Below are 72089 nucleotides of genomic sequence, written 5' to 3'. Positions count from 1 at the left end.
TATATAAGACTTTTAAAGTCATTTTGATAGTAGGCTATTATAGCTAATATAGACACTTACATCATGTGCTGCCTTCATTATAACACTTATATAAGACTTTTAAATTCATTTTGATAGTAGGCTAATACAGCAAATATAGACACTTACATCATGTGTTGTCTTCATTATAACACTTATATAAGACTTTTAAATTCATTTTGATAGTAGGCTAATATAGCTAATATAGACACTTACATCATGTTGTCTTCATTATAACACTTATATAAGACTTTTAAATTCATTTTGATAGTAGGCTATTATAGCTAATATAGACACTTACATCATGTGTTGCCTTCATTATAACACTTATATAAGACTTTTAAAGTCATTTTGATGGTAGGCTAATATAGCTAATATAGACACTTACATCATGTGTTGTCTTCGTTATAACACTTATATAAGACTTTTAAATTCATTTTGATAGTAGGCTAATATAGCTAATATAGACACTTACATCATGTTGTCTTCATTATAACACTTATATAAGACTTTTAAATTCATTTTAATAGTAGGCTAATATAGCTAATATAGACACTTACATCATGTGTTGCCTTCATTATAACACGTATATAAGACTTTTAAATTCATTTTGATAGTAGGCTAATATAGCTAATATAGACACATCACTTGTTGTCTCCATTATAACACTTATATAAGACTTTTAAATTAATTTTAATAGTAGGCTAATATAGCTAATATAGACACTTACATCATGTGATGACTTAATTATAAGACTTACAAAGACTTTTAAATACATTTTGATAGTAGGCTAATATAGCTAATATAAACACTTACATCATGTGTCGCCTTCATTATAACTCTTATCATACTTGCCAACCCTCCCGTTTTTAGCGGGAGAATCCCGGTATTCAGTGCCTCTCCCGACAACCTCCCGGCAGAGATTTTCTCCCGACAAACTCCCGGTATTCAGCCGGAGCTGGAGGCCACGCCCCCTCCAGCTCAATGCGGACCTGAGACTGAGTGGGGACAGCCTGTTCTCACGCAATATAAACAGCTTGCCTAATGAATTAAAACGAATGTAAACAAGAATTTCAGTTCATCCAGGACAGTTCGAAGGGGAAGGTGTATGTTTCCTGTAAATATGTAGAACAGACTTCTCCATTGAACACGGTGGCCGAAATTATATACTCATACATGAACGGAGAAGTTAAACAGGACAATACTGCCATCTAATGGTTAGCCACCGGAACACTGAAATTCAAGTATTTCTTTTCTGTAAATAAAATAAATAAATAAATATATATATATATATATATATATATATATATATATATATATATATATATATATATATATATATATATATATATATATATAGCTAGAATTCACTGAAAGTCAAGTATTTCATACATATATATATATATATATATATGAAATATATATGAAATACTCGAGTTGGTGAATTCTAGCTGTAAATAACCACGCCCCCAACCCCGACCAAGCCCCCCCCCCCCACCTCCCGATATTGGAGGTCTCAAGGTTGGCAAGTATGACTCTTATATAAGACTTTTAAATTAATTTTGATAGTAGGCTAATATAGCTAATATAGACACTTACATCATGTGTTGCCTTCATTATAACACTTATATAAGACTTTTGAATACATTTTGATAGTAGGCTAATATAGCTAATAAGACACTTACATCATGTGTTGCCTTCATTATAACACTTATATAAGACGGCGTGGCGAAGTTGATAGACTTTTGAATTCATTTTGATAGTAGTCTAATATAGCTAATATAGACACTTACATCACCTGTTGTCTTCATTATAACACTTATATAAGACTTTTAAATAATTTTTTGATTGTAGGCTAATATAGCTAATATAGACACTTACATCATGTGTTGCCTTCATTATAACACTTATATAAGACTTTTAAAGTCATTTTGATAGTAGGCTAATATAGCTAATATAGACACTTACATCACCTGTTGTCTTCATTATAACACTTATATAAGACTTTTAAATATTTTTTTGATTGTAGGCTAATATAGACACTTACATCATGTGTTGCCTTCATTATAACACTTATATAAGACTTTTAAAGTCATTTTGATAGTAGTCTAATATAGCTAATATAGACACTTACATCACCTGTTGTCTTCATTATAACACTTATATAAGACTTTTAAATAATTTTTTGATTGTAGGCTAATATAGCTAATATAGACACTTACATTATGTGTTGTCTTCATTATAACACTTATATAAGACTTAATTTTTTGCGGCTCCAGATTAGTTTTTTGTATTTTTGGTCCAATATGGCTCTTTCGACGTTTTGGGTTATAGGCAGTATAGCTGGGTTGGTAGAGTTGCCGTGCCAGCAACTTGAGGGTTCCAGGTTCGATCCCCGCTTCCACCATCCTAGTCGCTGCCGTTGTGTCCTTTGGCTCCCACTGCCACCCACACTGGTTTAAATGTAACTTAGATATTAGGTTTCACTATGTAAAAGTGCTTTGAGTCGCTAGAGAAAAGCGCTACATAAATATAATTCACATAGAACCTGGTGCTTGACACGTGAACTGATAGCTAATATTAGCATGCAAGCTTTTTAGCTCCTTGGAGTCGTATATTTTGTTAATGGACGTCATCCAGCATTTCAGCATTCAAACATATTTTCTAGTTTGAAAAGAGAAGTTTACCAAAACGTTTCTTTTTATGGATAAATATATTTTCTTTTATTAAACCCGTCATTCATATCCTGTTTACTATTGATACAAATATAGCAGCTTTGATCAAACACAGACAGAGTCCAACGGCAACGTTACCTCGGATCAGGCCGAGCAGGTCACTCTGACAGCAGAACGGAGGTGAGCGGCTTCATCGTCCTTCTACTGGACCGACTCTCCACCATAATGGCCGACATGTTCCTCCTGGCGGGGGGCGTTTCGCACAGCATGTCGTCGAGGGTCCGCCGGGTCACCTGGCCGGCTCGCTTCAGCTGAGAGGCGACCTGTTCCGCTTTCGCCGTTTGTTCCCCGCCCTCCGTTTGCGAATGCAAATAATCCAGCTGTGGGGAGAAGTCGCAGGAGTTGAGTGCACCAGTGATATCTTACTGCCAAAGAAAAAAAAGGCAAGAAGTTTCCCTTACCACCTCTTGCAAAAACTCAGGCCTCCTGATAAAAGAGGAACTTGTAGACTGTGTGGCTGCAGAGAGGAGCGTGATGGCATCCTCAGTGGCTCCTGACATAGCCAGCAGTAAAACCTGGTGGGGGGGGAAAAAACTGTTAAAAAACAAGGAATGCAGTCAGTGTGGGGTTGCGCAATACACTGATATCAATTTGGCCGACGATAGAGATTTTGATACTGTTAAAGTTAAAAAGTTAAAGTTGCAATGATTGTCACACACGCACTAGGTGTGGCGAAATTATTCTCTGCATTTGACCCATCAGCCTTGATCACCCCCTGGGAGGTGAGGGGAGCATTGAGCAGCAGCGGTGGCCGTGCCCGGGAATCATTTTTGGTGATTTAACCCCCAATCCCACCCCTTGATGCGGAGTGCCAAGCAGGGAGGTAAAGGGTCCCATTTTTATAGTATTTGGTATCTCAGGACGGACACTCTAACCCAGGGGTCACCAACCTTTTTGAAACCAAGAGCTACTACTTGGGTACTGATTAATGCGAAGGGCTACCAGTTTGATACACACTTAAGTAAATTGCCAAAAATAGCCAATTTGCTCAATTTACCTTTAACTCTATGTTATTATTAATAATTAATTGTATTTATCTTTGTGGAAACACTGATCATCTTAATGATTTCTCACAATAAATATACATAGAAACAGATAAATATCAATATGCAACACTTTATTTTTATATTTTCTCTGAGTGCACATTTTTCAAATTGAACATTTTCAAATGATCACTTCTAAGACAGTCTTGTGAAATCACAATATCCCATTTTAACTAGCTAGCCACTAAAATGTTTTAACAAATCATGAATTACTTTGCACCATGTGTGTACAAATAATACCGTAATTTCCGGACTATAAGCCACTACTTTTTCCCCTCGTTCTGGTCCCTGCAGCTTATACAAGGGTGCGGCTTATTTACGGTCTGTTCTTCTCCGACACCGGTGGTTTTAGTACGCAGGAGGAAGACGATGACACAATGATTAAAGACTGACTTTCCATCTACCGGTAGGCTGGTTATTTTGATAACGTACAGGCGAGCACTTTGTATTACTTTGCACCGTTGTATTATTTGTACTCTGCACGAATGCTGTTCGCCATGTCAAAGATGTGAAAGTTTGATTGAATGATTGAAAGATTTATAGTTAATAAATGGGACGCTTTGCGTTCCCAAACAGTCATCTCTGTCCCGACAATCCCCTCCGTGGTAGCAGGAACCCCTATATACTACGGTAATTACACATCAAAACCCTGCGGCTTATATATGGAGCAATCTGTATTTTCCCCTAAATTTAGCTGGTGCGGCTTATAGTCGGGTGCGGCTTATAGTCCGGAAATTACGGTAACTCATGTAAAATACAAAGGTCAACTCTCAAATTTTTAAATAAATCATGTCACACTTTGAACTGGACATCAAATCTGTTATCTGTTTCTTTGTCAGTTAGTGAAGACCAAGTCTTTAAAATATTTTCTTGGATTTTCAAATTCTATTTGAGTTTTGTCTCTCTTAGAATTAAAAATGTCGAGCAAAGCGAGACCAGCCTGCTAGTAAATAAATAAAATTTAAAAAAATAGAGGCAGCTCACTGGTAAGTGCTGCTATTTGAGCTATTTTTAGAACAGGCCAGCGGGCTACTCATCTGGTCCTTACGGGCTACCTGGTGCCCGCGGGCACCGCGTTGGTGACCCCTGCTCTAACCACTAGGCCACTGAGTAGGTTACTGTCATCATATCCTAATAACTAGAGATGTCCGATAATGGCTTTTTTGCCGATATCCGATATTCCGATATTGTCCAACTCTTAATTACCGATACCGATATATACAGTCGTGGAATTAACACATTATTATGCCTAATGTTGTTGTGATGCCCCGCTGGATGCATTAAACAATGTAACAAGGTTTTCCAAAATATATCAACTCAAGTTATGTGAAAAAAATGCCAACATGGCACTGCCATATTTATTATTAAAGTCACAAAGTGCATTATTTTTTTGAACATGCCTCAAAACAGCAGCTTGGAATTTGGGACATGCTCTCCCTGAGATAATCCTGATACCCACTACAACTATGGGAAATACTATACTTTGACTTTCACAAAGTACATTATTTTTTTAAACATGCCTCAAAACAACAGCTACAAAAACAATGTAGGCACACAGCTTCAGTCCAGAGTGTACTAGAGCGGGGGGGGGGGGGGGGGGTATATTGTAGCGTCCCGGAAGAGTTAGTGCTGCAAGGGGTTTTGGGTATTTGTTCTGTTGTGTTACGGTGCGAATGTTCTCCCGAAATGTGTTTGTCATTCTTGTTTGGTGTGGGTTCACAGTGTGGCGCATATTTGCAACAGTGTTAAAGTTATTTATACGGTCACCCTCCGTGTGACCTGTATGGCTTTTGACCAAGTATGCCTTGCATTCACTTGTGTGTGTGAAAAGCCGTGGATATTATGTGATTGGGCCGGCACGCAAAGGCAGTGCCTTTAGGGTTCATTGGTGCTCTGTACTTCTCCCTACGTCCGTGTACACAGCGGCGTTTTAAAAACTCTTACATTTTACTTTTTGAAACCGATACCGATAATTTTGAAACCGATAATTTCCGATATTACATTTTAAAGCATTTATTGGCCAATAATATAGGCAGTCCGATATTACCGGACATCTCTAGAAATAACGCCTGCTCATGACACGTTCTTGCTGTCTCCTGAAAATGTGACAGCGACGAGTGAACAAAGAGCTAGCGGCTAACGTCCCTCCACAGGGCAGCTAAATCACTAATCCTTGCCTCCATGGCGGCAAATAAACTGTTTTCGTACAAGTATCTAGGGTTGTACGGTATACCGGTACTGGTACAGTATTGCGGTACTAATGAATCAAAAACAGTACTATACTGTTTGAAAAGTACCGGTTTCCGGGCATGACGGGGCGTCGTCACGTCGTGACAATGCTAATTGGTGCGGCTAATATATGGAAAAATATTTGTTTCTTCTCAAATTTAGTGGGTGCTGCGCTCTATGGTATTTGTACATTAATGGCAATCACAAGTATGGAAGAATCGACCACAGAAAGTATTATTTGCGAGGAGAACGGACTCTTGTGGAAAAAAATGCCAAAGCTTGTTTAGCGGCGCCTCTTCCAAAAGCACATACACACCCCTCCCTTCTCACCCCCTGTCTGCTCCTTTCTCGTCAGCTCCTTCTTTGCCTATGTAACTGAAAGTGGATTTTACTTTTTGAAATGTCAATATTGTAGCAATATGGTTGTTAAAGTTCAGGATGTGTGTGATTTCTGATAGTTTTTGAGGGCACCAAAGGGACTTCTGTAACCAATCCAATCCAATCCACTTTATTTATATAGCACATTTACACAACAAGAATGTTTCCAAAGTGCTGCACAGCCATGTTAAAAACAATATTAAAATCGATATTAAAAATAATATTAAAAACAATATCATGCTACACCAATGACTGAATAAAAACAAAGAATAAATGAATAGAAAACCAATACAGAGACAATATAAAAAATAAATATGATTAAAAACGATTTTAAAGGGTAAAACCAATTAAAACAGTAAAATAGACATCAAAATTTATAACCCTAACCCTAACCACACAGGACAACAGAGGACAGAAGACCACACAACTCACGTAGTGTTAAAAGCCAAAGAATAAAAGTGGGTCTTAAGACGAGACTTAAAACACTCCACTGTGGGAGCAGTTTGAACATGGAGGGGCAGAGTGTTCCAGAGTTTAGGGCCGACCACAGAGAAGGCCCTGTCTCCCCTGGTTTTAAGTCTCGTCCTGGGCACCACGAGCTGGAGCTGGAGCTGGCTCTCGGACCTCAGAGCGCGCGCAGGTGTGTAAATTTGGATGAGGTCCGAGATATACTGAGGTGCCAGTCCATGTAAAGCTTTAAAAACAAACAGCAAGGATTTAAAATCAATTCTAAAATGAACAGGGAGCCAGTGCAAACTCCGAAGAATTGGGGTTATATGCTCACGTTTCCTGGCCCCTGTTAAAAGTCGTGCTGCCGCGTTCTGGACTAACTGCAACCGGGAGAGAGCTTTTTGGCTAATTCCAGCATAAAGTGCATTGCAGTAGTCCAGGCGACTTGAAATAAAAGCATGCACGACTTGTTCAAAAAGGTTAAAAGATAAAAATTGTTTTACCTTTGCTAAAAGACGAAGATGATAAAAACACGATTTTAAAACGCCATTGGCTTGTTTGTCAAATTTAAAATCACTGTCTATAGTGACGCCAAGGCTGGTGACTTTGGAACGCACATGATTTTGCAATGGTCCCAAGTCAGTGAGGGCCGGACCAAAAACTGAAATTTCCGTTTTTCCCTCATTCATTATTAAAAAATTCTGGGCTAACCAAGCCTTGACATCACATAGACAGTTGAGAAGGGGTGTCAGGGGGCCGTGGCCTTTTGAAATTGGCATATACATTTGGCAGTCATCTGCATAAAAGTGATAAGACACTCCATGTTTCTTAAAAATCTCTCCAAGAGGGAGAATGTACAAGGAAAACAGGATGGGGCCTAGAATGGATCCCTGGGGGACACCACAGTAAAGCGGAGCAGAAGAAGAGGTGGCGTCCCCCAGCCTGACAGACAAGGACCTCTCTGACAGGTAGGATCTGAACCACTCTAATGCAGTCCCCCTGACACCCACACAGTCTCTCGGGCGCTCTAAAAGAATTGTGTGGTTGACTGTATCAGAGGCAGCTGTAAGATCTAAAAGCACTAAAATGGCAGAGCTACCAGAATCAGACATTAAAAGCAAGTCATTAAAAACCTTTAAAAGTGCAGATTCAGTACTGTGCAAAGCCTTGTATCCAGACTGAAATGGATCTAAAGTGCTATTTTCATCTAAAAAAGGCTGCAGTTGCGCTAAAACACATTTCTCCAGAATTTTTGACACAAAAGGTAATTTGGAAATGGGCCGATAATTTGACAAACATGTCGGATCTAGACCTGTTTTTTTCATCAAAGGCTCGACAACAGCTCTTTTACAAAAAGAGGGGACACAGCCAGAAATCAAGCTGCTGTTGATGATGTCCCTAACAGACAAGTCAATAGTGTCCCAGATTTCTTTAAAAAAGCGAGGGGGGACAGGGTCCAGAACCTCAGAACATGTAGAAAGAAAAGAGCACATCAATTGTTCAGTGTCTGCAGAGTGTGATATACTCTGCATGGAGACAGTGAATAAAGGGGAGAAGGTGGCTGCGGTGGCAGACCTAATAACACGCCCATGACGCACGGCAAGTGGTTTCACATCAGGGTCCAAACTTAAATTAAACATAACAGGACTGTGATCAGAAAACACAGCATCACCAACAACGACATTGTCAACATTAAAACCATGAGACAATACGAGGTCTTGTTATGTTAGTTGTATTTACAGTACTGCACAGCACTTAATATTATGTTCGAAGTGTACAAACCTTCACTAAAATATGGACTTTTGTCGAGGCTGGAAGCCGTTATTTGTATTTACAAATAAGAAATTTGCCTCTCTTTACGAACTTTTGGATTTCAGAACCCTGTTCAAGAACCGATGAAGTTGTTCGCAAATCGAGGTTCCACTGTATCCATCGAACAAGTATGACGATCCTCCTGGTAGGGGTGTATCCCTTTATGGAGGATGCCTGTGCGTGACTTTGTTTTACGTGGGGAGACTAGTGCACAGACAGTCACCACACGATCCTTGACAGAATCGGGTCAGGGTCCAGTGGCATGGAGTCCAAGACGACTGGGGACCCTTTTCTGCTGCAGCCTTCTTTGTAGTTGTGGTAGTTCTTAAATCTACCGTCTTACGCCTGCTCCGCCGTTGAGGTCTTCAACGTATCCCTGGCTAGGGGGCAGTCAGGTACTAGGCCTTTGCCAAGGGCCACCTGGGGTAACAGTAGTAAAGGGGTTAACCTCCTAGTGCCCCAAGACCCCATAGAGGAGCCTCCACTGCCGGATGCACTTTAACGTCATACCCAGGACTCTCCACTGTATCGCTATACGGTTGATACTACAGTGATTAAATCAACATTTTTTTTTACCATCTAAAATAATGTCGTCTTTTTTGTTATTGTCTACAAACTAAGGAAATAAGAGCCAATAGTAGTTTTGGATTTTGTTCAGTTATTTTGCACTATTGACTTAAAGGCCTACTGAAACCCACTACTACCGACCACGCAGTCTGATAGTTTATATATCAACGATGAAATCTTAACATTGCAACACATGCCAATACGGCCGGGTTAGATTAGTAAAGTGCAATTTTAAATTTCCCGCGAAACATCCTGCTGAAAACGTCTCGGTATGATGACGCCTGCGCGTGACGTCACGGATTGTAGAGGACATTTTGGGACAGCATTGTGGCCAGCTAATACGTTGTCTGTTTTCGTCGCAAAATTCCACAGTATTCTGGACATCTGTGTTGGTGAATCTTTTGCAATTTGTTTAATGAACAATGGAGATAGCAAAGAAGAAAGCTGTAGGTGGGAAGCGGTGTATTAGCGGCTGGCTGCAGCAACACAAACACGTAGCCGGTGTTTCATTGTTTACATTCCCGAACGATGACAGTCAAGCTTTACCATTGGCCTGGGACAACAGAGACTCTTACCAGGAGGACTTTGAGTTGGATACGCATGCTCGTGGAGATGGGACAACAGAGACTCTTACCAGGAGGACTTTGAGTTGGATACGCACTAACGTGAGTACGCAGCTGCGGCTTCCAAACATTTGATCGCTTGCCCGTACATGCGTGCCGCAATGTGCATGTCACGTACGTAACTTTGGGGAAATATACGTGCTTTATGAACTTTGCGTAGGTGAACGGTACTTTGGGCTGTGGGATTGAGTGTGTTGTGCGGGTGTTTGAGTTGTATTGGCGGGTTATATGGAGGTGTTTGTTATGCGGGATTAATTTGTGGCATATTAAATATAAGCCTGGTTGTGTTGTGGCTAATAGAGTATATATATGTCTTGTGTTTATTTACTGTTTTAGTCATTCCCAGCTGAATATCAGGTCCCACCCGCCTCTCACAGCATCTTCCCGATCTGAATCGCTTCCACTGCCCTCTAGTCCTTCACTCTCACTTTCCTCATCCACGAATCTTTCATCCTCGCTCAAATTAATGGGGAAATCGTCGCTTTCTCGGTCCGAATCGCTCTCGCTGCTTGTGGCCATGATTGTAAACAATGTGCAGATGTGAGGAGCTCCACAACCTGTGACGTCACGCTACTTCCGGTACAGGCAAGGCTTTTTTTATCAGCGACCAAAAGTTGCGAACTTTATCGTCGATGTTCTCTACTAAATCCTTTCAGCAAAAATATGGCAATATCGCGAAATATTATACTAGACCCACTCGACGTCCATTGCATCCGGTCTCCCCTAGAGGGGGGGGGGGGGGGGTTACCCACATATGCGGTCCTCTCCAAGGTTTCTCATAGTCATTCACATCGAAGTCCCACTGGGGTGAGTTTTCCTTGCCCTTATGTGGGCTCTGTACTGAGGATGTCGTTGTGGCTTGTGCAGCCCTTTGAGACACTTGTGATTTAGAGCTATATAAATAAACATTGATCGATTGATTGATTGATTGACATACATCAGCAGCTAAATTACCGGAATTTAGGAAAAAAATATAATATATGTTTTTCCATATATTCGCCGCACCGAAATGAAGATAGTTATTTTCACAGAAAATTTTTGTAAATGTTTATTTACATACCTTCTTTGTTTCCAAACAGTGTCTGTAACACGGCAGTAAAACAAAACAGATCAAACAGAACAGAAGTCATCGCGATAGACCCACTGAGCTAGCTCTCCAATCAGCTAAACAGCCTCAATTACTCCACGGTGAAGTTTTGGCAAATTCACTGAGGAATGTGTGGAACTGAAACAATACAAAAAGAATGCCGCTGTGAGGTAATGATACTAACACAGGCACTTGTAAACGTGTTAGCATATTAGCTCATGCTAACCATGCTAGCGTCATAACATCACGACAGCAAAGACAGATACGCATGAAAACACTCCTACAGACTTCACACATGGGACGGTTTAGTAAGTACGACTTGTTTTAGTTGTATTGTAAAACTCACAAACGTTGCTTGGAGTGATGAATGATGAATCCGTAAACGAGTAAAAACGCTATGGACGGCTAGAAGACGGAGCAGTACTTCTACTTCCAGTTGGAAGCTCTAAAAAGAAGGGCACTGCAGCAGATAGTGAGCAAACTCGTCCAAAAGATGGCACCATAGCACGAGCAGTAACACCTTTTCAGTGTATTTGCTCGTTCTTTAGTTTTTTTTTTAAACTATTTGCATTATGGCCGTCAGCAAAGAAAAATCTATAAGTTAGCCGCAATGTTTTATAAGCCGCTGGGTTCAAAGCATAGGTAAAAAGTAGTGGCTTATAGTCTGGAATTTAAAGTAGGAGCCTTCGTCACCCGTTTTGAAATGGTTTTATTATCATTTCTATGTCAAATAATATATTGTAATTAGAGATGTCCGATAATATTGGGCTGCCGATATTATCGGCCGATAAATGCTTTAAAATGTAATATCGGAAATTATCGGTATCAGTTTCAAAAAGTAAAATGTATGACTTTTTAAAACGCCGCTGTACGGAGTGGTACACGGACGTAGGGAGAAGTACAGAGCGCCAATAAACCTTTAAGGCACTGCCTTTGCGTGCCGGCCCAATCACATAATATCTACGGTTTTTCACACACACAAGTGAATGCAAGCATACTTGGTCAACAGCCAAACAGGTCACACTGAGGGTGGCCGTATAAACAACTTTAACACTGTTACAAATATGCGCCACACTGTAAACCCACACAAAACAAGAATGACAAACCCATTTTGGGAGAACATCCGCACCGTAACACAACATAAACGCAATAGAACAAATACCTAGAACCCCTTGCAGCACTAACTCTTCCGGGATGCTACAATATACACCCTCGCTACCCCCCCCCCCTCCCCACACACACCTCCTCATGCTCTCTCAGGGAGAGCATGTCCCAAATTCCAAGCTGCTGTTTTGAGGCATGTTAAAAAAAATAATGCACTTTGTGACTTCAATAATAAATATGACAGTGCCACGTTGGCATTTTTTTCCATAACTTGAGTTGATTTATTTTGGAAAACCTTTTTACATTGTTTAATGCATCCAGCGGGTCATCACAACAAAATTAGGCATAATAATGTGTTAATTCCACTACTGTATATATCGGCATCGGTTGATATCGGAATCGGTAATTAAGAGTTGGACAATATCGGAATATTGGATATCGGCAAAAAAGCCATTACCGGACATCTCTAGCCTGTACTGTATATTGCAATAAATATTTTCGGACATATTGCCCATCCCGACCCATGTGTTGGATGCAAACTCACCTTTAGGTTTTGGCACAACCAGCTCTCAGTAGCCATTATTTGCGAAAACCACAACCACGCCTTTTCTATGTCGTTCTAGAAGGAAAGATAAGAACACATTAAAATGAACCACAGACTAAATGAGGACAAAACAAACCTGTTTGAGTGCCAAGGCCACGGCAAAGCAGTAAGCATGTCGAGGGATGAACAGCCCTTTGGCCTGAGCCTCCTCCATGAGCGACGTGCATATGGTGTACGACTCTGCCGTGTTCTGACCAAAACACAACATGTTTACTGTCAAAGCAGATCTTGAACCCATCCATCCATCCATCCATTTTCTAACGCTTGTCCCTTTTGGGGTCGCGGGGGGTGCTGGAGCCTATCTCAGCTGCATTCGGTCGGAAGGCGAGGTACACCCTGGACAAGTCGCCACCTCACAGATAGACAGACAACATTCACACTCACATTCACACACTAGGGCCAATTTAGTGTTGCCAATCAACCTATCGGAGTCATTGTTTACCAAAAAGAGTAATTCTTTTTTTGAGCCAGTGACCAAAAGGAGTCATTCTTTAACAAAAGGAGTCGTTCTTTAGCAAAATGAGTCGTTCTTTAGCAAAAGGAGTCAATCTTTGTTGGAGCAAGTTACCAAAAGGAGTCGTTCTTTAGCAAAATGAGTCGTTCTTTAGCAAAAGGAGTCATTCTTTAGCAAAAGGAGTCGTTCTTTAGCAAAAAGAGTCATTGTTTATAAAAAAGAGTCATTGTTTACCAAAATGAGTCATTCTTTTTTTGAGCCAGTGACCAAAAGGAGTCATTCTTTACCAAAAGGAAGGATTCTTTAGCAAAAGGAGTCATTCTTTAGCAAAAGGAGTCATTCTGTGTTGGAGCAAGTTACCAAAAGGAGTCGTTCTTTAGCAAAAGGAGTCGTTCTTTAGCAAAAGGAGTGATTCTTTAGCAAAAGGAGTCGTTCTTTAGCAAAAGGAGTCGTTCTTTAGCTAAAGGAGTCGTTCTTTACCAAAAGTAGTGATTCTTTAGCAAAAGGAGTCGTTCTTTAGCAAAAGAAGTCGTTCTTTAGCGAAAGGAGTCATTGTTAACAAAAAGATTTCATCCATCCATCCATTTTCTACCGCTTGTCCCTTTTGGGGTCACGGGGGGTGCTGGAGCCTGTATTAGCTGCATCCGGGCGGAAGGCGGCGTACACCCTGGACAAGTCGTTACCTCATCACAGGACCAACACCGATAGACAGACAACATTCACACTCACATTCACACACTAGGGCCAATTTAGTGTTGCCAATCAACCTATCCCCAGGTGCATGTTTTTTGGAAGCAGGGGGAAGCCGGAGTCATTGTTTATCAAAAAGAGTCATTCTTTTTTTGAGCCAGAGACCAAAAGGAGTCATTCTTTACCAAAAGGAATGATCCTTTAGCAAAAGGAGCCGTTCTTTAGCAAAAGGAGTCATTCTTTGTTGGAGCAAGTTACCAAAAGGAGTCGTTCTTTACCAAAAGGAGTCGTTCTTTACCAAAGAAGTCATTCTTTACCAAAAGAAGTCGTTCTTTAGCAAAAGGAGTCATTCTTTGTTGGAGCAAGTTACCTAAAGGAGATGTTCATTAGCAAAAGGAGTCGTTCTTTACCAAAAGGAGTCATTTTTTATCAAAAAGAGTCCATCCATCCATCCATTTTCTACTGCTTGTCCCTTTTGGGGTCGCGGGGGGTGCTGGAGCCTGTCTTAGCTGCATCCGGGCGGAAGGCGACGTACACCCTGGACAAGTCGTTACCTCATCACAGGGCGAACACCGATAGACAGACAACATTCACACTCACATTCACACACTAGGGCCAATTTAGTGTTGCCAATCAACCTATCCCCAGGTGCATGTTTTTTGGAAGCAGGAGGAAGCCGGAGTCATTGTTTATCAAAAAGAGTCATTGTTTATAAAAAAAGAGTCATTCTTTAGCAAAAGGAGTCATTCTTTACCAAAAGGAATGATCCTTTAGCAAAAGGAGTCATTCTTTAGCAAAAGGAGTCATTCTGTGTTGGAGCAAGTTACCAAAAGGAGTCGTTCTTTAGCAAAAGGAGTCGTTGTTTACCAAAGGAGTGATTCTTTAGCAAAATGAGTCGTTCTTTAGCAAAAGGAGTCGTTCTTTACCAAAAGTAGTGATTATTTAGCAAAAGGAGTCGTTCTTTAGCAAAAGGAGTCGTTCTTTAGCAAAAGGAGTCATTCTTTACCAAAAGGAATGATCCTTTAGCAAGAGGAGTCATTCTTTAGCAAAAGGAGTCATTCTGTGTTGGAGCAAGTTACCAAAAGGAGTCGTTCTTTAGCAAAAGGAGTCGTTCTTTACCAAAATGAGTCGTTCTTTAGCAAAAGGAGTCGTTCTTTAGCAAAAGGAGTCGTTCTTTAGCAAAAGGAGTCATTCTTTGTTGGAGCAAGTTACCAAAAGTAGTGATTCTTTAGCAAAAGGAGTCGTTCTTTAGCAAAAGGAGTCGTTCTTTAGCAAAAGGAGTCATTGTTTATCAAAAAGATTTCATCCATCCATCCATTTTCTACCGCTTGTCCCTTTTGGGATCACGGGGGGTGCTGGAGCCTGTCTTAGCTGCATCCGGACGGAAGGCGGCGTACACCCTGGACAAGTCGTTACCTCATCACAGGGCCAACCCCGATAGACAGACAACATTCACACTCACATTCACACACTAGGGCCAATTTAGTGTTGCCAATCCACCTAACCCAGTTGCATGTTTTTTGGAAGCAGGAGGAAGCCGGAGTCATTGTTTATCAAAAAGAGTCATTGTTTATAAAAAAAGAGTCATTGTTTACCAAAAAGAGTCATTCTTTACCAAAAGGAATCATTCTTTGTTGGAGCAAGTTACCAAAAGGAGTCGTTCTTTACCAAAAGGAGTCGTTCTTTACCAAAAGGAGTCGTTCTTTAGCAAACGGAGTCATTCTTTGTTGGAGCAAGTTACCAAAAGTAGTGATTCTTTAGCAAAAGGAGTCGTTCTTTAGCAAAAGGAGTCGTTCTTTAGCAGAAGGAGTCATTGTTTATCAAAAAGATTTCATCCATCCATTTTCTACCGCTTGTCCCTTTTGGGGTCACGGGGGGTGCTGGAGCCTGTCTTAGCTGCATCCGGACGGAAGGCGGCGTACACCCTGGACAAGTCGTTACCTCATCACAGGGCCAACACCGATAGACAGACAACATTCACACTCACATTCACACACTAGGGCCAATTTAGTGTTGCCAATCAACCTATCCCCAGGTGCATGTTTTTTGGAAGCAGGAGGAAGCCGGAGTCATTTTTTATCAAAAAGAGTCATTGTTTATCAAAAAGAGTCATTCTTTACTAAAAGGAATGATCCTTTAGCAAAAGGAGTCATTCTTTAGCAAAAGGAGTCATTCTGTGTTGGTTGAAGTTACCAAAAGGAGTCGTTCTTTAGCAAAAGGAGTCGTTCTTTACCAAAAGGAGTGATTCTTTAGCAAAATGAGTCGTTCTTTAGCAAAAGGAGTCATTCTTTGTTGGAGCAAGTTACCAAAAGTAGTGATTCTTTAGCAAAAGGAGTCGTTCTTTAGCAAAAGGAGTCGTTCTTTAGCAAAAGGAGTCATTGTTTATCAAAAAGATTTCATCCATCCATCCATTTTCTACCGCTTGTCCCTTTTGGGGTCACGGGGGGTGCTGGAGCCTGTCTTAGCTGCATCCGGACGGAAGGCGGCGTACACCCTGGACAAGTCGTTACCTCATCACAGGGCCAACACCGATAGACAGACAACATTCACACTCACATTCACACACTAGGGCCAATTTAGTGTTGCCAATCAAGCTATCCCCAGGTGCATGTTTTTTGGAAGCAGGAGGAAGCCGGAGTCATTGTTTATCAAAAAGAGTCATTGTTTATCAAAAAGAGTCACTCTTTACCAAAAGGAGTCATTCTTTACCAAAAAGAATGATCCTTTAGCAAAAGGAGTCATTCTTTAGCAAAATGAGTCATTCTGTGTTGGAGCAAGTTACCAAAAGGAGTCGTTCTTTAGCAAAAGGAGTCGTTCTTTACCAAAAGGAGTGATTCTTTAACAAAATGAGTGATTCTTTAGCAAAAGGAGTCGTTCTTTAGCAAAAGGAGTCATTCTTTGTTGGAGCAAGTTACCAAAAGGAGTCGTTCTTTAGCAAAAGGAGTCGTTCTTTAGCAAAATGAGTCGTTCTTTAGCAAAAGGAGTCGTTCTTTAGCAAAAGGAGTCATTCTTTGTTGGAGCAAGTTACCAAAAGGAGTCGTTCTTTAGCAAAAGGAGTCGTCCTTTACCAAAAGTAGTGATTCTTTAGCAAAAGGAGTCGTTCTTTAGCAAAAGGAGTCGTTCTTCAGCAAAAGGAGTCATTCTTTACCAAAAGGAATGATCCTTTAGCAAAAGGAGTCATTCTTTAGCAAAAGGAGTCATTCTGTGTTGGAGCAAGTTACCAAAAGGAGTCGTTCTTTAGCAAAAGGAGTCGTTCTTTACCAAAAGGAGTAATTCTTTAGCAAAATGAGTCGTTCTTTACCAAAAGGAGTAATTCTTTAGCAAAATGAGTCGTTCTTTAGCAAAAGGAGGCATTGTTTATCAAAAAGATTTCATCCATCCATCCATTTTCTACCGCTTGTCCCTTTTGGGGTCACGGGGGGTGCTGGAGCCTGTCTTAGCTGCATCCGGACGGAAGGCGGCGTACACCCTGGACAAGTCGTTACCTCATCACAGGGCCAACACCAATAGACAGACAACATTCACACTCACATTCACACACTAGGGCCAATTTAGTGTTGCCAATCAACCTATCCCCAGGTGCATGTTTTTTGGAAGCAGGAGGAAGCCGGAGTCATTGTTTATCAAAAAGAGTCATTGTTTATCAAAAAGAGTCATTCTTTACCAAAAGGAGTCATTCTTTACCAAAAGGAATGATCCTTTAGCAAAAGGAGTCATTCTTTGTTGGAGCAAGTTACCAAAAGGAGTCGTTCTTTAGCAAAAGGAGTCGTTCTTTACCAAAAGTAGTGATTCTTTAGCAAAAGGAGTCGTTCTTTAGCAAAAGGAGTCGTTCTTCAGCAAAAGGAGTCATTCTTTACCAAAAGGAATGATCCTTTAGCAAAAGGAGTCATTCTTTAGCAAAAGGAGTCATTCTGTGTTGGAGCAAGTTACCAAAAGGAGTCGTTCTTTAGCAAAAGGAGTCGTTCTTTACCAAAAGGAGTAATTCTTTAGCAAAATGAGTCGTTCTTTAGCAAAAGGAGTCGTTCTTTAGCAAAAGGAGTCATTCTTTGTTGGAGCAAGTTACCAAAAGTAGTGATTCTTTAGCAAAAGGAGTCGTTCTTTAGCAAAAGAAGTCATTGTTTATCAAAAACATTTCATCCATCCATCCATTTTCTACCGCTTGTCCCTTTTGGGGTCACGGGGGGTGCTGGAGCCTGTCTTAGCTGCATCCGGACGGAAGGCGGCGTACACCCTGGACAAGTCGTTACCTCATCACAGGGCCAACACCAATAGACAGACAACATTCACACTCACATTCACACACTAGGGCCAATTTAGTGTTGCCAATCAACCTATCCCCAGGTGCATGTTTTTTGGAAGCAGGAGGAAGCCGGAGTCATCGTTTATCAAAAAGAGTCATTCTTTACCAAAAGGAGTCATTCTTTACCAAAAGGAATGATCCTTTAGCAAAAGGAGTCATTCTTTAGTAAAATGAGTCATTCTGTGTTGGAGCAAGTTACCAAAAGGAGTCGTTCTTTAGCAAAAGGAGTCGTTCTTTACCAAAAGGAGTGATTCCTTAGCAAAATGAGTCGTTCTTTAGCAAAAGGAGTCGTTCTTTAGCAAAAGGAGTCGTTCTTTAGCAAAAGGAGTCGTTCTTTGTTGGAGCAAGTTACCAAAAGGAGTCGTTCTTTACCAAAAGTAGTGATTCTTTAGCAAAAGGAGTCGTTCTTTAGCAAAAGGAGTCGTTCTTTAGCAAAAGGAGTCATTGTTTATCAAAAAGATTTCATCCATCCATCCATTTTCTACCGCTTGTCCCTTTTGGGGTCACGGGGGGTGCTGGAGCCTGTATTAGCTGCATCCGGGCGGAAGGCGGCGTACACCCTGGACAAGTCGCCACCTCATCACAGGGCCAACACCGATAGACAGACAACATTCACACTCACATTCACACACTAGGGCCAATTTAGTGTTGTCAATCAACCTATCCCCAGGTGCATGTTTTTTGGAAGCAGGAGGAAGCCGGAGTACCCGGAGGGAACCCACGCAGTCACGGGGAGAACATGCAAACTCCACACAGAAAGATCCTGAGCCCGGGATTGAACTCAGGACTACTCAGGACCTTTGTATTGCGAGGCACATGCACTATAACCCCTGTTCCACCGTGCTGCCCAGATCTTGAACCCGTCTTATCTAAATAAAAAAACAACAACAACCCGACAAAATAAAAAGTAATCTACTCCAGTTGCACGGTGTATTACCAGCTTGTAGCAGACGCCGGACGCCAGGATCTGCGTGCCATAGTTGAAGGCGACACCTTGGCTCTTCATGGACCTCAACACCTCCAGGGCGTCTGCGGTTGCAAGCACGTGAGAAACACTTCCTGCAGGGAAGATGAGGCGACTTACCTTCAAGGTAGCCCTTCCTGAACAACATGTCCACGACGATGTTGAAGGAGGTGGTGTCGATGAAAAACCCTCTCATTTCCTGTTGGAAACAACAAAAGACCGATGGCACCGGTAAACACTTAAGACCTGATCTACTTAAGGTTTGTATGTACAGTGGAACGTAAGGGTGTAACGGTACGTGTATTTGTATTGAACCGTTTCGGTACGGGGGGTTTGGTTCGGTTCAGAGGTGTACCGAACGAGTTTCCACACGGACATATTAAGTAGCGTACCGCACGTTGTGTAAACAATGCACACTGAGGCACAACACACGGCATGCTACCAACGACCGGGCTACTACAACATGCAAAAGCCAGAGCTGGAAGACCCTCCTCCCTCGTTAAGATCTCCCGTTTGGGAACATTTGGGCTTCGCGGTGCGATACAACAATGGATAACATCGCTTCAACGAAGAGAAAGACGAACAAACACAGCTCCCACCGCATTCAAGCAGCCTCTCTTCGGCGAGTCAGGCAGGGCTAAAGCAATAACAAATGCCGTTGGTGTTTTTATAGCAGCAGATTTAAGACCATATTGCATTAAAAACTAGATTTTGACCCACTTCTATGGTGGAAGAACAATGAGCCCATATATCCTCTTACTGCCAAGTTAGCCAGGCACTACCTCGCCATACCTGCTACCTCCGTGCCCAGCCAAAGGGTATTTTCCACAGCTGGAGACATTTTAACTGCAAGCAGGTCTGCTCTTTCTGCAGACAATGTGGATTAACTGATTTTTCTAGCAAAAAACATAAAAATTGAATGAAAGTCACCGGGGTTAAAGGCTGGGGGGGGGAAGAAAAGTTAATCTGAGGCTGAGTTGACTTGAAACTGTTTAAAGGCCTACTGAAATGATTTTTTTTATTTAAACGGGGATAGCAGATCCATTCTATGTGTCATACTTGATCATTTTGCGATATTGCCATATTTTTGCTGAAAGGATTTACAGTAGTATAGAACAACGACGATAAAGTTTGCAACTTTTGGTCTCTGATAAAAAAAAGCCTTGCCCCTACCGGAAGTAGCGTGACGTAGTCAGTTGTTCGCCTCCTCATATTTTCCTATTGTTTTCAATGCAGCTAGAGCGATTCGGACCGAGAAAGCGACGATTACCCCATTAATTTGAGCGAGGATGAAAGACTTGTGGATGAGGAACGTTAGAGTGACGGACTAGAATGCAGTGCAAGACATATCTTTTTTCGCTCTGACCGTAACTTAGGTACAAGCTGGCTCATTGGATTCCACACTCTCTCCTTTTTCTATTGTGGATCACGGATTTGTATTTTAAACCACCTCGGATACTATATCCTCTTGAAAATGAGAGTCGAGAACGCGAAATGGACATTCACAGTGACTTTTATCTCCACGACAATACATCGGCGAAGCTCTTTAGCTACTGAGCTAACGTGATAGCATCTGGCTCAAATGCAGATAGAAACAAAATAAATAAATCCCTGACTGGAAGGATAGACAGAAGATCAACAATACTATTAAACCATGGACATGTAACTACACGGTTAATAATTCTCAGCCTGGCAAAGCTTAACAATGCTGTTGCTAACGACGCCATTGAAGCTAACTTAGCAACCGGACCTCACAGAGCTATGATAAAAACATTAGCGCTCCACCTACGCCAGCCCTCATCTGCTCATCAACACCCGTGCTCACCTGCGTTCCAGCTAACGACAGCGCGACGAAGGACTTCACCCGATCAGCCGTGCGGTTGGCGGCTAGCGTCGGCTAGCGCGTCTGCTATCAAAGTAAGTCCTCCTGGTTGTGTTGCTACAGCCAGCCGCTAATACACCGATCCCACCTACAACTTTCTTCTTTGCAGTCTCCATTGTTCATTAAACAAATTGCAAAAGATTCACCAACGCAGATGCCTAGAATACTGTGGAATTATGAGATGAAAACAGTTTTTTTGTATTGTTTTCAATGGGGTACCGATACTTCTGTTTCATGGGCTACGTCACGCGCATACGTCATCATCCAAAGACGTTTTCAACCGGAAGTTTAGCGGGAAATTTAAAATTGCACTTTATAAGTTAACCCGGCCGTATTGGCATGTGTTGCAATGTTAAGATTTCATCATTGATATATAAACTATCAGACTGCGTGGTCGGTAGTAGTGGCTTTCAGTAGGCCTTTAAAGGCCTACTGAAATGAATTTTTTTTATTTAAACGGGAATAGCCGATCCATTCTATGTGTCATACTTGATCATTTCGCGATATTGCCATATTTTTGCTGAAAGGATTTAGTAGAGAAAATCGACGATAAAGTTCGCAACTTTTGCTCGCTGATAAAAAAAGCCTTGCCTGTACCGGAAGTAGCGTGACGTCACAGGAGGTAATATTCCTCACAATTTTCCTTTGTTTACAATGGAGCGAGAGAGATTCGGACCGAGCAAGCGACGATTACCCCATTAATTTGAGCGAGGATGAAAGATTCGTAGATGAGGAACGTTACAGTGAAGGACTAGAGAGGCAGTGATGGACGTATCTTTTTTCGCTCTGGCCGTAACTTAGGTACAAGCTGGCTCATTGGATTCCACACTCTCTCCGTTTTCTATTGTGGATCACGGATTTGTATTTTAAACCACCTCGGATACTATATCCTCTTGAAAATGAGAGTCGAGAACGCGAAATGGACATTCACAGTGACTTTTATCTCCACGACAATACATCGGCGAAGCTCTTTAGCTACTGAGCTAACGTGATAGCATCTGGCTCAAATGCAGATAGAAACAAAATAAATAAATCCCTGACTGGAAGGATAGACAGAAGATCAACAATACTATTAAACCATGGACATGTAACTACACGGTTAATAATTCTCAGCCTGGCAAAGCTTAACAATGCTGTTGCTAACGACGCCATTGAAGCTAACTTAGCAACCGGACCTCACAGAGCTATGATAAAAACATTAGCGCTCCACCTACGCCAGCCCTCATCTGCTCATCAACACCCGTGCTCACCTGCGTTCCAGCTAACGACAGCGCGACGAAGGACTTCACCCGATCAGCCGTGCGGTTGGCGGCTAGCGTCGGCTAGCGCGTCTGCTATCAAAGTAAGTCCTCCTGGTTGTGTTGCTACAGCCAGCCGCTAATACACCGATCCCACCTACAACTTTCTTCTTTGCAGTCTCCATTGTTCATTAAACAAATTGCAAAAGATTCACCAACGCAGATGCCTAGAATACTGTGGAATTATGAGATGAAAACAGTTTTTTTGTATTGTTTTCAATGGGGTACCGATAGTCGAGCACGCGAAATGGACATTCACAGTGACTTTTATCTCCACGACAATACATCGGTGACACACTTAGCTACTGAGCTAACGTGATAGCATCGTTCTCAAATGAAGATAGAAACAAAATAAATAAACCCCCGACTGGAAGGATAGACCGAAGATCAACAATACTATTAAACCATGTACATGTAACTACACGGTTAAAAATTCTCAGCCTGGTAAGGCTTAACAATGCTGTTGCTAACGACGCTAAGGCTAATTTAGCAACTTAGCAACCGGACTTTACAGAACTATGATAAAAACATTAGCGCTCCACCCTACGCCAGCCAGCCCTCATCTTCCCATCAACAGCCGTGCTCACCTGCATTCCAGCGATCGACGGCGCGACGAAGGACTTAATCCGTGGGTTTGGCGGCAAGCATCGGCTAGGCGTAGTAAGTAGTCCTTGTTGTGTTGCTGTAAGTATTGTACTTAGCCGCTAATACACCGATCGATCACACCTACAACGTTCTTCTTTGCAGCCTCCATTGTTCATTAAACAAATTGCAAAAGATTCACCAACACAGATGTCCAGAATACTGTGGAATTTTGTCGAAGAAAACAAGGGGTTTTTATATCGGGTCAGATGGGGTCCAACCACTTCCGTGGATTTTGTGACGTCACGCGCATAAATCATATCCAAAGGAGTTTTTCAACCGGAAGTGTGGCGGGAATTTTAAAATTGCACTTTATAAGTTAACCCGGCCGTATTGGCATGTGTTGCAATGTTAAGATTTCATCATTGATATATAAACTATCAGACTGCGTGGTCGGTAGTAGTGGGTTTCAGTAGGCCTTTAATGTTGCACTTTTTGTATGTAGAAGAAAAGTTTTGTCATTTTATTTAATCTGAGCAACAACTTGAAGCAGTTTAATGTTGCACTTTATATGTGGAAATGTTGCACTTTATATGTAGAAAGGTTTTGTTAAGAAACCAATTCTGAGCCTTATCTTATTCAGTTTTTATTTTATATATGTTGACTGCATTAACCCAGGCAATCGACCCTGTGTGTACATGTATGTTATTGTTATGCCTAGTGGTGGCTCACATCCATCACACACAGAGCTATTTTAAAGCAATGTTATAAGGATAAAGCCATTGTTTACAAATGTTGGTAAATAAATAACTATAAAATGTACTGTATATCTTGTTGTTTTCTTACTGTACCGAAAATGAACCGAACCGTGACCTCTAAACCGAGGTACGTACCGAACCGAAATTTTTGTGTACCGTTACACCCTTAGTGGAACGTTTAGTTTGGTATTTTGGTGCAAAAATATTGGTATCGGGACAACCCTACACCCTACCAAGGACCCAAAGTCCTGCCCTGGCTATCCCTTTTCACCTTGTCTGTAAGTACATCAGTGGCCATCTTGTTCAGACCCAGCTCGTAGCACAGTCTCAAGAAGAGAGGACCGAACCGGAAATCTCTGTGCGCCTGATCGCGGTTCTCTGCATGGTACCTAGTTGAGTGCAAAGTGGAAACGACACGTGACCGATCGGAGCGTGGCTCTCTTCTCTCGCCGCGTCGACGTCACCTGTAGATGGCGTCCCGCGCTATCGCCATGTCCTCCGCAGACTGGCACAGGTGGAGCAGCTGCTTCAGCTCACTTTTCAAAATCAGATCGTTCCTCCGCAGCTTGCGGGCCATCAGCTCGAGGAAATTTCCTGCAAACGGGATGAATCACGTGACCGGTAAAGGTGACGTGTGTGTGTGTGCGTGCGTGACGTCACGTGGGGTTCATTTACCATTTGGCGTAGTGATGAAATGAGCCATTTCCAGCTTCTTGCGCTGGAATTCTTGTAGACCGATAATGTCATCTGAGAGGAGATACCTTCGAGCTGCAGATTAATAAACACGGCGTTTAGGCTGTGTTGTGTATGGAAAACTATTCGTTATGCCTTACAAAATAAACGATAACAGACATATTGAAACTTAAAGAGACAGAAATTCTAGGCGCAGTCAGGGCATCGAGTGTAGAGATGTCCGATAATATCGGCCGATAAATGCTTTGAAATGCATTATCGGAAATTATTTGTATCGGTTTCAACCTCCCGATGTTCCCGGGAGACTCCTGAATTTCAGTGCCCCTCCCGAAAATCTCCCGGGGCTACCATTCTCCTGAATTTCTCCCGATTTCCACCCGGACAACAATATTGGGGGTGTGCCTTTAGCGTCCTCTACAACCTGTCGTCACGTCCGCTTACATAATATATATATATATATATATAATATATGCGGCTTTTACTCAAACGTAAGTGAATGCAAGGCATATTTGATCAACAGCCATACAGGTCACACTGAGGGTGTCCGTATAAACATCTTTAACACTGTGACAAATATGCGCCACACTGTGAACCCACACCAAACAAGAATGACAAACACATTTCGGGAGAACATCTGCACAGTAACACAACATAAACACAACAGAACAAATACCCAGAACCCCTTGCAGCACTAACTCTTCCGGGACGCTACAATACACCCCCCCCCCCCCGCTACCACCAAACCCGCCCCCCACCCCATCTCTCGAATTCGGAGGTCTCAAGGTTGGCAAGTATGCTCTAGTATACTCTGGACTGAAGCTGTGTGCCTTCATTGTTTTTGTAGCTGTTGTTTTGAGGCATGTTTAAAAAAATACAAAATAATGCACTTTGTGAAAGTCAAAGTATAGTGTTTCCCATAGTTGTAGTGGGTATTAGGATTATCTCAGGGAGAGCATGTCCCAAATTCCAAGCTGCTGTTTTGAGGCATGTTCAAAAAAATAATGCACTTTGTGACTTCAATAATAAATATGGGAGTGCCATGTTGGCACTTTTTTCCATAACTGGAGTTGAAGTTGTTCCCTTATTTTGGAAAACCTTGTTTTTGATTGATTGATTGATTGAAACTGGTATTAGTAGATTGCACAGTACAGTACATATTCCGTACCATTGACCACTAAATGGTAACACCCGAATGAGTTTTTCAACGTGTTCAAGTCGGAGTCCATGTTAATCAATTCATGGTAAAGTTACATTGTTTAATGCATCCAGCGGGGCATCACAACAAAATTAGGTATAATAATGTGTTAATTCCACGACTGTAAATATCGGTATCGGTTGATATCGGAATCGGTAATTAAGAGTTGGACAATATCGGAATATTGGCAAAAAAGCCATTATCGGACATCTCTAGTTGAGGGTATCTGGTTTGGTGGCTGCAGGATTAGGTCTCCGCTTTTGGCAGATGATGTGGTCCTGATGGCTTCATCTGGCCAAGATCTTCAGCTCTCACTGGATCGGTTCGCAGCCGAGTGTGAAGCGACTGGGATGAGAATCAGCACCTCCAAGTCCGAGTCCATGGTTCTCGCCCAGAAAAGGGCAGAGTGCCGTCTCCGGGTTGGGGAAGAGACCTTGCCCCAAGTGGAGGAGTCCAAGTACCTCGGAGTCTTGTTCACGAGTGAGGGAAGAGTGGATCGTGAGATCGACAGGCGGATCGGTGCGGCGTCTTCGGTAATGCGGACGCTTTATCGATCCGCTGAGGTGAAGAAGGAGCTGAGCCGGGAGGCAAAGCTCTCAATTTGCCGGTCGATCTACATTCCCATCCTCGCCTATGGTCATGAGCTGTGGGTTATGACCGAAAGGACAAGATCACGGGTACAGGCGGCCGAAATGAGTTTCCTGCCATCCGGGAGGAGCTCAAAGTAAAGCCGCTGCTCCTCCACATGGAGAGGAGCCGGATGAGGTGGTTCGGGCATCTGGTCAGGATGCCACCCGAACGCCTCCCTAGGGAGGTGTTTCGGGCACGTCCGACCGATAGGAGGCCACGGGGAAGACCCAGGACACGTTGGGAAGACTATGTCTCCTGGCTGGCCTGGGAATTCCTCAGGATCCCCTGGGAGGAGTTTTTGATTGATTGATTGAAACTTTTATTAGTAGATTGCACAGTACAGTACATATTCCGTACAATTGACCACTAAATGGTAACACCCGAATAAGTTTTTCAACTTGTTTAAGTCGGGGTCCGCATTAATCAATTCATGGTAAAAGCTGGACGAAGTGGCTTGGGAGAGGGAAGTCTGGGCTTCCCTGCTTAGGCTGCTTCCCCCGCGACCCGACCTCGGATAAACGGAAGAAGATGGATGGATTGAAACTTATAACACCGTTCACGAAGTGCCTTGTGTTTTCTTTCAGTACGAAAAAAAAAAGTCAGCGGGATTTACTAAACAAAGACAGAAAAATGTGTTGCTTTTACCTCCAGAACGCGACCCAACACAGCCCGCTTGTGACGAAGCAGACAATATTGCTCTACGAGGGTTGTCACGCAGTAACGAACGACAGCATAAAGCGAACGTCCGCAGCGCCATCTTGCCCATCGACTGCACCAAGTCCGCCAAAACGAAGGGGGAGCTAAGAAACACACTAGAGCGTTTTTTTTTTGTTTTTTTTTAAACGCTATCTACCAAATTGGAATGTTTATACTGTGTTTTCCATTATTTTAATATTTTTCATACATATACAATTAACGTGTTAACGTGGCTGTAACGTTTCGTTTATGTCTGTTTAATCGCCACACCTAGTGTCATTGGTACTTTAACTTAACTACACGTAGTTGGTATATTCCAAAATGGCGGTCAGCAAGAACAAAAATACTGTATCGTACTATAAACTTCAACTTTAACCTTTTCATTGTTTCACTGTTGTCACGGTTTCTTTTAATGAGCTGTATTTTTTTAAAGTATTTTTTAGTATTTTTTGCCGATAAATGACCCTCCTCTCCCAATATTGTTATTTTTAACCAGCTGGTGGTGCTGTTGCAACGTCGTAGACTGGAAGCAAAGGTATTTGTATTGTTCTATGACATAGGTGTGTTCAAACTCGTTTTCGTGAATATAAATGTATAAAGATTCACCTCATTATATTATTATCATGATAATTAAATACATGCTTTTACGTACTCCATAAAAAAAAATCTGTCGACCAGCAGCTCAGTCGCCAGAATTGTATCGTAAAATGTATGTATGGTGTGTTTCTATTTTTTAGTTTTTTTTACAGCATATTACTGTAAATAAAACATGGTGCCACGATTTTTTTCACAGTACAATCCTGACGATAGAAAAGCTATGTTTTTTACCCTATCAATCAATCAATCAATTAATGTTTTATTTATATAGCCCTAAATCACAAGTGTCTCAAAGGGCTGCACAAGCCACAACAACATCCTCGGTACAGAGCCCACATAAGGGCAAGGAAAAACTCACCCCAGTGGGACGTCGATGTGAATGACTGTGAGAAACCTTGGAGAGGACCGCATATGTGGGTAACCTCCCGCCCTCTCTAGGGGAGACCGAAAGCAATGGATGTTGAGTGGGTCTAGCATAATATTGTGAAGGTCCAGTCCATAGTGGATCCAACATATCCGCGAAAGTCCAGTCCACAGTGGATCCAACATAATAGTGAGAGTCCAGTCCATAGTGGGGCCAGCAGGAAACCATCCCGAGCGGAGACGGGTCAGCAGCGCAGAGATGTCCCCAACCGATGCACGGGCGAGCGGGCCACCCCGGGTCCCGACTCTGGACAGCCAGCACTTCATCCATGGCCACCGGACCTGTGTAACTCCCCCTCCACAAGGGAGAGGGGGGCAGAGGAGAAAAGAAAAGAAACGGCAGATCAACTGGTCTAAAAAGGGGGTCTATTTAAAGGCTAGAGTATACAAATGACACCCTAAAATCTATGGTTATTGTTATTTGTACGGTGTATGTCTGTCCGTATATTTTTTTACGGTAAAATTATGGCGTCTTAGCAGCCGGTTTATCGTAAAATCTGTTGTTGTGTTTACGGTGTATTACTGTAAATAGAAAAATTATACAGCTGTTTTTTTTTTTACAGTAAAATATTTGCGACAGAGAGGTCATCTTTTGAACTGTAAAATCTATTGGTTGTTGTTTTTACAGTGTATTACTGTAAATAGAAAAACGGTACCGCTGTTTTTTTACGGTAAAATTCCGGCAACAAGAGGCCAGTTTTTAAACTGTAAAGTTTACTGCTGTTGTTTTAGCTGTGTATTACTGTAAATAGAAAAATGGTACCGCTGTTTTTTTTCACAGTAAAATTCTGGCGTTGTTTTTTTTAACCGTAACATTTATGGTTGCTTTTGTTTTGACGGCGCACTACTGTAAATTGAGAAACAGTACACTGTTTTTTACGGTAAAATCCTGGCTTCTGAGCAGCTGGTTTATCGTAAAATCTGTTGTTGTTTTTACAGTGAATTACTGTAAATAGAAAAATGATACCGCTGTTTTTTTTACAGTAATATCTTTGCAACAGAGAGGTCATCTTTTAAACCGTAAAATCTATTGGTTGTTGTTTTTACAGTGTATTACTGTAAATAGAAAAATGGTACTGCTGTTTTTTTACGGTAAAATTCCGGTCAACAAAACGCCAGTTTTTAAACTGTAAAGTATATTGTTGTTGTTTTTACTGTGTATTACTGTAAATAGAAAAATGGTACCGCTGGATTTTTACGGTAAAATACTGGCGTTTTTTTGTTTTTTTTACCGTAACATCTATGGTTGCTTTTGTTTTGACGGTGTACTACTGTAAATTGAAAAACAGTACACTATTTTTTACGGTAAAATTCTGACTTCTGAGCTGCTGGTTTATCGTAAAATCTGTTGTTTTTACGGTGTATTACTGTAAATAGAAAAAGGATACCGCTGTTTTTTTTTACAGTAATATCTTTGCGACAGAGAGGTCATCTTTTAAACTGTAAAATCTATTGGTTGTTGTTTTCACAGTGTATTACTGTAAATAGAAAAACGGTACCGCTGTTTTTTTACGGTAAAATTCCGGCAACAAGAGGCCAGTTTTTAAACTGTAAAGTTTACTGCTGTTGTTTTTACTGTGTATTACTGTAAATAGAAAAATGGTACCGCTGGATTTTTCACGGTAAAATTCTGGCGTTTTTTTTTTTTTTTACCGTAACATCTATGGTTGCTTTTGTTTTGACGGTGTACTACTGTAAATTGAAAAACAGTACACTATTTTTTACGGTAAAATTCTTGCTTCTGAGCTGCTTGTCAATCGTAAAATCTGTTGTTTTTACGGTGTATTACTGTAAATAGAAAAAGGATACCGCTGTTTTTTTTTACAGTAATATCTTTGCGACAGAGAGGTCATCTTTTAAACTGTAAAATCTATTGGTTGTTGTTTTTACAGTGTATTACTGTAAATAGAAAAACAGTACCGCTGGATTTTTACGGTAAAATTCCAGGAACAAGAAGCCAGTTTTTAAACTGTAAAGTTTACTGCTGTTGTTTTTACTGTGTATTACTGTAAATAGAAAAACGGTACCGCTGGTTTTTTCACGGTAAAATTCTGGCGACTGAGTGGCCTGGATGAAAAGAGCAATTTCAATGAATAGGGGACATGCTAAGTGCAAGGAGGGAGGCGCCCCACTGTTGCCCCGAGCAACAAGAACATCTCAGCCCATTCAGCTGAGATTTGCTTGCTCAGCCAATCAGAAAACCAACCTCTGGATAATTTATGGTGACCTGCAAGGTGCATGCATCTTGGTGTTCGCCCTCGCTCGCTTTTTATTCCACACGCAGCCGCTTGCATGCAGCAAGCAGTGTTTGCTGAAAATAACACAGTCCCAAAAAAATTTCTCCTGTGGTTCTGGAAAGTGCCCGAGGTGTCCCACTGTCATTAACAACTGTCCCAGTGGAAAGAGTTTCACTGCAGTACTGATCGGACTGCATCACATGACTCATTGGCAAAGCTTATAAAGCACAATATAATAAGTCATACATACAAAACCAGTGAAGTTGGCACGTTGTGTAAATGGTAAATAAAAACAGAATACAATGATTTGCAAATCCTGTGCACACTCTTGGCATTATCTCGATGAGCTTCAAGTGGTAGTCACCCGAAATGGTCTTCACTTCACAGGTGTCATAGTTTTGATGCCTTCAGTGACAATCTACAATGTAAATAGTCATGAAAATAAAGAAAACACATTGAAATGAGAAAGATGTGTCCAAACTTTTGGCCTGTTCTGTATGTTCGAATAATTATGTATAAAGTTATCACACAACTCTTATGCTTGAAGGCCGTTGCTATCGTTATTGTCAGTTGTGCTGAAGTCGTACTTTTCCATCTGTGCAAAGGGACAACTTGCAATCTTGGATTGCGAGTCGTCTCGTATCAGTGTTTGTGTCCAGACCCGGCCTGCTGACTGCCAAGGGCGAACATCGAGTACCTTGACGCAGACAAAGCAGAGACAGGGCGATGTCACGGGTGTCAGCACATTTCCATTTCTGAATAATCATATATTGTGTCTAACTGGGGCTGCTGAAGTGTCATGATCCGTGGTCCGGATCATGTTTTTGTTATGTTCTGTTAGTTTTGGGCAGCACGGTGGAAGAGGGGTTAGTGCGTCTGCCTCACAATACGAAGGTCCTGAGTAGTCCTGGGTTCAATCCCGGGCTCGGGATCTTTCTGTGTGGAGTTTTCATGTTCTCCCCGTGACTGCGTGGGTTCCCTCCGGGTACTCCGGCTTCCTCCCACTTCCAAAAACATGCACCTGGGGATAGGCTGATTGGCAACACTAAATTGGCCCCAGGTGTGAATGAATGATGGGTTTTTAACATGTAAAGCGACTTTGGGTACTTAGAAAAGCGCTATATAAATCTCAGGTATTATAGTGTGTGAATGTGAGTGTGAATGTTGTCTGTCTATCTGTGTTGGCCCTGTGATGAGGTGGCGACTTGTCCAGGGTGTACCCCGCCTTCTGCCCGATTATAGCTGAGATAGGCTCCAGCGCCTCCCGCGACCCCGAAGGGAAATAAGCGGTAGAAAATGGATGGGATGGATGTTAGTTTTGGACTCTTTTAGTTCCTGTTTGACACCTGAGTTTGGTTTGGTTGCCACGGCTACTTATGATTTTCACCTGCCGCTGGTGTTCGGGACGCTCACCTGGCTCTAATCAAGAGACATTATTTAAGCCTGCCTTTGCCAGTCAGTCGTCCTGACGTTATTATTGGTTTCATGCCACAGTTTCGTGTTTGTTCTATGCCATAGTTAATGCTATTGGTTTCTTGCCACAGTTTCGTGTTTGTTCTATGCCATAGTTAATGCTCTTGGTTTCATGCCACAGTTTCGTGTTTGTTCTATGCCATAGTTAATGCTATTGGTTTCATGTTTGTTCTATGCCATAGTTAATGCTAGTTGTTTAATGCTACAGTTTCGTGTTTGTTTCATGCCACAGTTTCGTGAGGTCCATGTCTATAGTTTCAAGTCCTAAGTTTTTGCTTTTGCTTCCGCGTGCGATAGGCACACTTGCCTTCGGGTTGTTTTCTGTTTTTTGTCCCCTTTTGAGTTTTGGAAAATAAATATGTTCCTACCTGCACGCTTGTCCGGAATAGTTCGTTTTCATCCTGGGAGAACAAACCTCGCAGCAAGCTTGTCACGACACCCCCGTCGTGACAAGAAGCAGCCTCAGTGATGTAACCAGGGACCTCTTGAATAAATAGTGGAGCACGTGGGCTGTGCCTTAGAGCGTAGATTGGAACTGTAACTAAGTGTACAGCTCAATACGTCTCTCCTCATGAGTAAAATTTAACTCTGTCTCTGCATGATTCCTTGCTTCTTGTCTGTTTAATAGATGTCATCAGTGTTTGAACCTGACACTGTATGTATAATCAACGTTGTATCAATGTCCTGGTGGGAAAGCATCTGAGTGGACTCACTTCCAATACCCAGTCATAGTGTAGATATAATAAAAGGCATTTCTGCAAATAAAGACCTCACACTTTTTGACCCCCCCCAAAAAAGCGCATCGGTGCTGGTGTGTCTAAAAGAAAAAGACAAAAGAAACCATCGTTTCTCAGCAGATTGTGTTTTATTGTGTTCTGTATTTTTGAATCGTTGTGGTTCCTCTTGCATTAGATATTGCACACAAAGCGTTGATGAATGCTTTCACTTGAGACAGGTGGCGAGAGCTGACATACAGTATGAGTTTGCGGGCGCGAGCGTACAAGACCAATATACCACATACAGGAACATACATGGCCGCCAAAGGTTAACATTGTTCTCCACAGGGAAGGACGGGAGAGAAAGGCAGATTATTAAGAGACGGAGAGAAGAAGAACGAGTGAAGTTTGCTGTTTTGTTGTCATGGTGATTATTCAAGGATTTGTTTGCAGTATCTTGAACCCTCTTTCTCCCTTTATTTAAGACATGTCTGGTGAGTTTGTCAGAGTCCAGTAAAGTCGTGTCATGTTTAGTGTCCATCCAGTTTTTGCATATCTTCGCCTGGGGGAAAAAAAAAGGTGTTTGCGGCTCTCGTCTAAAACGCTACACTGCTAGTGAGTTGCCGTCGTGTTGTTGAACGTTATGGCTCAATGGTGCACATTCTTCTTTTTTTTTTTTTTTATCAAGACTTCAAAGCTTGGTTTTTCTCCACGGAAGCCTGAGGAAAAACCCTTCATTTAAGAAAAAAAAGAGGAAGATAAGCAGTTATAATTCATGCACGCGTCTTCTCAAAGCTATTTATAATTATAGTACACCGCTTTAAGTGTTTCACCTTTGAAATGCGTGTTGCTTCATAACATGGAAGAACATAAAATAAATAAATAAAAGTGGCCAGGTGCACAGTGTTACACATGTTATGTACAGTCTGTTAACTGATAGAAATCAAATTGTCCATAATGAAGATGGTTACAAAGGTGGGGGCACTGATGCTATTTAATATCCATTCTTATCCATGTGTGTTCCTTTAGTGCAGGGGTCCCCAAAGTTTTTGACTCGGGGGCCGCATTGGGTTAAAATTTGGACGGGGGCCGGGCTGTATATGTATATATATATATGTATATGTATATATATATATATATATATATATATATATATATATATATATATATATATATATATATATATATATATATATATATATATTATATATACGTTAGGTCAGGAAAAAACACAAAGGCTAATTTCATCCCTACAAGCCTGTTTCGCAGGTTTCCCTGAGCATGGAAACCTGAAAAACAGGCTTGTAGGGATGAAATAGCCTCTGTGTTTTTTCCTGACCTAACGTATATTCCGCTCTACCCCGGTATTGAGCACTGAAAAGCGGATAGATCACAGAAACCTTGACTATATATATATATGTATATATATATATATATATATATATATATATATATATATATATATATATATATATATATATATATATATATATATATACATATATATATATATAATCCTCCCGCACTAATTGACTGAAAGATGTATATGTATATATATATATATATATATATATATATATATATATATATATATATATATATATATATATATATATATATATATATATACTAGTAGACACCGAGAGTAACAAGCGGTAGAAAATTGATTAGAAAGGACAGTTTAATAAATAAATAAATAAATAAATAAATAAATAAAAATAATTTAGACTTGGGACTTCCAGTGGGCCGGATTTTGGACGCTGGTGGGTCGGATCCGTAGTTTGGGCACCCCTGCTTTAGTGCGCATACAGAACAATTTAAGTACGCAAATGGGAGCAATTTGTGTGTTAAAAGATGCTAAAATCAAGCCAATGTAGGCCAACACTCGCTAAACCAGTGATTCCCAACTGTGTCGTGGGAAATTAGCCAATGTCACTTAATTAGGCTGAAAATGATTATCCATTCACGACAAATAATGTATCTACGCCAGCGATGCATAGTTACAGGCAGAAATAGTGAACAATTATTTCTCGGCATAATTAACTTGTGTATTCACCTGTTGCCTTTCATACAACGGACTAAATCTTGGCAAAGGTGCTGTTTCTTAATGTAAAATATGAATATTGGCTAAATGAAGGTTGAACGAAATATTGACATCTTAGCTTTGTGCTATGGCTGACTAAGCAAATTAATTGTGTAACACTAATGACAAAATCATTTAGGCCAAAAATGCCCCCCGGGCCGCACTATGGACACCTTTTAGTGTGCCGTCAGCGCTCTGTTTGTTGGATACATTCATTCAACATCCCGATAAGGCAACGATCTAGATGGTGGAAAAAAACAACTGTTCTTTTTTGGGGGCGGGGGTGTACATTCTCCTTATGAGAGATCAAGTTTTCCAACACAACTGAAAAAACCTTCACCTTTCCAAGTCGTGAGTACAAGTTACAATCCTAGTGTAGTGTGTTTTATTGGAGTTGTGTGACAGTTTGGGTTTAAGCTACATGGTTTGGGTCCTACATTTCTATCTTACAAGCTGGGAAGGACTCATCCTGCATGACCACAGTGCTGCTGCTGGCCAGGACCATGATGTTCAGCTCCTGTTGTTTGTCGTGGGTCTCCTGGTACCACTCCCTCATCACATCCGTGTCATGTGTGGGGATCAGCGTGACCTGGTAATGTTGAGAGATAGTCCTTGTGTGATACTCAAGCTCACAATTTCTTAGAAATAATAATGTTGACACGAGTAACATACCTGCATATTATTCTCCCATCTGGCTTTCCCTTCCAGCAGAGCATCAAGGACCGGTCTACTGGGCTCCTGAGACGTCTGGTCGTTGCCGCTGACCACATAGTAAGACGACCGCACGTGCTGAAAGAACTCCGCATCAACATTCTTGGCACTGCAGTGATTCGGGATGTAAACCAAATCCAGGTACATGGGAGGACAGTTCGGCAGAGACACCACACTTGATGCCTTCCCGCTAGCGCCTCTCGATGCTGATGTATTGGTTGCATTTTTGGCATCTTTCCCCTCCCCCAGACTTTTCTTTGGGGAGGCGGTCTTTGAATCCTTCACCTTTGACAGAGCACTCTTTCTAGCGGGTGAGGAAGACTTTTTGGTCAGCTTTTTCTTCTTGGGCTTTTCTACAGCGTCTGTGTTTGCATTGTGGCGGTTCTCCTCAGCCTTGAGGGCCTCTGGGTCGACCATACAGGCATCATGGGGACCTGTGGATGGAGCTGTGTCCCTGAGCGCCACCGGAGGAGGATCAGCATGCCTGTAGGTCAGGGTTCTATCAGTAGGCAGTGTCTCTGAGTCGTCCTCAGAATCAATGTTAGCATCTGCTGTTATAGAGGGGCACTCTTCTGTCCCTGGTGGAACATCAGAATCTGTCTGAGAGGGGGCGGATTCACTGATGGATGTGGGTGGAGTCTCCTCACATTGTTTGGATGAAAGCTTTCCCCCAGGAGGTGGAGGTCCTCCTCCAACTGTCTCAAGAGGCTTCTCTTCTTCTAAGACATTCTCTTCATTAATGAAATATTCAAGAGGGCTTGGGTTGATGAAAGACGGAGATAGTTCTGTCTTGGGATGACGGTATTCACAGGAAGTGACCAAGCAGAGGTCAACATCTGTCTTAGACAAAGCGGAAGGGCTAACCTTAGAGGAATCTGGGTTCCTTAAGGTGCAGGCTGGATGTGAAGACAGAGGTAGATTTGATGGGGAATGGACTTCAGTGCACAAGGGAGATTTTGCTTCAAGTGTATAATCTTCACATTTAAAGGGATTGGTCTCCTTTTCTGGCAAAAGTTTCCCTTCATCTGAAAACCATAATGTTGATGGGGAAGTTGTTTCAGAAGGTGGCTTGTCCTGTGGCTCTTGTGTGTTAGACTTGTACGCAAAGTGCTCCACGGACAGTGAAAGTGGGCTGATGTTGTCTCTTTCAATGGGACCTCCTGAAACTGGGGACGCCCCACTGGAATGAGGAGAATGGGTGAGAGAGGCTGCCTTTGGAGTGATGGGAGACCCACCTGTCTGCTCAACCATGGGGGGCATCTCAGTCATTTGGCATGGGGTTGTGACAGAGGGAGTGGATTGGGAGGCATCTGATGGGGTTGCAGAAGCAGCACGACCTGAATCGGTCTCTTCAAACAGCAGAGGTTCCTCTATGGTAGAGGGTTGTTCTTCAGATACTTTGACATCTGAAGGACTATCATTTATCTCAGTTGGGCCATTCTCTGTAGCACGCAAGTTGCTTCCTGCAGATTGGTGCTCTGGAGATTGTTTACTAAAATCAAGGGCTAACGAGTGGTCAGGAGACTCCTGGCCAAACTCCATTGACATGGTAGAATGTTCTGGTGATTTTGTGTCCTGCATCTGTGCTCTGCCTTTATTCTTTGGTGAGATGTCTGGCGAGATGGACATTGGTCTGGGGCAGTCTTCCTTGAATGGAGATGCCTCAGCCTCATGGAAAGTGGTTGGTGTCTGGCCTACAGAAACAGACAAAGAATCATCTACCTCGGTCGAGTGAGGAGAGCCAACTTCCGCGTGAAGGGAGGGGGAATCAGTGGTAGGCTCTGGCAAAGAGCTGGTGGCTAGGGAGGCAGTAGATGCTGAGGCTAGATGAGAAAACATGTCCTCTGCTACCACTTCCTCCATGGGTGTGTCTGACTTTTCAGATGCTGTACCTTCTGAAATGGACATTTTAGTTTCTTCCTTGAAAGCTGGGATCAAAGTAGCCTCTAAAACCTGTCTTGGCATTGAGGAAAAGACTTGATGGTTGTTCATCTCATCCAGTTCCTTCTTTATTGGGGAGTCAAGTTCAGCTGAAGGTGGGCTTTTTGGAGATGATACACTCTTATCTGTGGGGGAGAAACACTCTGACTGTTTCTCATCAAGTTCTGGTGTAGCCCTATTGGAGTCATCTTTATCACTCGTGACCTCCACAATAGTTGGGCCCCGTTCTTCGTTTTGTGACATGGGTGGCAGAGCTCCTGCTTTTTCGTCTACTGGGGACTGGTAATAGGGTGTATGGCCGGAGGACTGGGGGGAGTTAGCCCCTTCCAGTGTTTTGTCCTCTGGGCTAAGGGTGGACTCGCTCATCACTCTAGGCGACCCTGTCAAGGTAGTGGAGAGTTCTATAGGTGGAGCAAACATTGATGGGGAATCAAAGTTGTATTTTTGGTCACCTGGGGGAGAATGCACAAGAGGTGATGTTGATGAGAGTCTCGCTGTGTCTTGCTTCTCACATGTTTCTTCAAGTGTGTTAAAATCCTCGACTTTACCATCAGAAGAAAACTCTCTACAGAGTTTGTCTTCTTCGAATAATGAAGGGGGGGAGATTGTCGTGGCAGTGTGGTTATAGTCCTGACCCTCCGTGGCGTCACTTTTGGAGTAGTCTGAACATGGTTTACTCTGAAATAAAGGGGATTTGTTCTTATCAAACTCTCCAGATTGTGACGTCCCAAATCTGCCCACATCAGGCAAAGGGGAGTCAGTCTCTTCGTTAGCTGTTTCATCGCTCAAGCCATCCCTCGGAGTCAACATATCATCGATGGCAGTAGGCACACTGGAGATCTCAATAGTGGAATGAGTGAGGCCAGAGGTGACCGTAAACTCTTCAGGTGGTTCCTCTCTGTTTTCATCATCCGACGTAGTAAAGCTCTCAGCACCAGTTGGAAGCATTTCATCATGGATCGACGCGGCAGGGGACACAGGCGATGATTCTTTGAGTGAGGCTGAAACAGTCAGTTCCTCCTTTTCTTTTCTGTGTTCACCTACAAGCTGATCTTCAACATCAGCCTGGTCCTTAACGCTATCTCCTATTATGAGTGTATCATGTCTCTTTAGGTGTTCATCTTCACTGGGCTCATCTTTAATTGACTCCACTCTCTGTTGTTCATAAACCTCCTCTGTTTCCCCCTTCTCTTCATAATCTGCTCCATCAGACGCTTCCTCCATTACAGTTGCCTCATCTTCAAACCTGCCATTGAGTTTTCCTTTGAGAGCTTGTTCATCTGGAGAGTCTCTACTACCTCCTTCAGCCTCTGTTGTGGTTATACCCTCATCTAATGACTTCAGTGCCCTGGGGGACTCTTTGGTCTGCATTGTCTCTCCTTGATATTGTGTCATCACAGCCTCTTCTTCCACATTTTGTTGCACAGTTGATTCATCTTCTGCCTGCTCTTCTGCTCTGAGCTCCTCGATGTCCCTTGTCAGGTCCACAGGGGAAGACATAACAGACCTCTCTGCCTCTGGGTCCTCAGTAACACTAGCTGCAACAGCTGCACTTTTGGCAGCATCCACCTTTGCCTCTTTTGGCACTTTGGAAGCTGTTTTGCCTTTCAGCTTTGAAGGCGACCCTGCAATTTTTTTGGAGGTGTCTTTCTTTAGGGTCTTTGGTTTAGGGGAAATACCTTTGTCTTCTCCAGAAGCAGATGCTTTCTTTATTTCTTTTGATGGCTTTTTAACATCTTTCTTTTGGTCTCTCTTTTCATCCTTTTTCTCTTTCATGGGAGAATCTCTCCTGCTGTCCTTTTTTATGTCCCTTTTCTTTGCTTCTTCTTTCTTAATATCTTTTTTAGGTGCATCCTCTTTTTTTAATGCATCTTTTTTTACCTCTTTTTTCTTTTCTGCAGACACTTTAATGTCTTTCTTAGCAATCTTCTCCTTTTCGGGTTTAGCTTTTATTTGAGTCTTCTTTTTTTCAGGTGTATCATTCGGGGTTGCTTGTTCCGGTTTCGCTTTTAATTCTTTCTCAGGAACCTTCGCTCGTTCTTTCTTCACCATCACCTTTTCTCTTTTTTCTGCTTTCTGCTGTTTCTCATGAAATAATTCGTCTGCAGCTGCCTTTGCTTTTTCTGCACCTTCTTCCTTGGACTCCTTTCTGACACCTTTAATTGGTGATGGCTTTGGAGTCGACTTTAAGCTCTCTTTGCTGTCTGTTCTGTTCTTCATTTTGGCTTGCTTTAGTGTCGGTGTTGGAGGCACGTTGGCAGACATTTCTTTTTGAGTGACAATAGGCTGCTTTAAGAAGTCCAGGTGTTTTAGCTTTTCCAAACCTTCAAAGATGTGCTGCTGGGTGGCATTCCCTGGAAAGAGAACTCGCACTACCTTTTCCGAAGGGTTTGCAGGGTGCCACACAATGAGGGAGGTGATAGAAGTCAAGTATGATACAGGAAACTCAGATTCTTTTCCGTTTGGCAGTAGTATGGAAGTTGTGTCATCTTGGCTACCAGTCCACTGCTTCATAAAGTGTTGCATCTCCTTGCTGTTCTTTGCCGGGTTTAGTACGTACATCTCAAGCTTCCCGACACCCATTTTCTGAAATAGTATCATGGGTTCAATAGTGTTTCCCACAGCTCGCTGCAAAGGTTCTATTCTTAAATTTAGCTTGGTAAGGAACTGCTGAGTGGCAGCTGCCTCTTCGAGATTCCGCCTCACTCTGTAGTTAGGGTCAAGGTTTTCCAGATTTTCAGGGAGATTCACAAACACAACACCGATATCTGGCGAGATCATGTTCTTCACCCAATCACTGTTTGCCGTCGAACCCTGCGACTGCTCCTCTTCAAGCTCCGCAATCTTTCTCTGCAGCATGCTATTGATGCCTGGCAGGTTGTCGTCACCGATGTGGGTTAGGAGGACGGAATCCACACGGTCCAGGTGTCTTACCAACTTCCAGAAGCAGGACTTCCTGTCGGAACCTCCGTTTATGAGCATGTTAAAGCCATTGACAGCAAAGAGAGCAGAGTCCCCGTGGCCGCCAGGGAAGATGTAGCAACAAGGTTTGGAGAGCTTGAGGAATCCACCTGAGGCCGGCGGTTCCAAAATGTCAAAAGGTGTCAGAATCTCCACGGATTCGGATAAATACTCTGTGAACTCGGAGAGGCCCTCCATTTCAGGCAGGATGAGCGCCGAGTTTAGCGTCATGTTGATGAAGTCTTGTAGGTTGTGTTTGTCCAAGTTTGAGTTTTTCCAGTCACCTTGTTCGGGGCAGGAGAGTGTCAAGTTGGCTTTGTTTTCTGGATGAATAGTGCTCAGCAATTCACCAATCTGTATACAAAAGTGGTGAACAATGGATTTATCTTAGCACATCTGGGAAAAAAAAGTGGTGTGCCAGCCACGTAAAACTCACCTCTTGGTCAGTAAATATGTCGATGAACTTGGAGAAGGAAAAGGATCCAGACTGAAGTATTAGCTCCCCGGTGTTTTCGGTGCATTGACCTGACAGAACCAGAAGCTTGTGTCTGGCAGAGTCAGAGATCATCAACCGAACCTGAAAAATAACCCAAAGCAAATAATTCTGGTCGAGTTGAAAGCCAATTCCCACTTGGGAATCCGAATAAAGCTGATAGCAAACAATGGAATTGCATTAGAAAAGCAACGCTATTGGCTAATGAGATCAATCCAAGCTCATTTGGAATATGATACCACTAATTTAGCAACATTTAAGTCAATTAGATAGCATTAGTTGACCATCTAAATGTTATTTTCTTAACTTGATTCAAATCTATAAAAATGTTTTCTTCTCTGAGCCACAGCTGCTGTGTTGTTCTCCTGTATAATATTATTGCACGCTTTGAACCGAGACATGACCAGCAGCCAGAAAGCTCTGTCCTGACTGTCTAGCACTTCCTGTCAAAATGATCTCGAAGACTGACAGCAGACATAGAAGGAAGCTCTCAACAGTAAACAGAGGACAAGTCGAAGTACCGGAGCAGTTTATTAGTACACATACTAGCGTGTTTTACCTCGGTGCTGACGGCGTCGTCTGAAGGGTTGATAAGCACGACCGTCTCCAGGACGTTACTTTTATGGTGAAGAATTCTCTGTCCTGTAAAACAAACGAGAGCAGAAAACAACGGCGTCACTGTGCTGGAAGTGGGGTTAGAGTCAAGTCATTCAGTTGATTGATCAAGATAATGATCAGGACAATGGTCTTGCATCTCTTGTCCGGCTTACTTAACTGACTTGATCCCAGAGTTGTCTTCTTTGTTCCCTCAATGCATAAATCATAACAATGTGTTTGCCACATCCATATTTCATAGACCATCCACATGACAGAGCATCCAACCATAACCCAGACATTTCTTCCCAAAGGGACGTCCCTCTCTTAGCAGAATGACACCTTCTGTCTAAAAGATTCAAAGGACAAATAGATATTCTGGGATTTTTTTTATTTTTCAATAATAATATTTCCAGTACTTCCTTCGTTGTGTATGTTTTTCAATATGCATGCATTCCCATTTCCTTGTTCGTCATATATTCTTCAAAGCAAAAGCAAAAGTAACATTTACAAGGATAAATGGGAAAGTAATTTACAAACCACAAAACCAGCCACTTGTGCCAGCTTTTTTTAAACATGTTGCAGGTATCAAATTCCAAATTAGCTAATATTTGCAAAAAACGAACGTTAAGTATCTTGTCTTTGCAGTCTATTCAATTGAATATAGGTTGAAAAGGATTTGCAAATAATTGTATTCTGTTTTTATTTACCATTTACACAACGTGCCAACTTCACTGGTTTTGGGTACAGATAGATCGCACATGCAGTAATAATTTCGGGTGTAACAATTTATTTTGACTCCGATTCGATTCGAATCATAGTTTGATATTGCTGATATGATTCATGGACAATATTAGTTTGTTTCGAACAATACATACCAAAACAATTCAATCAGTTGAAATCGATTCGGTAACTTTTTAGTAAAAACAAAATCAACCAGTGACTGTGAAATGACTGAAGTTTTCTATATATATATATATATATATATATATATATATATATATATATATATATATATATATATATATATATATATATATATATATATATATGTATATATATATATATATGTATATATATATATATACGTGTATATATATATATATATATATATATATATATATATATATATATATATATATATATATATATATATATATATATATATATATATATATATATATATATATATATATATTATTGATACAAACAAGCAGTGCAACCAACACTTTGAGTTACATTAACAAGAGGAAACCTTATCTGCTCTCATTTTTAACATTCAAAAATGTTTCAATAAAGGTACAGTAACCAACATTTTTACCTGCCACTCCTCTCATTTTAATTAACAGCTACTGTAGCAGAGAAAAGTCCCAACACAGACATTTTCAGCTATAGCACAACAAACACAAATGTCACAACCCAACATCTATAAGCCAAAACACGACAGTAAAAAGACACAATGGAATTAACATAAGTAACTTTTTTTACTTGTTCAATAATACTAATATACTATATTTATTACTCCGTTTTAACCTTCCGCCTTAGTTCAGCAAAACTAGCTTCGCTGTCACTTCCGTTGTGTCCGTTGCGTTCTTTGTGGCTTAAGGTTGTGTTGCGGCTCCACATTATTGTCTTGTGGTGTTTGTATTTGTTGTGGCTTTTGCAATCGTGCTGTAGCTGACAGTTGTTGGGTTGTTGCCTTGCGATATTGTCTTGTGGTCTGGTGTGTTGGCACCTTTCTTGACCACTAAAGGTATCCGCCATTTTTGCTTTGATGACTGATGCTTGAGTAAAATTTAATGTCCTTATCATTAAAAGTGCTAAACTTCATATAAAGTCTTCCGTTCTTAAGTCCGATATTTTCTTTTTTCTAGTATTGATAGAATCGGTCGATTGCCTTTTAAAACAATGTTGGATTGATACCTGTCTTCCGGAAGGCTAACTTGTAGAGCACAGATCAAAGTAGTGGAATCTTAGGAATATAAATCGATACATCAATTAAGCGTTACACCCTTGTAATAATGCATTAGTTAATCATCCATAATAGACGACATCAGAGGTGTCCACATTTTTTCCATCGGAAAATTGACGGATGCATTCATCTGCATTGTAACGCAAATTTTGACAGCCTTACTAAAAACAATCGTATTATATAATTGTTGCTGTGTGTTAGTTATTCAGTTGTTTAGCAACATAACACAAAACATCATAGGCGGATTTTGATGAAACTTGAATAAAATGTCCAAAATGGGCTAAGGGACGGTTGATTACCTTTTGGGGCTGATCCCAATCATTGACGGTAAGTTCCAGGCTATGAGCCTCTACTTTTTTCCTACACTTTTCTAAAACGGTGCGGCTAATTTAGGGATTTTTCTTTGCTGACAGCCATAATGCAAATAGTTTAAAAAAACAAGCACATACACTGAAAATGTGTGGTATTGTTTGTGCTATGGCACCATCGTTTGGACGAGTCCTTCCCTTCAGTGCTTTCAACCGGAAGTAGAAATGCCGTTGAGGGCCACATCGCAGTAATAGCTGCTTTTAAAGGGCCGCTTTTTTAAAATTAATTTATATTATGCATGCGGGTAATAACCTGTGATCAATCATGATTAATCGAAATGCATATGCATTCGATTATTAGATTTTTTTTGTATGTACAACTTGCTTTAAAATCATAAATAAAGGTGATAAGCAGATATTTAACTATTTTTTATTTTATTTCACAAAATAGTTCTGCAATACAGTATATAATATTATCATTGACATGATCAGATAATATTAAAGTTGAAAATATGCATTTTTTGTCTGTCAAAATTGAAGTGAAGTGAAGTGAATTATATTTATATAGCACTTTTCTCTAGTCACTCAAAGCGCTTTTACATAGTGAAACCCAATATCTAAGTTACATTTAAACCAGTGTAGGTGGCACTGGGAGTAGGTGGGTAAAGTGTCTTGCCCAAGGACACAACAACAGTGACTAGGATGGCGGAAGCGGGGATCGAACCTGGAACCCTCAAGTTGCTTGCACGGCCACTCTACCAACCGAGGTGTACCGAAAGAACGTTTAAAAAAAAAAGTATTTTATTGAAACCCATTGTGGAGGGAAAGTGTGGTCAGAGCGCCTGCAGGAGCAAAGGTCACCGCCTCTGTCGATGGTGTTGAGGGCGGAGCACCATCGGATAGGGGCGGGGCATGTGCTGACGGCGAGACACAGCTGGCAGGTGATTAGATTTCACAGGTGGTACGTGGTAATCTCATCATCTGTTGTCTTTAACAGTGAGCGGCCGGGAGCAGAGAGGGAGAGAGGATACGGACGTGACTGAAAGGTCACGTTCGGATGGAGAAAGACTTTTGATAACTATATGTACATTAAAACCTTGTTAAACCTGCACACCTGCCGTGTCTGGCAGTGCGACTGCTAGGAAGCGACTTCCGCACCCATTTTTTCCAGGCTTTCGCGGGCCACATAAAATGATGTGGCGGGCCAGAACTGGCCTCCGGGCCTTGAGTTCAACACCTGTGCACTCTAGGTAGTTCAGCTCGGGACGTAGGGCCTGGCGGGGGTCTGAGCTCTCCGAGTGCTTCTCTGGTTAATAATACATTGAGTTTATTTTTACAAGATGCCAAAGACCAATAAAAAAAAAAAGGCGAGCCCCAGGCTTGACGAATCACGCCTTCACTTTGGACTTTCCGCGATGCCCTCAGCGAGTGCATATTTCATTCGACTCCTTCAGGAATCAATCCACGAGCGTCTGCGCCGGCTAATGCTTTTATTATTGATCTGGCAGACGGAAGATACAAATGTTAGTTTTCTGTGAGCCATCGTCTCGGTTGGCTCACTTCTCCTTTGTCTGTGTGAGTGGGCGTCGGCTTCTTTCCCCCGCTACCACGGTGAGCGAGCCCGGTGCTATCGCCGCCATTATCGCCGTCGCGTGCAGGCTTGTCAAAAAAGGAAAATAAAAAATTCAGGAGCGGCCGTGACCCCGACGATTACCTCCATCCATTTAAAAGCCAGACAGCGCCGCCACCCACCGCCATCGTTAACGCCCTGGGCGTGTGCGCCTGGTGGAGGCTGACTGGCTGTCACGCCGCGAAGCTCGCGGGACGAAATCAATGAGGAAGGCACCGGACCAAAAATAGATCAGTGGAACGACGGCGGAGCGGAGCATCCCTGCTTTTGCTTTCACAAAGATTGTATTGGGTAATCTGACAAAGCGCTCAGGTAGACTCAGGGCCGGCCCGTGGCATAGGCCGTATAGGCAAATGCTAAGGGCGCCGTCCATCAGGGGGCGCCACGCCAGTGCCACAAATGTTGGAGAAAGAATAAATAAATAAATAAATCAAATTTGGTACTATTATTTCTAAATACAAAAAATAATCCCACATTAATTAAAATGCAAAGTAAAGCCTATTTAATAGAAATATTATTTGTTACAACAGTACGCCCCCCCCCCCCCTCCCCCCGCACAGTGCGCCCCCTCCCTTCCCGTATCATGACTCTTTTTGAACGTCACCACATCAAAAAATCAACACAAGATGTCAAAACGGCCAAAACTGTCAGGTGCCCAGGGAAGAAAAAATAGAAAAGAAGAGGAGGAGAAACGAGAAAAAGACAGAGGTAGCAGGTAGGTAACGTTAGCCTACATGAAATTATTTGTCTGTTACAGAATGTGATAGTAACCTGGCTTTTTAGCATTAAGCTAATGTTACATGATTCGGCAATTGCTAATCAATAAATAGCTAGTTCTGTTTTAACGTCGGGTTAATATTGTGGAGGGGGCTAAATTGTTATGGAAAATAATAATGTAACGTTAGGTAATTACAGTACTCCCACCTTACATTCCTCAGGGACATTTGTATTAGATCTTTTAAGCAGGTGTTTTTTGTTTACATTGTTATTGCCTTCTGGTTAGCCAATGTTTGTCCTGCAGGTAATAGTCACTTTTCCACCCCTTTATATATTAGGTATAGTTGTAAGCCTAGTTGTTAAAGTGCACATCATTAATGTTAATTAAGCAATATCACATGAGAGGGAATGCTGTTTTTTAATTTGAGCACTGCTGTGATTCGGTTAAAGATAATCATAACATAACATTCTCATATAATATGTTAATTTGCTTTCTTTAAGTAAAAAAAAAAGGTCAAAGACAAAGCTATTCGGTTTCTTGTGAGTATATACACTTCACTGCCGATGTGGTGGGGCGCCACCTAAAATCTTGCCTAGGGCGCCAGATTGGTTAGGGCCAGGCCTGGGTAGACTACAAAAAACACAACACTACTATAATGTCGTAAGTTTTCACAGCATAGATCTTTCCAACGTGGGACACATATACTCGGTTGTAAAACATTGAAAAAATACAAGTGAAGTGAATTCTACAAACCCCAAAACCAGTGAAGTTGGCACGTTGTGTAAATGGTAAATAAAAACAGAATACAATGATTTGCAAATCCTTTTCAACTTATATCCAATTGAATAGACTGCAAAGACAAGATATTTAATGTTCCAACTGAGAAACTTCACTTTGAATTTAATGGCAGCAACACATTGCAAAAAAGTTGGCATGGGGGCATGTTTACCACTGTGTTACTTGGCCTTTCCTTTTAACAACACTCAGTAAACGTTTGTGAACTCCGGGGGTCTCCGTTGTGGTATTTTAGGCTTCGCAACGCGCCACACATTTTCAATGGGAGACGGGCCGTATTTATCAAGCTTCTTAGAATTACTCCTAAGAAGTCTGCTAAGAGTTGACTTAAGAGTAAAGAAATTCTTCGCTGAAAGCTGCACTTAAAAGTTAGTTATCAAGCGTCTTACTCACACTTTCAGCGAAGTGTAGGACTGAATCCTAAGTGTCACACTCAGAGCTGAATTACGACATTACTATGTGCCGTAAACGGAATTTTAGGTGACGTAATTTCTGTGTCCATAGAAATGACCAATCACGGAAGGGAATCCCTTGTCTAAGAATAAAGAAATATCTTAGAAATATTTAAGTGGACAATGGGAGTGTATATTTTGACAATAAACTACAAAATAATACAAAACAAACAAACAATATTGGCAATGAATCAAAAATAAATGTTTCCTTTTCTTTCCAATTCCTTACTTAGGCAACTAATTTGAAACTGGTGTGGGTGGCTCTATATATACTAGCCCACTGCAGCCACATGCAGAAATCAACATGGAATCGAAAAGAAAACCAAACTGGCGAGAGGAGGAGACACTGTTGCATTTTCCCAGTGGCGAGATATCGAAGCATTGTGATGACCTTTAGTTCTGCTGTGAAAGCTTTGCTGCGTGATGTTGCTGATGAGATGACGCCCCTTATTAAATCTGTGACAAAAATAATACCCGCTCTGTCTAAACCAGGGGTCACCAACGCGGTGCCCACGGGCACCAGGTAGCCCGCTGGCCTGTTCTAAAAATAGCTCAAATAGCAGCACTTACCAGTGAGCTGCCTCTATTTTTTAAATTGTATTTATTTACTAACAAGCTGGTCTCGCTTTGCCCGACATTTTTAATTCTAAGAGAGACAAAACTCAAATAGAATTTGAAAATCCAAGAAAATATTTTAAAGACTTGGTCTTCTTTTGTTTAAATAAATTCATATTTTTTTTTACTTTGCTTCTTATAACTTTCAGAAAGACAATTTTAGAGGAAAAATACAACCTTAGAAATGATTTTAGGATTTTTAAACGCATGTACCTTTTTACCTGTTAAATTCATTCCTCTTCTTTCCTGACTATTTAAATCAATGTTCAAGTAAATTTATTTTTTTTATTGTAAAGAATAATAAATACATTTTAATTAAATTTTTCATTTTAGCTTCTGTTTTTTCGACGAAGAATATTTGTGAAATATTTCTTCAAACTTATTATGATTAAAATTCAAAAAAATTATTCTGGCAAATCTAGAAAATCTGTGGAATCAAATTTAAATCTTATTTCAAAGTCTTTTGAATTTCTTTTAAAATTTTTGTTCTGGAAAATCTAGAAGAAATAATGATTTGTCTTTGTTAGAAATATAGCTTGGTCCAATTTGTTATATATTCTAACAACGTGTAGATTGGATTTTAACCTATTTAAAACATGTCATCAAAATTCTAAAATTAATCTTAATCAGGAAAAATTACTAATGATGTTCCATAAATTATTTTTTTTAATTTTTTCAAAAAGATTCGAATTAGCTAGTTTTTCTCTTCTTTTTTTCGGTTGAATTTTTTATTTTAAAGAGTCGAAATTGAAGATAAACTATGTTTCAAAATTTAATTGTCATTTTTTTCGTGTTTTCTCCTCTTTTAAACCATTCAATTAAGTGTAAATATCATTTATTATTAATAATAACATAACGGTAAAGGTAAATTGAGCAAATTGGCTATTTCCTGGCAATTTATTTAAGTGTGTATCAAACTGGTAGCCCTTCGCATTAATCAGTACCCAAGAAGTAGCTCTTGGTTTCAAAAAGGTTGGTGACCCCTGGTCTAAACGATACCGTTTGATCAGCTGCTCGTCATCAAACAAAGCCAGGACATCCTTCCGCTCCCTGAACGTTCGCGCACGTCTCTCTCGCCTCAGTGCCATCCCCTGCTGGCAACTCCTAACCACTTAAGACACCTCTTAAGGTCTCTTAAATATCGTGGAGAGTAGGAGTGATTCTTAGACTTAAGAAAGTTGATAAATAGCTTTTATTCTTAAGTTTGAGAGTAGGACTACATTTCGCAAATTCTCAGGACTTAAGTGTAAAATGGCACTCTAAGACGCTTGATAAATACGGCCCCAGGTCTGGAATACAGGCAGGCCAGTCTAGTACCCGCACTCTTTTAGTACGAAGCCATGCTGTTGTAACACGTGGCTTGGCATTGTCTTGCTGAAATAAGCAGGGGCGTCCATGAAAAAGACTGTTTTTTTTTTGTGTATTTTGAGTATTTTACTCATTCAGGTTTGAATGAGTAAAATAACTCATGTAAGGCAAATGTGGTTTGAATTGGGGGTTAAATCACCAAAAAATGATTTCCGGGCGCGGCCACCGCTGCTGCCCACTGCTCCCTTCTCCTCCCATGGGGTGATCAAGGGTGATGGGTCAAATGCAGAGAATAATTTCGCCACATCTAGTGTGTGTGTGACAATCATTGGTACTTTAACTTTAACTTATATTCATTGAAAGCTGTGGCGGCTTTTGAACAAAAGGCCTTCAAAGAGTTAAAATAAAACATACTTGCCAACCTTGAGACCTCCAATATCGGGAGGTGGGGGGTAGGGGGTGGGGGGGGGGACGGTGGTTGGGTCCGGGGGGGCGTGGTTGGGGGCGTGGTTATTTACAGCTAGAATTCACCAATTGGAGTATTTCATATATATGTATATATATATGTATGAAATACTTCACTTTCACTGAATTCTAGCTATATATATATATATATATATATATATATATATATATATATATATATATATATATATATATATATATATATATATATATATATATATATATATATATATATATATTTTATTTACATGTAAATAAAATAAATACTTGAATTTCAGTGTTCCGGTGGCTATCCATTAGATGGCAGTATTGTCCTGTTTAACTTCTCCGTTCATGATGAGTATATCATTTCGGCCACCGTGTTCAATGGAGAAGTCTGTTCTACAAAATTTACAGGCAACATACACCTTCCCCTTCGAACTGTCCTGGATGAACTGAAATTCTTGTTTCCATTCGTTTTGGAACTTGCAAGCGTATTTCTTCATCTTGCTCGTCGACGGCGTCGCCATGTCTGTAATTTCCTCGTTCTTCTGCTTCGTCTCCTTGTTGTGTGCGCAGTTGTGCACTCTACTCTCTAAAAGCCCTAGATGTTATGACGTCATTGGGCAGGCAAGCTGTTTATATTGTGGGAAAGCGGACGTGAGAACAGGCTGTCCCCACTCAGTCTCAGGTCCGCATTGAGCTGGAGGGGGCGTGGCCTCCAGCTCCGGCTGAATACCGGGAGTTTGTCGGGAGAAAATCTCCGCCGGGAGGTTGTCGGGAGAGGCGCTGAATACCGGGATTCTCCCGCTAAACAGGCCTGGCCCTAACCAATCTGGCGCCCTAGGCAAGATTTTAGGTGGCGCCCCCCACATCGGCAGTGACGTGTATATACTCACAAGAAACCGAATAGCTTTGTCTTTGACCTTTTTTTTTACTTAAAGAAAGCAAATTAACATATTATATGAGAATGTTATGTTATGATTATGCATGAGTATTAATGTTGCTCATTCCACAGGCGGCAATAATTCGGGCGGCATGGCATAGTGGGTAGAGCGCCCGTGTTAGAAACCTGAGGGTTGCAGGTTCGCTCCCCGCCTCTTACCATGACGTTGTGTCCTTGGGCAGGACACTTCACCCTTGCCCCCGGTGCCACTCACACCGGTGAATGAATGTTGAATGAATGATAGGTGGTGGTTGGAGGGGCCGTAGGCGCAAATTGGCAGCCACGCTTCCGTCAGTCTACCCCAGGGCAGCTGTGGCTACGAAAGTAGCTTACCACCACCAGGTGTGAATGAATGATGGGTTTTTAACATGTAAAGCGACTTTGGGTACTTAGAAAAGCGCTATATAAATCCCAGGTATTATTATTATTATTATTATTATTATTATTATGATTATCTTTAACCGAATCACAGCAGTGCTCAAATTAAAAAACAGCATTCCCTCTCATGTGATATTGCTTAATTAACATTAATGATGTGCACTTTAACAACTAGGCTTACAACTATACCTAATATATAAAGGGGTGGAAAAGTGACTATTACCTGCAGGGCAAACATAAGCTACCCAGAAGGCAATAACAATGTAAACAAAAAACACCTGCTTAAAAGATCTAATACAAATGTCCCTGGGGAATGTAAGGTGGGAGTACTGTAATTACCTAACGTTACATTATTATTTTCCATTACAATTTAGTCCCCTCCACAATATTAACCCGACGTTAAAACAGAACTAGCTATTTATTGATTAGCAGTTGCCGAATCATGTAACATTAGCTTAATGCTAAAAAGCCAGGTTACTATCACATTCTGTAACAGACAAATAATTTCATGTAGGCTAACGTTACCTACCTGCTACCTCTGTCTTATTCTCGTTTCTCCTCCTCTTTTTTCTCTTTTTTCTTCCCTGGGCACCTGACAGTTTTGGCCGTTTTGACATCTTGTGTTGATTTTTTGATGTGATGACGTCCAAAAAGAGTCATGATACGGGAAGGGAGGGGGCGCACCGTGCGGGGGGAGGGGGGAGGGGGGGGGGGGGGCGTAATGTTGTAACAAATAATATTTCTATTAAATAGGCTTTACTTTGCATTTTAATTAACGTGGGATTATTTTTTGTATTTAGAAATAATAGTACCAACTTTTTTTTTTTTTTTTCTTTTCTTTTTCTTTTCTCCAACATTTGTGGCACTGGCGTGGCGCCCCCTGATGGACGGCGCCCTTAGCATTTGCCTATAAGGCCTATGCCACGGGCCGGCCCTGCAGCTAAAAACGGGAGGGTTAGCAAGTATGAAATCAAATAAAATAAAAACATTATTTTTGGTATTTCTGCTTAGAGCTGAAGTTGATTTTGAGAGATTTGACAAAAACGTAAAAAAATGAATAAAAAAGCCAAAAAATGAAGGATTTCTATGTCCTGTTTGTCTTTGGGGTGTTGTGGAATAATTTCCAGTGAATTGTATATGGACATTTTAATATCAAACACGAAAAATGTCCTCTTAAAAGTATGTAACATGGAGGAACACAACAAGAATTATGTCAAAAATACAGCAAAAATATACTGAAAGGACAACAAAAGTCCAAACCCTGAGGGTTAAAACATCCTTTCCTGACAGCTGAGACCGGGGATCAAACCCAGTACTCCTGCTTTGAATAGTCGCTGCACACCACAGGGTTTCATTGGCAATGTTGCGGGGAAATTTGCCATCCTGTTCTTATCAGTGACGGAGCAGGAAGGGGCTAGGAATATGTTTGCGGTAAAATGTCCTATGGGGCACCTTGTCATTCATTAAAAGGGGACCTTGTGCAATACAATATGTAATATGTACAATATGCACACTGCAAGTATAATATATATAATGTAGTAACAGACACCTTCATAACAATATGTAATATGTACAATATACACACTGCAAGTATACATATAATGTAGTAACAGACACCTTCATAACAATCAATCAATGTTTATTTATATAGCCCTAAATCACAAGTGTCTCAAACAATATGTAATATGTACAATATACACACTGCACGTATATATATAATGTAGTAGCAGACACCTTCATAACAATATGTAATTTGTACAATAAACACACTGCAAGTATATATATATCATGTAGTAACAGACACCTTCATAAAGATATGTAATATGTACAATATACACACTGCAAGTATAAATATAATGTAGTAACAGACACCTTCATAACAATATGTAATTTGTACAATAAACACACTGCAAGTATATATATATATATAATGTAGTTACAGATACCTTCATAACAATATGTATTACAAGTATATATATAATGTAGTAACAGACACCTTCATAATTATATGTATTATGTACGATATACACACTGCAAATATATATATAATGTAGTAACAGACACCTTCATAACAATAACCTCAGAATTATTGCTTATCAGTAACCCTAACCCTAACCCTTACCCTTACCCAACCCTAACCCTTATATGTTCCCCTAGTGTCCAAATAACTCTGAATTAAGTATTTGTTACTTAGAATATGTTCCCCATACTAAAGTGTTGTTAATTAGCAACTAATTAATGGTGAATATGTTCCCCAAAAAATGACAGTGGGACCCCATTTTTATGACTTGATGGGGTCCCTGGGACCCCATTTTGAAAATTCCTAGCACCAACACTGATGGAGTATTGGTGCGAGCCTGCGGGCCGCTTCTAATACTAATCAAATATCATCCCGGGGGCCATAGATGATTCCGGATCTGGCCCGCGGGCCTTGACACATAGACACTAAATGGATGGCTCGGGTGTTACGTGCGGGTGGTCGCAGCTTGCTGCGAGGTTCGTTCCCCCGGTATGCAAACGGACCACTCCGGACAGGACGTGCAGGTAGGAACATGATTTATCTGTCGAACTCAAACAAGTACCAAAAACTGAATACAAGCCAGAGGAAAAATGTGCCGATCGCACTCGAAGCAAACGCTAACACTTAGCATAGGTAACGTAACTGTAGCATAAGCAAACAAAGAAGCCAGGCCGACTGACCGGCAAAGGCAGGCTTAAATATTGCCTCTGATTAGTGCTCGGGGAACAGGTGAGCGTCCCAAACACCAATCAGAGGCAGGTGAAAACAATAAGCAACCATGGCAACCAAAACAAACTCAAGGGTACACAAAACAGCAGTGTTTCCCACACATTCATTTATTTGTGGCGGCCCGCCACGAAAGAATTAAGGCCGCCACAAAAAAAAAAAATATTTAAAAAAAAATTATTATTATTTTTTTTAAATTTAATTTAATTTTTTTTTTGTGTCCTGTCAAGCTTCTCAGGCAAATCATAAAGTTGATGTAGATGCCCATATCGGCTGTTCAGATTTACTTTACAAAAGAGAAGCGTAGGATCAAGATTTTTGGAGCTCTTTGTTCAGTGGATCAGATGTTTGATGAAGCTTTGTGTCTATCTACCACCACTACTGTTTTCTGTTTATTTGTTACTGACTGTGGCAGGACACCTCTGCCTCTGTTTCACTTTATGTTGCTGGTAAATAATATGGTTGTAGTAGTAGGCTAAAGTTAAATTATTTAGTATGCACTAATTAAAAGGGCAGAGCTTTAAGAGACATTTTAGCTTTTATATTTTTATAAGATATATTTTTTGTAAGAACCACAATTAATACATATATTTCAGTGAATAACTTATTGTTCAAATCTGTATATAAATATGTACATAAAGTGTTGTAATTATATTGTAAAATGGATGGACGTTTAAAACAAAACTGTTATTATTAATTAGTAAGTATACATTTTTTTGAGCCTTTTTAGAGAAAATCATATCATTGTAGTAAATTATGCAAATTACTCGATGATGTCATGGTGACCACGCCCATAGCCACACCCATAGCCACGCCCCCCCACGCCACAGGTATCTTGGCAGTTTATGGGAAACACTGAACAGGGAGTCCAAAACTAACAGAAAATAACAAAACATGATCCGGGCCAAGGATCATGACATGGGGCCTTACAAACAAGCGCCACCTGCATCATTTCCTGGAATTAACCCTTCAGATTTCCAATCAGGGTGATTCAAAGGAAGGCAATCAGGGGATTATATCGAGGATCTCCTCGTCAAACAACCTCCTAAAGGTCAAGCTGACTCGTAATGAATGTTTATTGATCGCATCAAAGGAGGATTTGTGATCAAAACGTGATCGGGGTTGTGCCGTCCCTCCGTCTGCTGGTGATCTAAAAGCGCAGTGATGCGGTGAGACGGCTGTCCCCTGACACACGGACGGATGATTGCATCCGTCCTCTTCCACCCGCTGGTTTGAAACGTGTGGAGAAAAGGAGGCGTGTAGACACCTCTTCCCTCCTTGCTTCTCCTGATAACCACTGGGGACGCCGCTAATTACTCCCCAATGAAGTGAACATCCACAGCCCCCCGCCCGACTCCTCTACCGCCAGAAGAATGGAGGATGGGAGGAACAAAGCAGAACAAAGAAGGAGTCTCTTTCCGAGGCTTCCGTCGTCGTTCTAAGAGCATCCGAGCAGGTGTGAGGCCTGCCAGGCCCGAGCAGAGGCCATCAAAGCTGCACAGGGCGCCGCCCACTGAGAGACCACATGTCCCCGCCATGTTGGACCTGATCCATTTCCACTGGGCGCCGCAGAAACAGACGAGGAGGAAACAAAACCCCCGGAAAGGACTTTGATGGTGCTGCTTCTTCTTGCATCGTCTCAGCTTCCATGCTGGATTAATAGCTGCGCAATTAAATGTCCTTCACTCGTCCCCCACTACCTCTACCCCGCACCATAATGCCACCACTTCTATACTATAAAATAACTTTGACGTACTGTGACCACCTTGTATTTCCATGGCATCTGTAAAAGCTGACGTTTACAAAGCAGGACTGAGCAAAAATATCAATAAAAAATTAATTTAAAAAAACATTTATATAAATATATATATATATAAATATATATATATATATATATATATATATATATATATATATATATATATATATATATATATATATATATATAAACTTTATTTCTAAAAAACAATTATGATAATATGTTTTCTAAGCACCCAAACAAAATTAATGGATTTTCAAAAAAAGATTTGTAACAAAAAATATAATATTTGCAACCAAATAAATGACTCAACTTAAAAAAAAATGATAATAATGATAATAATGCTTATAAAAAATATATGTATGTATATATTGAATATACAAATACATTTATTTATCTATATACATATATTTATTTATCCATATATATTGAATATATATATATATATATATATATATATATATATATATATATATATATATATATATATATATATATATATATATATATATATATATATGTAGAAAAAAATATGTAAATCAGATAATTTAAAAAGCATATTCCACACACACGCACACACACACACACACACACACACACACACACACACACACACACACACACACACACACACACACACGCACACACACTCTTTTATTTCTTACCTTCTTGAGACCTCCGAAAAATGCCTCGCTCTTTAGGACCACCCTTTCTCGATATATAAAGAAATGTATTTACAACATTAATAATATATACATACTATGCAAATATAAATTAGGTAAGCTTTTAGTACATTTTTTGTTTGTTTGTTTTGTTTGCAATTGTTTTTTAATCTTCATTATTTACATCAAGTTATTACAGTATGTCTCTTTGTACATATTTTTTATTTATTTTTCATCATAAATTATGGCCAAAGGGGGCGCATTTCACTTTCTTACACACACTTGTTATTACATATGTTGGCCAGAGGGGGAGCACTTTTAAAACCGACACACAGTCAATTTGAAAAATCCCTCCTTTTTGGGACTACCCTCATTTTGATAGATTTCACCACCAGGGGTGCAAATGAGACATTCTCTATTAGATGCAATGGTTTTCCGTATTGGGACCAGGATTTATGTCATCACTTGTTCACATCTCCTCATATGGAAGCTACTTTTCCTTGTTGATGTCTTAGAAGGGTAGAAATACAAGAACACACACACACGCACACACTGCATGTTTACAAACATATTCATGCTCACTTGTATTATATATATATATATATATATATATATATATATATATATATATATATATATATATATATATATATATATATATATATATATATATATATATATATATATATATATATATATATATATATATATGTGTGTATTATAATTTGTATATTATATTTAAAACGGATCATTATTTGTTCCAAGGAATTATAAATTATACAACTGCAATGATCCAATATGCCTGGTACTCTCTGTAGTTGAGCAGATAAAGAACCTCGTAGGGGAATCAACAGCTCAATAACAAGCAGGTGTTTACCTTTGACGTCTGCGGAGAAGCGAGCCGAGTGCCTGGAGACGAAGAGTTTGAGTTCCTGGTCCAAGTTGCAGTCGATTAAATTGGTGTCCCATGAGCGTATTCCTGCAAAAATACACAATAAAGTACATTGTAATTATTATTATTATTATTATTATTGTTATTGCATTTCACTGCTAGGACCAAACAAGCCGAAACCTTCTTGCACATGAGCTCCGCCCTTAGCCGCCATGATGATGAGACGTTTGTATTTTGTAAGACAGGTATAAGTTTTCAGTTCCTATAACGAGGAAAAAATTCCAGGGAAGGACACAAACTTCAGATAAAATGCATCTGGTTATTTCCTGCAGACACTTTGAAAACCCAGTTGACAAGAAGACCACCGGACTCCAGGATAACAAATCACCAGTAATTAAAATTATATCTAGCGAGCAGAAAACAGGCTTGTACATTACCAGGATTTTTCCAGTCCGGTCGGCCATTTGTTGCTAGGCAGACTTCATCGGGCTCCATTATTTGTGCCCCACACGGGGGGGAATCACCCCTTCAACCAGCACAATAACGCATTCATTGAGCTACTAAACCCAGTAATTCTCACAGAACCATCATTTATATGAGGTGTAGTGGATTGTGCACTAAAAATACCTGTAGATTTTACAGGGGGAAAAAACGGCAGCTCAGTTGCCAGAAATTTATCGTATAATTGATGGTGTTTTTGTAAATAGAAAAACCATATCGCTGTTATTTTTACGGTAAAATTCTGGCAACTGAAGTGGCAGTTTATTTTACCTTTAAGTCTGCGCACTTTCTTTTTTTTTACCGTGTGTTACTGTAAATATATGTATATTTAATACGTAAATATTACATATATTTTATATTGATACATCGGTACTACTTTATATCTGTATTATCCTTTCCATCCTTACCCTTTCCAACCTTTGTAACTGAGCTACTGTGTGGAACAATTTCCCTTGTGGATCAATAAAGTTTGTCTAAGTCTAAATTGTTAAAATAGGTATTTTTACGGTAAGATTCCGACAACTGAGCTGCCAGATTTTTACAGTAAAATACATGGCTGTTGCTTTTACAGTGCATTACTGTACATTTTTAAGTATCTTTACTGTCAATTTTACTGTCAAATTGTCGAATGCGCTGCCAGATTTTTACCGTGAAATCTATGGTCATTGTTGTTGAAATGCATTGCTGTTCGTGATTAAAATTGTTCTACTGTTATTTTAACGATAACATTCTGGCAACAGAGCCGACAGATTTTTACTGTAAAATTTATGGGTGTTGTTTTTACAGTGCAGTTCTGTAAATGGTCTTTGAAAAACGGTACCACTTTTATTTTCACAGTAAAATTCTGGCGTCTGAATTGCCGGTCTCTTTAACCTTAAAATGTACGGTCATTGTTTTTGCAGTACTGTAAATTGTTAAAATAGTTATTTTTACGGTAAGATTCTGGCGACTGAGCTGCCAGATGTTTACTGTAAAATACACGGCTGTTGTTTTGATTGTGCAGTACTGTAAATGGTCTTTGAAAAGTGGTACCACTTAGATTTTGACCGTAAAAAATACACGGCTGTTGTTTTTACAGTGCGTTACTGTAAATTGTTCAAATAGTTCTTTTAAAAATCGGTGGTCGTTTTTTTTAAGATTTCAAAGATTCAAAGGCTCTTTAAATTACAGTATGCTGGTGGCGACTTGTCCAGGGTCTAGATAGGCAGCTGAGATAGGCTCCAGCACCCCCCGCGGCCCTGAAAGGGACAAGCGGTAGAAAATGGATGGATGGATCTTGAAAAATGCTTACACTTTTATTTTTACCGTAAAAGTCTGGCGACTGAGATGGCAGGTTTTTTTGGGTTTTTTTAATTGCATTTTTTAATTGAATTGAATTATTTATATAGCGCTTTTCTCTAGTGACTCAAAGCGCTTTTACATAGTGAAACCCAATAATTGCGTTACATTTTTAAACCAGCGTGGGTGACGCTGGGAGCAGGTGGGTAAAGTGTCTTGCCCAAGGACACAACGGCAGTGACTAGGATGGCGGAAGTGGGGATCGAACCTGGAACCCTCAATATATATAGCCCGTATATACCAGGAAATATTTGACTTTTTTTTGTTGTTTTTTTACAGTGCAGGTGGGAATAACCAAATGACATCATTTTGGAATATACAAAAAGTGAATAACAACACGAAAAGCAAAACAAGGACATTCTTTCCAATAAAAAACTAGACAAGTGCTTTTGGACGGGGGAGGGGCCACCAGCAGCTGGTCGAGAAGAGCAGTTTGTGTTTTCATGTCAGATTTGCCATGTCTCCTTATGCTCTGGCAGACCGGATGTGCAGATAAATGAACTCATGGTAAAGACTGGAAATCACTGCTCTGTATTAAATACCACAGAATGCTGATGAGAGGCTAGTATCTCCTTGCTAATTCTTGGTGCTCTACCAGCATCTTTTTGTGGAATGAACCCCTCAAATTCAGCAGGAGGACACAAATCCATGACGAGGCGTGTTTATTTCTTAGTTGACGTCCAGTCGGGCCGCACTGAGCTGAGTCACGGTGCTGGCATCCTCCCTTCCATCACACAATCAAGCCTCTGTCATTGTTGGACACACTTTTGTTTTGGTTTTTTTTGCCGTCCGTCTATACCATAGAAACAATGGTCCGGTTTCTTCTTGCTATCCATGAACACACAAACAAGAAGCCATCGGGGCGAGGCTCGGTGATGAAGAAGACGATATGCGGGTTTTATTTGTCCGATCAATAGATGCACACTCACTCACTTGCCAAGTGGGGACACATGACATCAGTCAAAATGGTGAAGACATTGTTTTCTTTTGTGTCGGCATAATAGTGGCATACTAGTGACATAATAGTGACATAATAGTGGCATACTAGTCGCATAATAATGACATAATAGTGGCATACTAGTCGCATAATAGTGACATAATAGTGGCATACTAGTCGCATAATAGTGACATAATAGTGGCATACTAGTGACATAATAATGACATAATAGTGGCATACTAGTCGCATAATAGTGACATAATAGTGGCATACTAGTCGCATAATAGTGACATAATAGTGGCATACTAGTGACATAATAATGACATAATAGTGGCATACTAGTCGCATAATAGTGACATAATAGTGGCATACTAGTCGCATAATAGTGACATAACAGTGGCATACTAGTCGCATAATAGTGACATAATAGTGGCATACTAGTGACATAATAGTGACATAATAGTGGCATACTAGTGACATAATAGTGACATAATAGTGGCATACTAGTCGCATAATAGTGACATAATAGTGGCATACTAGTGACATAATAGTGACATAATAGTGGCATACTAGTCACATAATAGTGACATAATAGTGGCATACTAGTCCCATAATAGTGACATAATAGTGGCATACTAGTGGCATACTAGTGACATAATAGTGACATAATAGTGGCATACTAGTCGCATAATAATGACATAATAGTGGCATACTAGTCGCATAATAGTGACATAATAGTGGCATACTAGTCGCTTAATAGTGACATAATAGTGGCATAATAGTGACATAATAGTGACATAATAGTGGCATAATAGTGGCATAATAGTGGCATACTAGTCGCATAATAGTGACATAATAGTGGCATACTAGTCGCATAATAGTGACGTAATAGTGGCATACTAGTCGCACAATAGTGACACAATAGCGGCATACTAGTCGCATAATAGTGACATAATAGTGGCATACTAGTGACATAATAGTGACATAATAGTGGCATACTAGTCGCATAATAGTGACATAACAGTGGCATACTAGTCGCATAATAGTGACATAACAGTGGCATACTAGTCGCATAATAGTGACATAATAGTGGCATACTAGTCGCATAATAGTGACATAATAGTGGCATACTAGTCGCATAATAGTGACATAATAGTGGCATACTAGTGACATAATAGTGACATAATAGTGGCATACTAGTCGCATAATAGTGACATAATAGTGGCATACTAGTCGCATAATAGTGACATAATAGTGGCATACTAGTCGCATAATAGTGACATAACAGTGGCATACTAGTCGCATAATAGTGGCATACTAGTCGCATAATAGTGACATAACAGTGACATACTAGTCACATAATAGTGACATAATAGTGGCATACTAGTGACATAATAGTGACATAATAGTGGCATACTAGTCGCATAATAGTGACATAATAGTGGCATACTAGTCGCATAATAGTGACATAACAGTGGCATACTAGTTGCATAATAGTGACATAATAGTGGCATACTAGTCGCATAATAGTGACATAATAGTGGCATACTAGTGACATAATAGTGACATAATAGTGGCATACTAGTCGCATAATAGTGACATAATAGTGGCATACTAGTCGCATAATAGTGGCATACTAGTTGCATAATAGTGGCAGAATAGTGGCATACTATTCGCATAATAGTGACATAATAGTGGCATACTAGTCGCATAATAGTGACGTAATAGTGGCATACTAGTCGCATAATAGTGACATAATAGTGGCATACTAGTCACATAATAGTGACATAATAGTGGCATACTAGTCGCATAACAGTGACATAATAGTGGCATACTAGTAACATAATAGTGGCATACTAGTCGCATAACAGTGACATAATAGTGGCATACTAGTGACATAATAGTGATATAATAGTGGCATACTAGTCGCATAATAGTGACATAATAGTGGCATACTAGTCCCATAATAGTGACATAATAGTGGCATACTAGTGGCATACTAGTGACATAATAGTGACATAATAGTGGCATACTAGTCGCATAATAATGACATAATAGTGGCATACTAGTCGCATAACAGTGACATAATAGTGGCATACTAGTCGCATAATAGTGACATAAGAGTGGCATACTAGTCGCATAATAGTGGCATAATAGTGGCATACTAGTGACATAATAGTGGCATACTAATCGCATAACAGTGACATAATAGTGGCATACTAGTCGCATAATAGTGACATAATAGTGGCATACTAGTCGCATAATAGTGACATAATAGTGGCATACTAGTCGCATAATAGTGACATAATAGTGGCATACTAGTCGCATAATAATGACATAATAGTGGCATACTAGTTGCATAATAGTGACATAATAGTGGCATACTAGTCGCATAATAGTGACATAATAGTGGCATTCTAGTCGCATAATAGTGGCATAATAGTGGCATACTATTCGCATAATAGTGACATAATAGTGGCATACTAGTCGCATAATAGTGACATAATAGTGGCATACTAGTCACATAATAGTGATATAATAGTGGCATACTAGTCGCATAACAGTGACATAATAGTGGCATACTAGTGACATAATAGTGGCATACTAGTCGCATAACAGTGACATAATAGTGGCATACTAGTGACATAATAGTGACATAATAGTGGCATACTAGTCGCATAATAGTGACATAATAGTGGCATACTAGTCGCATAATAGTGACATAATAGTGGCATACTAGTCGCAAAATAGTGACATAATAGTGGCATACTAGTCGCATAATAGTGACATAATAGTGGCATACTAGTCGCACAATAGTGACATAATAGTGGCATACTAGTCGCATAATAGTGACACAATAGTGGCATACTAGTCGCATAATAGTGACATAATAGTGGCATACTAGTCGCACAATAGTGACACAATAGCGGCATACTAGTCACATAATAGTGACATAATAGTGGCATACTAGTGACATAATAGTGACATAATAGTGGCATACTAGTCGCATAATAGTGACATAATAGTGGCATACTAGTGACATAATAGTGACATAATAGTGGCATACTAGTCACATAATAGTGGCATACTAGTCCCATAATAGTGACATAATAGTGGCATACTAGTGGCATACTAGTGACATAATAGTGGCATACTAGTCGCATAATAATGACATAATAGTGGCATACCAGTCGCATAACAGTGACATAATAGTGGCATACTAGTCGCATAATAGTGACATAAGAGTGGCATACTAGTCGCATAATAGTGGCATACTAGTGACATAATAGTGACATAATAGTGGCATACTAATCGCATAACAGTGACATAATAGTGGCATACTAGTCGCATAATAGTGACATAATAGTGGCATACTAGTCGCATAATAGTGACATAATAGTGGCATACTAGTCGCATAATAGTGACATAATAGTGGCATACTAGTCGCATAATAGTGACATAATAGTGGCATACTAGTCGCATAATAGTGGCATAATAGTGGCATACTATTCGCATAATAGTGACATAATAGTGGCATACTAGTCGCATAATAGTGACGTAATAGTGGCATACTAGTCGCATAATAGTGACATAATAGTGGCATACTAGTCACATAATAGTGACATAATAGTGGCATACTAGTCGCATAATAGTGACATAATAGTGGCATACTAGTCACATAATAGTGGCATACTAGTCCCATAATAGTGACATAATAGTGGCATACTAGTGGCATACTAGTGACATAATAGTGACATAATAGTGGCATACTAGTCGCATAATAATGACATAATAGTGGCATACTAGTCGCATAACAGTGACATAATAGTGGCATACTAGTCGCATAATAGTGACATAAGAGTGGCATACTAGTCGCATAATAGTGGCATAATAGTGGCATACTAGTGACATAATAGTGACATAATAGTGGCATACTAATCGCATAACAGTGACATAATATTGGCATACTAGTCGCATAATAGTGACATAATAGTGGCATACTAGTCGCATAATAGTGACATAATAGTGGCATACTAGTCGCATAATAGTGACATAATAGTGGCATACTAGTCGCATAATAGTGGCATACTAGTCGCATAATAGTGGCATAATAGTGGCATACTATTCGCATAATAGTGACATAATAGTGGCATACTAGTCGCATAATAGTGACGTAATAGTGGCATACTAGTCGCATAATAGTGACATAATAGTGGCATACTAGTCACATAATAGTGACATAATAGTGGCATACTAGTCGCATAACAGTGACATAATAGTGGCATACTAGTGACATAATAGTGGCATACTAGTCGCATAACAGTGACATAATTGTGGCATACTAGTGACATAATAGTGACATAATAGTGGCATACTAGTCGCATAATAGTGACATAATAGTGGCATACTAGTCGCATAATAGTGACATAATAGTGGCATACTAGTCGCATAATAGTGACATAATAGTGGCATACTAGTCGCATAATAGTGGCATAATAGTGGCATACTAGTGACATAATAGTGACATAATAGTGGCATACTAGTCGCATAATAGTGACATAATAGTGGCATACTAGTCGCATAATAGTGGCATACTAGTTGCATAATAGTGGCATAATAGTGGCATACTATTCGCATAATAGTGACATAATAGTGGCATACTAGTCGCATAATAGTGACATAATAGTGGCATACTAGTCTACCCCAGGGCAGCTGTGGCTACAAATGTAGCTTACCACCACCAGGTGTGAATGAATGATGGGTTCCCACTTCTCTGTGAGCGCTTTGAGTATCTAACAATAGAAAAAGCGCGATATAAATGTAATCCATTATTATTATTATTATTATTATAGTGACATAATAGTGGCATACTAGTTGCGTAATAGTGACATAATAGTGGCATACTAGATAGATAGATAGATAGTACTTTATTAGTCGCATAATAGTGACATAATAGTGGCATACTAGTCGCACAATAGTGACATAATAGTGGCATACTAGTCGCATAATAGTAGCATACTAGTCGCATAATAATGACATAAAAGTGGCATACTAGTCGCACAATAGTGACATAATAGTGGCATACTAGTCGCATAATAGTGACACAATAGTGGCATACTAGTCGCATAATAGTGACATAATAGTGGCATACTAGTCGCATAATAGTGACACAATAGTGGCATACTAGTCGCATAATAGTGGCATACTAGTCGCATAATAGTGGCATACTAGTCACATAATAGTGATATAATAGTGGCATACTAATCACATAATAGTGGCATACTAGTCGCACAATAGTGACACAATAGTGACACAATAGTGGCATACTAGTCACATAATAGTGACATAATAGTGGCATACTGGTCACATAATAGTGACACAATAGTGGCATACTAGTCGCATAATAGTGACATAATAGTGGCATACTAGTCGCACAATAGTGACATAATAGTGGCATACTAGTCAAATAATAGTAGCATACTAGTCGCATACTAGTCGCATAATAGTGACATAATAGTGGCATACTAGTCGTATAAAAGTGACATAATAGTGGCATACTGGTCTCATAATAGTGACACAATAGTCGCACAATAGTGACACAATAGTGACACAATAGTGGCATACTAGTCACATAATAGTGACATAATAGTGGCATACTGGTCACATAATAGTGACACAATAGTGGCATACTAGTCGCATAATAGTGACATAATAGTGGCATACTAGTCGCACAATAGTGACATAATAGTGGCATACTAGTCAAATAATAGTAGCATACTAGTCGCATACTAGTCGCATAATAGTGACATAATAGTGGCATACTAGTCGTATAAAAGTGACATAATAGTGGCATACTGGTCTCATAATAGTGACACAATAGCGGCATACTAGTCGCATAATAGTGACATAATAGTGGCATACTAGTCGTATAAAAGTGACATAGTAGTGGCATACTGGTCTCATATTAGTGACACAATAGCGGTATACTAGTCGCATAATAGTGACATAATAGTGGCATACTAGTCGCATAATAGTGGCATACTAGTCGCACAATAGTGACATAATAGTGGCATAATAGTGGCATACTAGTCGCATAATAGTGACACAATAGTGGCATACTAGTCGCATAATAGTGACATAATAGTGGCACACTAGTCGCATAATAGTGGCATACTAGTCACATAATAGTGATATAATAGTGGCATACTAATCGCATAATAGTGGCATACTAGTCGCACAATAGTGACACAATAGTGGCATACTAGTCACACAATAGTGACATAATAGTGGCATACTAGTCACATAATAGTGGCAGAACCGCACGTAACACAACATATTTTAATTTACTACTACTACTAATAATAATAATTACCATCTACAGCAGGCCTGGGCAATTATTTTGCCTCGGGGGGCCAAATTTAGAGAAACAAATGTGTCTTGGGGCCAGTATATCTATTTTTAGGGACACTAATACAAAATCTCACAATAATGTCTGATTGAAAGTTATGACAGACTGCCTTAAAAAAAGAAATTGAATTTTAAATAATTTTAACTGAATGAGACACCCAGAATGTACATAAAACATTAAGAATGTGGGATTTACAATATTAACTATGAAGGATAAAACACTGAATATTGACAACATATGACCGTCACACCCCCTTTCCATCGACATATTTTACAATCAAGCAAAAATGCAATAAACACAGCGAAATATGAACGCGAACTGTAAAAAAAAAAAAAAAAGACCCATCTACAATCTGATACAACTGATATATCGCTAAGCTTTAGAACATTTCAGGCTGGCCGCTCTGGAAACACTCTGTGGAAACGCTCCCCACCCACACTGCTTGGTGTCTCGTCTGAGCTGCTGTGACTTAGATGACCATATTAACTAATTAGGGGGGGGGGGGGGGTGTTGAGTTGGGCGGGGTCGTGGTGGGGGGGCGGTGCCAGGGGCGGGGTTAAGGGGGGAGGAGTATATTTATAGCTAGAATTCACTGAAATTCAAGTATTTTTTATATATATATATATACATAGTACATTACACAGTAATGAAAACAGAGTTATTCTACTAACTGTACTGTACGTGCTGCTTACTTAAAAAAATAAAACACTTACCTTTCACTATTTGAGTAGCCTTTGTTCTGCCATTTGAGTACTGACGAGCGATCTCTGAATACGGGAACATATCCTTCACGGATTTGTTGAAAACATCCGCAAATGAGAACGGGATGTTGCTTGCAGCTATCCGCATAGCCATCTTTGTCTGGGCATATGTTACACCCTCGGGTCTCCCTTTAGCAAGGTGGCCCATAATACTGTGTTACTGCCACCTTGTGCTTCTCTGATCGTTCATGAGTGACTATATCCATTCGCCCACCGTGTTCCCCTTCGAGCTGTCCTGGATGAACTGAAATTCTTGTTTCCAATCATTTTGGAACTTGCAAGCGTACTTCTTCTTCTTACTCGTCGTCGCCATGACTGTCTCTTCTTCGTTCTTCTGCTTCGTCTCTGTTATGTTTTTGGACATTACTACTTGCCGTAGTATTGAAGCAATGCATGATGGGAATCCGGATGTTGTGTGTCAGTGTATTAACGTGCCGGCTGGAATACACACACGCTGAGAAATAGCTCCGTGCCTGCCTACTTTATGGGTTATCGATAAACCTATGGATAACGGAGACATATATAATAGTCTCCTTTTCAGGTTGTAGAGGACGCTAAAGGCAGTGCCTTTAAGGCACGCCCCCAATATTGTTATCCGGCTGGAAATCGGGAGAAATTCGGGAGAATGGTTGTCCCGGGACATTTTCGGGAGAGGCACTGAAATTCGGGAGTCTCCCGGAAAATTCGGGAGGGTTGGCAATTATGGTATATCATGCAAAAGCGCAGATTCCAACCATTGAAATACAATACTTTGGTATAGTTCAAGCATATTTTCCCCCAAAAAATATTTCAAAGCGGATTATTTCATGTGAAGTACCGTATTTCCTCGAATAGCCGCAGGGGCGCTAATTAATTTAAAACCTCTTCTCACTCCTGCGTTTACCAAAAGCATGCGGGATGGGCAAGCATGCGCTAATTATTTTAAAACCTCTTCTCACTCCGGCGCTTACCTTATCATGAAATGCACATTTAATAAAAAAACGTTATTATGGTCTTACCTTTACTTGTAAATGATGTCCATTTGCAGCTGCTTCTGATCAAAGGCAGTCTTCCTTATCTTTCTTCAGTTTTAAAAGTCTCTGGAGATATTCCTTTAATTATTACCTCCTGCTTCGATTGAAAGTCCAGTTTAGAAAACTGTTTTATTTTAGATATGTAATCCTCCATGGTAAAAGTGCAAGCAAACAATCGCTGCTCACGCTTGCTGCTTGTTGTCTTCTTCTGCAGCACTGGTCTTCTGCAGTACTGGTAGTCGCAAGAAGGATCACTAGTGCCCTCTACCACCAGGAGGCGGGAGTCATTTAATGACCCGGCGGAAGTGCCAAGCATGCGCTAATTATTTTGCGAAACGAGTTTGACCCGGCTGTAATTCTAGGCAGGCGAATACTATATTCCCGGCGACAATTCAAGGAAATACGGTAATCAGAGCCTTTAATAGGCCAATAATTCATACCACCATTAATTTAATTTAAATACAGTGTTTCCCACACATTCATTTATTTGTGGCGGCCCGCCACGAAAGAATTACGTCCGCCACAAATTTAAAAAAAAATAAATAAAAATAAAAATAAAAATTATTATTATTATTATTTTTTTTTTGTCCTGTCCAGCTTCTCAGGCAAATCATATAGTTGATGTAGATGCCCATATAGGCTGTTCAGATTTACTTTACAAAAGAGAAGTGTAGGATACTTCTCTTGTTGCCTTATTTGTATTTGACCACTACTGTTTTCTGTTTATTTGTTACTGACTGTGGCAGGACACCTCTGCCTCTGTTTCACTTTATGTTGCTGGTAAATAATATGGTTGTAGTAGTAGGCTAAAGTTAAATTATTTAGTATGCACTAATTAAAGGGGCAGAGCTTTAAGAGACATTTTAGCTTTTATATTTTATAAGATATATTTTTTGTAAGAACCACAATTAATAAATATATTTCAGTGAATAACTTATTGTTCAAGTCTGTATATACACTACCGTTCAAAAGTTTGGGGTCACCCAAACAATTTTGTGGAATAGCCTTCATTTCTAAGAACAAGAATAGACTGTCGAGTTTCAGATGAAAGTTCTCTTTTTCTGGCCATTTTGAGCGTTTAATTGACCCCACAAATGTGATGCTCCAGAAACTCAATCTGCTCAAAGGAAGGTCAGTTTTGTAGCTTCTGTAACGAGCTAAACTGTTTTCAGATGTGTGAACCTGATTGCACAAGGGTTTTCTAATCATCAATTAGCCTTCTGAGCCAATGAGCAAACACATTGTACCATTAGAACACTGGAGTGATAGTTGCTGGAAATGGGCATCTATACACCTATGTAGATATTGCACCAAAAACCAAACATTTGCAGCTAGAATAGTCATTTACCACATTAGCAATGTATAGAGTGTATTTCTTTAAAGTTAAGACTTGTTTAAAGTTATCTTCATTGATAAGTACAGAGCTTTTCCTTAAAAAATAAGGACATTTCAATGTGACCCCAAACTTTTGAACGGTAGTGTAAATATGTACATAAAGTGTTGTAATTATATTGTAAAATGGATGGATGGATGGATGGATGGATGGATGGATGGACGTTTAAAACAAAGCTGTTATTATTAATTAGTAAGTATACATTTTTTTAGCCTTTTTAGAGAAAATCATATCATTGTAGTAAATTATGCAAATTACTCGATGATGTCATGATGACCACGCCCATACCGCCACAGGTATCTTGGCAGTTTATGGGAAACACTGAAATATATATATTTTTTTACAGTTTACTTTATTCTATTAGAGTCAAATCTGCAACATTTTCTCATTACACCTGTTTTCTCTTTTATTTCTTTTTCATGTTTTTTTTTTTTTTTAGTAGTAGTTTTTTTTTAAATGTGCCGAGGGCCGCAAAATAATGAGCCGCAAATGGCCGCACTTTGGACACCCCCGGTCTAAACGATACCGTTTGATCAGCTGCTCGTCATCAAACAAAGCCAGGACATCCTTCCGCTCCCTGAACGTTCGCGCACGTCTCTCTCGCCTCAGTGTCACCCCCTGCTGGCAACTCCGAACCACTTAGGACACCTCCGAAGGTCTCTTAAATATCGCGGAGAGTAGGAGTGATTCTTAGGCTTGAGAAAGTTGATAAATAGCTTTTATTCTTAAGCGTGAGAGTAGGACTAAATGTCGCAAATTCTCAGGACTTAAGTGTAAAATGGCACTATAAGACGCTTGATAAATATATATTATTATTTTACGCTGGCTTGGACATTTCTGGCCCGTGTGGCTTCCCGTAGGGACTGCAGTGCGGCCTGGGCCACGCCCACCGGCCCCGGTGTGTGATGCTGATGAGAGTGCAGAATGATGGGGGGGGGGGGGGTCACTTTATCGACTCGGATCGATATTTTAGTCGAAGGAGCCGATGCTAAAAACGAAGGACGAGCGTGGAAAAGAGACACGCGGCGTGGAGGAGAAGGAGCACCCGCCCTAGGGTCCCCACAGGGCGGGGCTCCGCACTATAACAACACGATGCCGACACAACACGCAACAACAAACACGCCACACACAAATGTGCGTGAAGTGCCCCTCCCTTACACGCAAACACAAATAAATTGTTTTTTTTTTTTTTAAAACTACACACACAAAAAAAGGAAGAAGACGCTCACCTTTCTCTATGTCGGCGATGGCACACTTGAGGTGGTCCTCCGTGGCGACCTCGCCCAGGACCACCAGCAGGTAGAACTTGGAGTGGACGAAGTGCTGCGAGGGGCTGGCGGGGATGAAGCCGCTCTCCATGTTGGCTGGTGGGGATGAAGAAGAAGATGATGATGGTGGACACTGCACCAGGGCGGACATCCTCGCTCTTCCTCTTCCTCCTCCTTGTCTTCTTCTTCTTCTTCTTCTTCTGCAGAAATGTCTCCTGCCGCGGCTCGCGTCTTTCTTCTTCTGCGAGCAGCGCGACAGAAGAGGACGCCTTTTTTCCCCCTTTCTGCACACTCACTGCACAGCTGATGTCATTGGCAACGAATCAAACGCACCCCGGAAGTTGGTCAAGGGATCTGATGATGTCATGCTTGCTTATTCATCCATCCACCGGCATCTATTTATCATTTGTTTATTATAATACCTTCCCTTTTTTTAGGATGATAAAATAATGCATTTTATTACTATGAATATTATGATTTGACATTTTGTGGTGCAATGATACAAAATATTACATAAATATACAATTATTGTGTCAATATCTGAGATTTAAAAAAATGATAATAATACACATTGCAATACATTCTTCTTGTATATGATAAAATACTATATTCTCATTACTATTATAGTATTTATTATGATTTCAATGAATATTTGTGGTCCGATATTACAAAATAAAATAATGATAAAAACAAATATATCACATAAATATACAATTATTGTGTCAATATCTGAGATTTAAAAAAAATTATAAAAATACACATTGCAATACATTCTTCTTGTATATGATAAAATAACATATTCTCATTACTATTATAGTATTTATTATCATTTGAATGAACATTTGGTGGTGCAATATTACACAATAAAATAAGGATAAATAAAAATATATTAAATAAATATACAATTATTGTGTCAATATCTGAGATTTAAAAAATAAATAAATTATAATAATACGCATTGCAATGCATTCTTCTTGTATATGATAAAATAATATATTCTCATTACTATTATAGTATTTATTATGATTTGAATAAACATTTGTGGTGCAATATTACAAATTAAAATAATGATAAATAAAAATATATTACATAAACATACTATTATTGTGTCAAATATCTAAGAAAAAAAACATGTATATTTATTTATATTAATACACATTGCCACACAAATATTGTCATTACTATTATAGTATTTATTATAATTTGAATGAACATTTGTGGTGCAATATTACAAAATTAAATAAACATATATTACATAAATAAACTATTATTGTGTCAAATATCTATATAAAAAAAAAAATAACCCGTATATTTATTTACAATAATATGCATTGCAATATTCTTTTTTTATATGATACAAAAATATATTCTTATTACTATTATAGTATTTATTATGATTTGAATGAACATTTGTGGTGCAATGTTACAAAATAAAATAAGGATGAATAAAAATATATTGTATATACTATTATTGTGTCAAATATCTAAAAAAAATAACCCGTATATTTATTTATAATAATATGCATTGCAATATTCTTTTTTTATATGATACAAAAATATATTCTCATTACTATTAAATTATTTATTACGATTTTAATGAACATTTGTGGTGCAATATTACAAAATAACATAATAATAAATAAAAATATATTACATAAATATACTATCATTGTGTCAAATATCTAAGAAAAAAACCCCTCATATTTATTTATAGTAATACACATTGCAATACATTCTTCTTGTATATGATAAAATAATATATTCTCATTACTATTATAGTATTTATTATCATTTGAATGAACATTTGGTGGTGCAATATTACA

The 72089-nt window shown here is 40.1% G+C and overlaps 2 protein-coding genes across 2 annotated transcripts; both read right to left on the bottom strand.

Annotated features, from left to right (window-relative positions):
* Positions 1 to 2719: 2719 nt before the first annotated feature.
* ptcd2 (pentatricopeptide repeat domain 2) lies at positions 2720 to 26875 on the bottom strand. Its single transcript, XM_062055105.1, has 10 exons — positions 26742 to 26875; positions 24254 to 24346; positions 24043 to 24172; positions 23850 to 23967; positions 19179 to 19257; positions 19032 to 19123; positions 12727 to 12840; positions 12591 to 12665; positions 3155 to 3268; positions 2720 to 3073 (listed from the first exon to the last, which is right to left on the bottom strand). The coding sequence occupies exons 1-10, from the start codon at positions 26860 to 26862 to the stop codon at positions 2852 to 2854; spliced, it is 1158 nt and encodes a 385-aa protein (XP_061911089.1). The 5' UTR covers positions 26863 to 26875; the 3' UTR covers positions 2720 to 2851.
* A 7031-nt stretch (positions 26876 to 33906) lies between these two features.
* On the bottom strand, positions 33907 to 70600 carry map1b (microtubule-associated protein 1B). Its single transcript, XM_062057025.1, has 6 exons — positions 70228 to 70600; positions 56632 to 56733; positions 40987 to 41069; positions 40371 to 40511; positions 34994 to 40288; positions 33907 to 34910 (listed from the first exon to the last, which is right to left on the bottom strand). Exons 1-6 carry the CDS (start codon positions 70415 to 70417, stop codon positions 34755 to 34757), a joined length of 5967 nt encoding a protein of 1988 aa, XP_061913009.1. The 5' UTR covers positions 70418 to 70600; the 3' UTR covers positions 33907 to 34754.
* Positions 70601 to 72089: the final 1489 nt, after the last annotated feature.

Source organism: Entelurus aequoreus, linkage group LG08 (genome assembly GCF_033978785.1).
Source record: "Entelurus aequoreus isolate RoL-2023_Sb linkage group LG08, RoL_Eaeq_v1.1, whole genome shotgun sequence".
Lineage (NCBI taxonomy): Eukaryota > Metazoa > Chordata > Actinopteri > Syngnathiformes > Syngnathidae > Entelurus > Entelurus aequoreus.
The sequence above is the reverse complement of the archived record's forward strand: the minus strand, read 5'-3'. Positions and strand labels throughout refer to the sequence as shown.

Coding starts and splice junctions, on each gene's coding strand:
- map1b (XM_062057025.1), bottom strand. CDS start 70,417: ATGTCCGCCCTGGTGCAGTGTCCACCATCATCATCTTCTTCTTCATCC. Junction 40,289..40,370: donor ACATATTTACTGACCAAGAG/GTGAGTTTTACG, acceptor TTTTGTATACAG/ATTGGTGAATTGCTGAGCAC. Junction 34,911..34,993: donor GATGGGAGAATAATATGCAG/GTATGTTACTCG, acceptor CAACATTACCAG/GTCACGCTGATCCCCACACA.
- ptcd2 (XM_062055105.1), bottom strand. CDS start 26,862: ATGGGCAAGATGGCGCTGCGGACGTTCGCTTTATGCTGTCGTTCGTTA. Junction 24,347..26,741: donor TGTTGGGTCGCGTTCTGGAG/GTAAAAGCAACA, acceptor ATTAATCTGCAG/CTCGAAGGTATCTCCTCTCA. Junction 23,968..24,042: donor GCGCGGGACGCCATCTACAG/GTGACGTCGACG, acceptor GCACTCAACTAG/GTACCATGCAGAGAACCGCG.